The following is a 71,419-nucleotide window of genomic DNA, read 5'->3' on the forward strand; positions in this document are numbered from 1 at the left end:
TCGAAGCCGGGAGACGGAAAGAGGCCCTGACCTTCAAGCGTTTGGAGAGCCTCGTCCTGGACGCCTCAAGATCCTTGACGATCTCCGAGTGGCTGAGGTCAACGAGCCTCTGAACCGCATCGATTTTGGAAGAGAAGAGATCTCTGAGTTCCTTGACGGATCCGACGGTCCTCTGAGGCGAAGGAGTCGCAGTCGCAGGGGCGCGGAGCAGCGATGGCGACGCCAAGGAGGCAGCGATCTTCTTCCTCGCAGGAGAAGCCGCAGAGGCGAAGCGACGGTCTCTGCCATTGGCAGAGATCTCGCCTGTGGAAGGGGGAGTCGCCGGAAGAGGAGATCTGAAGGCCGCCGCTCCCCTTGCTCGGGATTTTCCCGACGCGCCGCCCCTCTTCCTCATCTCTGAAACTGGTTCTGTTCCTGCGCAGGATTCCCGCCAGAATTAGACTTTAAGTAACAACTTTTTGGCGCGGGAAGACATTTTTTGAATTCAAATGACAATCAATTATTATCTGACACGTGGTTCCATCGATATTGACTCATACATAGAGGGATTAAAGAAAGAGAGGGATGACTCGTACATTTTCATGACCGCTCTTAAACTCTTTCCGAAAGAAATAAAGATAAGTTCTTTCGTAAATGTTCTGAAAGTTCGACTCTAGGCATGAGTTTAGGATAAAGTGAACAAAATTGGGACACTTTCAATCATTCCAATTAATATATTTTTATTGAGCCAACATAGGAAACAAATTTGGCCACACGCTGATATGTTCCTTGAACATGTTCCCAATTACCAAATGAAACCGCGATACTTGGCTATTTACTGCATGAATGGAAAGATGTATTCCCAAAAAAGACATGTAAAGAATATAAGTGCCAATAATCTCCCCATTAATCTGACTTGGTACTCTGTTTGTCATGGCAAGTCTTGCAGCTCCTCCACAATGGCCTATAAAAGTTGACTTGTGTTTCTCCTCGGCATAGGACAGGTTGAGTTTTGTCTCCTCAACATCCCTGCGGTGGTGATCTAGATAATGCCTATTTCGCGATGCTGAGTTATGGTTTGATGCATGAAATAAATTTCAATGTCAATTTACAATTGATCTCTAAAATACATTACATATGAAGTTCCTTGTCCGGAAATTTTCCACCCTTTAATTTCTACCCGGGGTAGCTTCTCCAAGCCATGCAATTGCATGGCCTCTAGAAGTATCCACGTGACTAGAAGGTTTCTGGATCTCCTCTCCTTACTCACCACTTCTTCTTGAAGATGTTGTGGATCTCCACACCATCAAACAGTGCTCGGGGAGTGAGTGGAGAAGTAGAGAAAGAGGGTTGGCTCGGGATAACATGAAAATGTGCTTTTATAAAAATATATTTATTTCAATAAAAATATGCTTTATAATTTATTTTTACCAAGTATTATAGATATTTGAACTTGGACTATTCGCCATTCAAGGATAAATGATACATTTATGATTTATTTTCCTACTTTTTAATATATTTTATTAATTTTTTAAATTAATCCCACTAGACTCTTGAGAATCGATTAGATTTCTCACATCTTTCAGTAAATTTATTTGAGATGGAGGAGTAAGGTAAATAAAATAATGAATTTAGAATAAAAATGGGAAGAAAGAAGAACCCAATCCATCTCCTAGAAAATAAGATGCCTATACACAAGAAGCCCACTCTTGAAGCCCATTCAAACATCTTTTGGAACAATGCCAACTAAAGGAAAGAATTGTTGAACTAACCCACAACTTGAATTTGCCCAAAAAATCCCAAAATTTCTGAAAAATCATAATAAATTATTATAACATGCAAAAAAAAATATTTATTTGAAATATTTTTTACTAGCTATATTTGATGCAATTGGACACGTGCAAAAAGACTAGAGGAAGTAATGTAGATTGCAACGAGTGAAGACTGTATCATTGGTGCTAGCATCTTGTAGTGGGCTGGTGTGGAGAATTGTGGCGGGCTTCAACAAAGGGCCGGTTAATGTGTTCTTTGATGCTTCAGATGCACATCCAATTTTGCTCCGTTAGGGGGGGAGGGATGGGTATGAAGAGGAAAGCCCAAAACTTAGATTGCAAGCGAAATCTATGCAGCAGTTAAACATATGCAAATACATGGGGTCGACAAGCCAGTCATATATTACATGCCGTGTTCAACATTCATTGATACAATCTTTTTATTATAATGCATGTGTTCTAAATATTCATATTCAATGATAATGAAAAAGGACATCAAACTATCCTGATAAAATAGATTATATTGTCCAACTCATATGATGAGTATGGCCGATCACATAGCTATTAGCACGGACACAATAAGGATAGATAGTGGGTGCTCTCTAGGGGGGAAAATCATTGAATTGATCATTACGAAACATTGGATGATGGGAGTGACTTACATCACATTTGTGTGAGTGGTGCTAAGACCTACATCACATTTGAATTGATACCAAACTATCGATCTGAGTGACTTACATCATGTGAGTGGTGCTTGGACCTAGGAGACCAATGATGTATTTTGGATAGACATTTGTACTTGGACTGTGATCTACGAGTTCCTAAGCATGGAATTTAGGTATATCAATAAATTCATGAAGACAATTGAATGGTCAAGATGTGATCATTTGCCTCAGTATAAAAGGAGACTATTTGGTAATGTGATGTTGACACCCATTTTCATCATTATTAAATTATTTAATGTATATTTCTTGATAATATGATGCACTTTATGATATTTTTATGAAAATTTTGTATTCATCATATCATTTCACTCAAATGCTTATTTTGTTTTTATTTATGTCACTTTTGTACATAAGTTACACCACCTTTTACAAGTTCAAGACAGTGCAAAGTAACCATATTTCTTAAGTTGTCATGTTTGCAGGCTTTGAGTGAAGAATAAATGAAGAAACGATGATAACGGAATGGAGAACTTGGCTTGACCTTCTAATTCAAACAAAGTGTGTAATATAATGTTTGTTATTATTATTTATTATTTATTTTATGAATTTCAGGTGACAAAAGGAGGTAGAAGGCTTGATTGGAAATCAATGGAAAAAATTTCAGACCAAAATGATTTACAAAATTAGGAGATATGAATGCTTAAAATTTAGGACTTTTGTAGAATTTTCCTTTACTTTTTAATTTAAAATTTTATTTTATGAGGGTTAAAAGAAAAAAATTAGGTAACCTTGAGACATGGCCACTGTGCTATGTGTAATCATGTCTGAGTGGCAAGCCAATAAAGTATGCCAGCAGAATGTGCATGCGAACGCCTACGTGGCATGCCCTCATAGCAGGCCTGCATGGCGCCACATTGGCGCAATCCGGTCATATACTGGGCAGTGATGTGTCTGTGAAGACCAATCATTAACTGACATATTGGCAAAGCTTTTTATAGTCAAAAGTTTTTTTGAATAATATACATGTGGGAATTAAGTCTATGAATATCAATCGCTAACCGACATATTGGCTAAGCTTTTAGAATCAATTTTTTTTTAGCATGGATTGTCCATTGCCACACGCTTTGGTGCCACGGATTAAGGTGTGACATGTGTCACAATCTGGTTGTGTTCCCCCAGATCAGATGTCACCTGTATTTCACAATCATTTCTCTCTCTCTTTTTCATTTCTTTTTGGTGCCATATGACACAGTTTGGATAACTCCCACAAGACAAGATCAGATAAGTCATGTGAGCTCCAATCTCCTCTCTCTTTTTATCTATCCTCTCTCCTCTCTTTTTAATGCAGGTGATGTGGCCACATCCTGGTCATGGCGCCTACTTGACAGGATGCTTAGACCACCAGACAAGTACACTTTTATTATCATTTTTACATGTAACTTACATACCAAATAATTTTCACATTCAAAGTATGTTTTAATAGTGTGAATCTTAATGGGTGGAACATGGTAGAATACTACTTAGGGACCCCAGTATCAATCGGGTGAGACCTGGGTACGACGCCTATGTAGCAAAGCCACATAAGCCGGTCATGTTGTCAGGCATGCCACATAGGCACCATGTAGTCATTTGCACCACATGGAAGCCAGTGTGGCCTAATATTTGTACAAGTACATAAGCATATGATATCTTTATCTCAAAGCATATTATTTATATGACTTAAATAATTTTGGGATGCAAAATTTTTGGAATAATTCTAGAAATTTCAGGAAAATTATATCATTGATTTTTATACTAACAATTTAAATCTAACTTACATGTTGTCAAATTAAATGTTAAATTAAATGTTAAATTATATATTTTCAATTTAATCATACATATAATTGAGCAATATAAAATTCCCATTATTCTACTTGAGTGTTTTAAAAGTTAAATTATTAAATTTCAAATTAATTCCAGAAGAAAAATAAAATATATATTTGATTTTTTTGATCTATGTAAATTAAGATTTAATTTTATCTCAATAATTTTTTAAAATTTGTGAAAGCATTGACTGTGAATAATTGAATGAAATAATTTAATTATTAAATTATTAAATTCAATAAAATTTAACATTTGAGATACACTCTCATTGGGCTTAGAACTTCTACAGTGAATGGTAGTCAAGGTACACTCTCATCATCTCAAACCACATGAGACATGAAATGTTTAACTGCACCAAATGAAGACAAATGTAATATGAGATGTTACATAGTGCTCCTCATGACAGTAGAGACAAAAAATTAAAACCCTCAAATCGAAATCTGAGCTGTAACAAGAGAGTCATGAATTCAAGCATGTGCCTCTTTTTGTTACAATCTTGTGTTGGTGGAGCGTACTCCAGGCTCCCTTATTTAGAGGAGGGACTAAGTACTATTGTATGAGACAAGGCCGGAGTAGAATGACCATGTAGTTTGGTGGAGCAACCTCCAGGGCTGCATGCAAATATACTCCCGTCAAGTAATTAAGGTTCTTCTCAGACCATACTCATTGGTTGGTGAGGCATACTCTAGGATGCATGAGCGTCGAGATTGAAGTATGATCAGATATTTCCATAAGTTCCAAGTACCATGCAATGGGGGATCAACATATTATGATTGATGTAGCATACTCCATGTGATATTATAATCGTTGAACTCTGACCCCTTAATGAGACTGTCAGTTTATCATCTTTTGTAAACAGGATGGCTTATGAAATGATAAATTATAGTGGGAGCCTTATTAATGAAGAAAGCATCTGCTAAAAATTCATAATTCTTAATTTCCCTAGTCTTGTATAAACAATTGTCGTCACGTAATCCACTAAATGGCATATTTTATGCAACTCCTTTGAAAAAAGTAGTCTTTATGACGTGCTAATGAGCTTGAAGATATTCATCAAGTATACACAGTTTGGTTAGGTACTTATAAATGATACTCATGTTCAGAAGAATTTATATGTTACTGATGGGATGTGAGCGAAGAGTTATCTATGACATGCTTCAAATTGAAACATCATGAATGAGCTATTAGATATAGAGCTAACATGAAAACATATAACCTATACCCATGAAATGTTATATGATAGTTGTTTGATGACTAGAATATGTCTCATGGGTGTAGAATTTCAAAAGTCTATTCAAGGCTCACATGATGGAGGGATCTGAATATGGTAATGTGCTGAAGATGATTGAATTGGCTACAAGGTAATATCTTCTTAGAGAATCTTTCTCCCTTCAATTTATGATTCACCTCATCATTTAATTTCTTCATGAAACATGCATAACTTGCTCACAAACGTTAATGGTAGACACTTAGAAATATGGAGACGTTTTAATAGCCAAGAGGTGGGAAAAAGTTAAGAAAATTACAACATGAATTTGAGGCTAATGAATACTGTAAAGGTTACTATGGTCACTTTATGGATAGTAAACCTCAAGCTTTGCTTGTGAGATATGGTATCCTTACAAGATTATTATGTTTGTAGCATAACAAAGAGCATCACATCTGTGATGAGTTTTTTTTCATATCCCCTGACTATTGTGAACAGTAATTGTTTCATTTATTTGAGAAATACATTTATCTATTTAGAATCAATAGTAAGGGAATAATTATATTGGATGTTTATTACTATTTTATCAATTTGATATTGCTCCTAAAAAGAGCACACACTATGTGAACAAGGCTTATCGTTATGAGTTTATGGAATATTGGTAAAAGGCAGAGGACTTAAGATGTATTGGGTGTATACTTAGAGAATTTGATTTCAAATCATATGAAACTCAATCATTATGCCTTATGGGAAAAATACCCACGTCTCCAATCTCCCTATTTGGAAACATGGAAACAATAGATGCCAATGTATGTGTCTTCCTACCTGCAAGAGTATTAAAACTTTTTGACGAGACTGAGAACATGGATACTTATTGAATTCACATTTTTCTTGAAAGATAGTAATATCCTAAATCAACTAGCCCAACAACACACATCTCAGATAAATGTAGAGATGCTCTATCTCAGAGATGGTGATCTCTAACTTATGAAGAGGAGATTCTAACTCAGGGAAGGAGTGAGAACATGTGGATTCTGAAATTTAGTCCACACACCTAAACCAGGTTTGGAACATGGTCAACACTTCAAAGGGTATGGTACCATCGTAAGTGGATCTTTAAATAAATATTGGTGCTGTTGGTAGACTTAAATTTTTTTTAAAGGAAAGTTCTTGGAGCAGGGGTTCTCACTAGCAGCCATGATAAAGCACATCATGATTATGGAATCTGGGAAATGGATAAATCCTAAATTATAAATCATCAAATAATCTGAAATCAGATAAACCTAAATTATTCACCAAGTCCTGATTTAAATTATTTTATGCACTTATTAATGAACATGAGACTAATCCCCCTTTCATTTAAGGATAAAATCCCACATTTTGTTGGAGTTTTATTAAAATAACCCTCGCTAAAGGCCATGTCAAAAACATGTATGATTTATTTAACTAGCTCCACAATTCAGATTTAGAAGTTTCGTTCCTATTAGGGGTGGATGAAAATGTTGATTAAGGCTGGATTTCATGAAATATTAGCCCTCATTAGCCGTGGATTTAAATCTAAGGGCAGCGAATATTAGGTCTTTTCTATTTAAGCTTGAGTTGTTCCCAGACATTTTGATGAGTGAAAAATTAGTATTTTCAAGATCCCTTCTATTTCCTAAAGAGTATGGAGTAGATATTTCAGAATATATGATCATGGAATTGAAGAAGCACCAAGTCATCCTTTACTGGGAATGACAACAAGGCTGATATGATTTTCCCTCAATGCTTACATGTTTTTGCCTCTTATTTTCCACATTTCAGTCTTATTTTATAACCAAGCTTTGGATCCTTCCAATTCTTCAAATCATGCTGAAAATTCCTCATGTAGCAAAAGTTAGAAGTAATTTTGTACATGACATGATGCCGTCGAGTCTAATGTTCGACTGCTGCAGCCTGCAGATTATGTGCCTCTGTAGGTTGCTGAAGCAGATAGTGCAACTGCTCAATTTGCAAGCTTGAGTTCGATTGCAACATGAGCAAAATTCATGTTCAATTGATTCTTCTTCATTTTCTTCCTCTTGTTCTTCAAAATCATCTGTCAATAGGTCTGGCCATTTAGTTTGATTTTCTCCCTCTTTCCTCAGGAAGTTTACTTTGATTCTTCTACTTTGGCTTCTACACTGACGAATCAACCTGAGCCAACAGGGACTAGAGACAATGAACACCCAAGACACGACATTCTAAGGGAAGGGGGACAAGTATTCAAGTTTCATAAATTTTATTCAGTTCTAGATACTGCTGTATTGCACTCGTTGAATACAACACATTTATTTTGCAGATAACACACCCGTACTGTTTTTGCTTCTCGTCAAACGTGCACGCTGAAGAAACAGAAGAAACCATCCAAACAAACATCTCGTCAGCCTGCAACTTTGCGAGGCGCGCTCTGGGTGGCGGCGGTGGCGGCAGGACAACCAATAAGATCTGCCTGCCTGTGCCATCCCCCGGCCTTCATCAGTGGTGGCGGTGGCTGTCGCCAAGTTGTCGGCGCAGGACGAGCGACTGGGCCCAGTGTCATTTGCCCCAACTTAGCAGCCACATCCGACGCTCTCCAGGATGCTCTCCTTCCCCCCTGTTGCTGGTGCATACCTGCCACTGCAAATCACCAAGACGGCGTCAGATAACCACGCAATAATCCAGATATTATATATGCACGAGCAAACTAACCTTGCTGATAATTTCTCTGAGGAGGGAGATAGCGTGGCTGCAGCACCTGGGGGTTTATTTCCGGCTTCCTCTGGCCACCTGCCATAGCAAGAAGAAAAAAATCCCATTACTCTGTCATGCATAGGGTTTGAATTTGTCCACAATTTTGAGTGCCTGATTGATCATGGTCATTCATAATTGTTTCATCATTGCCTCTCCAACCCTTGCACTCAGGTTTTGCTCACCTGCATGTGCAGAAGCATTGAGCATTGAAGGGTTCATCCTTGGCGGCGGGTTTAGAGCCCCAAAGGAGTAGTTCCGTCCACTGTTCCTCCTCTGTCCAGCATCTTCCTCTTTCATAACTAGGGGAAAAAATAAAGAAAAGTAAAGGGAAGAGCAGTGTTGATCAATGTTTTGAGGACTCAGAAGATCAGCAACTGACCTCGCTGGGGAGAGTAGGGAGGACTAGATCCGGCCGCCCGCCAGCGAAGAGAAGGCGGTATGTAACAGAGACAAGGCTGCACCGGCGAAATAAAGAGCTCTTAGTATTTTTAGTGTTTGGGGGAGAAACATCATCAGAGACGATAGCGAAGGCATTGTTGGTTACCTGGAAGAAAGGATGCTGAAGTGCTTCTACCGCGCTTGGTCGCTTACGGGGGTCCCACGAGCAAAGCCTCTGTATCAGGCTTAAGATTAATATTGTCCACAGAAAATGACGTTCTTGTACATACAGAAGAGCAAATTAGCCCATGAATCGCACCGTGATAAGGCTTATGGCGTCGTCACTAGCTGACGGGATTATCTCAGAGAGAGCAACTCCGGAGAACTGCGAAGTGGCAAATGTTCAAGACAAATTAATTACAAATATTACACAAAATAATGAAATCTTGAAGACTATCTGCTGTTTGACTAAAAAAAAAAGCCAGCTAGGAGAAATCAAAATGACTAGCTCTGTAACCAATGCCTATATATGTATGGCTTTATCAATTTATTAACCAACTAATCTGCTTAACAAACACTGACCTGTGGAAACTGGTACTTCATTTCACCTGCCAGACGTAGCCCCTCGGCCCAAGAATTATGATTTGGAGAGCCAATAACGGTGCAAATTTTGTAGATTTCATCAGCTTCACTGCAGCGTAGACAAGAAAGCACAGAAATAAGAGAAAGAGATGGGAAACAAAGACGACTAAGACTAGTTAATGGCATTAGAGGGCGCGCAAAATCAGAGTTTATTTTACCGCTCGGCTGGTAATAAATTAGCCACTGGCCTTCACCTTATTTTGTCAAACGAAAAATAGCAAAAAATAAAAATAAAAGCCAAAACCTCGAATGATATCAGCTTAAAAGGATGGAAATTACAAACCTTGAACCTGGAAAAAGAGGTCGGAGTGTAAATAATTCAGCCATGATTGCCCCCATTGCCCACATGTCTACAATGAACGGTTGATAAGAATAGAAAATTTTCATCAAACGATCTAGCAAAAAGTAAAGATATTTACCAACTTCGGGGCCATATACAGGTGACTGGAGCAAGACTTCTGGTGCCCGGTACCTGAACAATTTCAGTAACCGTTAGAACAATATGAGAATTTGAAATGTCCCAAGTTTAAGCACAGTTCATGGTATGAACAGACTCCGATGAACACCGACCAGCGTGTGGAGACATATTCTGTATAGGGGGGCTTGGAGCAAACTTCCCGAGCGAGCCCAAAATCTGCTACTTTGATTGTGTCTTTTGTAATGAGCAAGTTTTCTGTCATTGATACAGAAAAGAGTAAAAAATTAGGAACTATTAAAACGATTCATAGTGGCACTATCCCAATGAAAAGCTGAAATAATCAGAGGGAAAAGTTAAGCGAGAGGAACAGGCCAAAACTAAGAAAAATGAGAAGAATGTGAAATGACGAGTACCAGGTTTCAAATCACGGTGAAAACATCCACGCTGATGCATGTATGCAAGAGCGTGAAATACTTGGAAGCACCAACTTCGAATCTTAGACTCGGAAAAGAGTTGCGTTTGGTCCTTCATCACTTGGTACAGATCAAATTCCTGAAAGAAAATAAGACTTCGTAATGATTACTGAAATGGGGCCAAAGTAAATAACAATAATAACATCAAAACCCACCATGAACTCAAACACGAGGTATAATATATCATGTTCTCTGATAACTTCCTTCAGTTTCACAATATTTGGATGCTCCATCATCCTAAGAGACTGTTCAAAAAGAACCGGAGCACAAATGAGAACCAAAGGTCCCTAAAGTACCAAAAATCTTACGGGGGAGATGGATCACCAACCTTAACTTCTCTCAGATTCATACACTCCTCCCAGGAATAATACTTTTTCTTCATCTTTTTTATTGCAACCTAATACAAAGCGAAGTGAAAGTAAGCAAAGCATAAAATTGCATATCCCAATCTAAGCATCAATCTGAATATACAAATTGCATACCACTTCTCCCGTGAACTTATTCACTGCTCTCCATACGCAGCCAAATGTTCCGTCGCCAACCTCTTTTACAACTCTGTAGCTGTAGAGGAAACAGATATCTTAAGGAGATGTAACAATAACTTAGAGAGAAGACCCGCTCAGGAAAGACATACCTATCCATTGCCTGCAGAACCTTGTGGGCAAAGGATTCCAGAATTGCCCTTGCTGTTCTGCTATACAGAGTAGTAACTTAAGCTGGTCCGATATAAAAGCTTCAAAGTCTTACTTCGTAACTGCCATGAGACACTGTAGCCTGTTCTATGGGAATTTGACTGCCCAGAACAAGCGGTTTTACAGGGCCGAGAAAAGGGAATCTTCCGGGGAGCTTTGATCTAGGAGCATTAAGAACACCTAGACAACTCCTCATCGATATAAGATCAAGGTCTCAGATGATTGAGCGACACCAGACACAATAGCCATAAGAACAGTAAGGTTCGATCAAACAGGAATGGTTGAACAGGACCAAAGCACAAACCCTGAATCAAGTGAGGAAAATAAAGTTAGAGAACTTGGTCCACCAGTGGAGACAAAAAACTGTATAAAAGAACCTCATTTAACTTACCACGCATTAAAAGATTGTCATTTAAAGATTAACGGCCAGGGCATTGCACTCTTTTGAGAATCTATGGGAAAGTTAACCATCTCACGTACGTCTTGATGGCCCAGGGGTAAGTGGAGGCTAAGTGTGGTTTCCAAAGGAAATGACCAGAAAATCTCCAACAGTAAGAAACCTCCAATCAAGAATCTCCCGGAAAGCCAAAACACTGTGCTGAGAGAAACGTGGCTGCAACTGCACTTGCTCCATGTCTCGAAAATGGAAATTAAATCCACAACTAATCGCAGGATATCTGCCTGCAAGGTCGACAATATAAAGATTGAAAATGCTAAAACGAATTCAAGTGAAAAAAAAGAGAAGATATTGTACGGTTCGCACGAAACCATGAACATAGTATTTCCCAGCCAAAGAAGCGTAGAAGAGATCTGATATCATTAAACCTGATTGACAGATTTCCATTCGCTGACTCTAAAGCAATCATAATGAAGAGTTTTAAACAGCAGAAAGCAGTACCCTTTCTGCGCGTTCGTAGAAAACATGCACCATGATGCAAACACCCAAGAATTCAAGGAGGGGTATCAATGTTCAAGGTTCAGCGAAACAACAAGCAAAAAGACCTACCCAGGAGGCTTTAGAACCTCCTTAACATTAAAACTAGGAAGGGTAGCCTGGTAACTAGTTGGAGTCGCAGCGGGAAGCTTAGACGAAATAAGTGCAGATATTGAGAATTCTAGTTATTAAAAATTTCTTAAAGGACAACAACGCCTCCCAGATGTGAAACGAGAAGAAGGGTAAAAAATGTTACGATTGAGAGGGTTTGCTACCATGCGTCGGAAGTACAATTTAAACCTCAGTTCTAGTGATCTGATTTTGTCAGGTTGAAGGGGCAAGACGTCACTCTTCACAAGGTTATGGCGTTCATGTCATAGGCAGCAACTCCTCCAAACAGAAGAGGAGAGCCAACTATCATGTCAGGTTGAATAGGACGAAGATAATCGACCAAGTTTTACATACATGACATAAGGATACACAACGAAGAGAAGAAGTGTGACCATATAATAAGAAAAAGCACAAGACGCATGAGGCAGGCATAGGACAGACTGTTCAGACCTCACAACTATGCTTCACGGGAAGAAATTAGAAGATTAAAACTAAGAAACTTCCCCCATTAGACCAAAGAGTTAAACAGGTATCTGACCAAGATAAACGTAATGAGGATACATAAACGTAATTATAGTATTAAAAAAGAATAAGTTTCTTCTTTCGAAAAAAATTCCAAGATTAAAAAATATTTCACAAACTTATCGAAGATATATGGCTTAATGACCGAAATTTTATCCGGTGAAAACACTTGAAATAAGGAAAATGGGGATGGCGACTCGGATCATCATAACCCAGCGCTGCCAAAGTCGGAACACAACAACAAATAAAACATAATTCTCGTTCTTCGTCGTCTCAACAAGAAATAGAAGAAAAGCATAAGAATTCTAGCTCCTCGGTGACAAAGGGCTAACGGGGAAAGAAGGCTTGCAAAGGCCATGATCATGGTTACTAGATAATACGCAGATATCGCGCACTTCCACAAGAAATATTCATACAAGAATTAAACCGTAAGGATCAAATATATTCCTCGAAACATCGAGGTATCAACCACGTCAACAGAATAAAAGGGACGTGGAAATATCAGCCACAGGCCCCCGCACAAAATACCTAGGTGGATCTGGAAATAGAGAAGGCAATAGACATCCGATCTCTCAAATCGGGAGTTCTTCACACCGGATAGATCCCACCAGATAATCCAATCAACCCGTCGGCACGTTCTTCCCCAAATCCCCAAAAAAAATTCCCAGAGATCTCGAAACCCTAAATCAAGGTCAAACGGAAGAGAAAACTACCGATTTTGCGAATACGGTCGGTGAGAAAGAATTAAATCAAACCACGACCATGGGCAATCGAGCACGTGTAATGATAAAAAACCCAGATGAAGCATAACCTTTGACGAATCCGGCATACCCTTCCACCCCGCAGGCCGAGAGGTCCGCCAGGCACCGCCTCTCCCTTTCGTTCTGCCGACGCGTTCAGAATCCTTTATAGTATACGTGTCAAGCGCTAAGCCAAAATCCACAAGCGTACTCTAGACCTCGGGAAGTATTTAAGCTAACGTGCACCCTTGATCCCACTAGATTATTAGTTTTTGTGGTTTCCCTCCGTTGAAACTAAGAACGGCTTCTGGCCATTTAGACCCCACCGTTTTAAAGTCTTATTATAGCCCTTCTGGATAATGTTATACGTGGACAACCAACGAGGGATGGGAATTAATAAAGTTTACAAATCTCTTTGAAGCATAATTGAAGGAAAAGAGGGAAGATTTTGCGAGACCTTGCTTGGTTAATTTTTTTATATAAAACACGAATCATTTAGGATGTCGGTTCCGACGACGGGAGTTTAGGAGCGAAGGTACACGCAAATGACAATAAATTAGGAGCATCACTTTCTACAGTTTTATTTGATAAATTGGGCCACCTAACCCCTCTTTTCCCTTGTTTTGTGCTGATTTTTCTTATTCATTAGGCTCTAATATTTCCAGTTTTTGAAAGATAAAGTTTACTACATTATACTTGGTGGGTCATGGCCTGTGAGAAGTCCAAATTGGGGGTTTAAAGTCATTGTTTTAATTAATACCCGGCCAACAATATTTATTAAAATGTCCACAACTATTATTTTTGAAATCTACGGATCTATCCACATCGAGGCAGAAATTTAGTTTTGGTTTTTTAGCTTAGGAATGATACGAAAGAGTTTATAACTGAGATATATATATTGGTTTTCTAAAATTTTATATAACTTTACAGATTTCAATATATTTTTCTAAATCTTTTTTTGGTGCATAGATGGAAGAATAAGATTAAATATACTTAAGTCTGGACGGGTTCCTCCCTATGGAATGGCAGGGATGCAGCTGGCTCCTGCATGGATCGATGATTTAATGGCTTTGCCTGTTGCTATATGTCCGCATGTGCAGCCCACACTAGCGTGGGAAATGGTGGCAGATGGTAGAAACCCAATTTGTTAGTGAAAATGAGCACTTTTGGGAAATAAACAAGAGGAAATTTGGAACTTATAGAGAGAAATATGCATATTCTCTAGGGAGAAAAATAAAGAAACGTATATAAAAAAGAAAACATACATGAACCTTTGTGGAAATTGATAAGAATAGTAAATGATCAAATGAGAAATGGTCAAATTACTTCCTCAAGGTATTAATCTTTGTGATTTGAGATTTCAATGCCTCTGGAAACTTAGATCCTTATATTTTTCAAAGATCAAGAATTTTACATCAACCTGACTAAAAACTATATCCTAGAGACTTCTCCTATGAGCATATGATAAGTCCAAAAATCGTGTTTGTTCACACCTGTTTGGACCCCCGTATGGTCCTATATTTTTGTGTGTGTGCGAGCCCATGTATGAGCATGTATGTGGAGCTCTCTCTTATTAGGGACCTCAATGACACTTTTTGGGCCTTCTTCCCTGTATTTCTAAGGAGGGAAACCCATATTTGCCCCTATAAGAGAGGGGAGGTGTCCATCGTAAGGAGGAGAAGAAAAGAATTGAGAAAATATAGCCCTTGAGGTATTCTGGATTTTATTAGTTTTTTTTTTAAGTTTTTTTTGGGGTTTGAAATAATTACAAAAATAGCCCTCGTAGGGGGGTGGGAATTAGGTCACGTTGGCCCCGCACTCACCGGAGCACCGTCGGTGTCGCCACCCATAGTTCTTCCTATCACTCGGCCACAAGCTACAGCCACAAGTCCACTTGGCTGCTAGCCATGGTCGTAGCTGCTAGCGCGGCCGCAACCGCCAACCGCAGCCACAGCTACATCCGCCCGCCGCAGTCGCAGCCACATCCGCAGCAGAAGCCGAAGCCATAGGTTCTTCGATGCCACACCCGCGCCTAGGTGCACTTACAATTTGTCGATGCTAGAGTAGCCTCGAGGAAGACACTCGCCAGACCGCCCGCCGCTGCCAGTTCACCGCGGCGAAGTACATTCCGCAGTAGGAAGTGATAGAAATATATGTGGCCGGCAAGCCAATCACACATTCCACATCTCGTTCCATATTCATTAATAGAACATATTCATTATAGTGCACGTGTGATGCTTATAATGAAGTCCATGAATATACGATCGGACTTAGTGAATTATGATGAGATCGTAATGCGGAGATCACTAGTCTTTAAGCATGTGTTCTAAACATTCCTTTTCAAAGGATACGCGAGAAGGACATCGAAGTATCCAGATAGAATAGCACTATCTAGCCTCACTCATATGATGAGTATGGCCAGTCCCGTAGCCATTAGTGTGGCGACACTAAGGATAGATAGTGGGTGCTCTTTAGTGGAAAGAGTTCACTGAATTGATCCGTACGAATCCCTAAATGGTATTATACTGAACTGTCAATCAGCTTGATTCACGTCACGGTTGTGTAAGTGGTCCTTAGAAGTGAAACACCAAAGACATCTTGTGGACGGACGGTTGTACTTTGGCGATGGCCAACGAGTCTCTAATCATGGGATTCTAAATGGTCTTAGTTCGGGTGCATCAAGAAGTACACGAAGGCGATTGTGTGGTCAAGATGGGATCGTCCACCCTCGGTGTAAGAGGTGACAACTCAAGGAAGATGATGCGATGAAGTCCTTGGCCAAGGCAGTGAAATATCAGAGAAGAGTTCTCCGATGATTTTCGAATGCATCATTACTAACTCGGATGATCGATTAGGGTTTGACAGTTGACCATACCCTAAGTCGTCCAAGGAGCGTCAAGTGGATGAGGGATTATACATACACGGTAATCGATGATGAACAGGTTCCATGAGTGAGTCGATACACACTCTTTTGTATCTTCTAGGACACGAGGTGTAGCTTTGGCACCCTACGTGTCAGAGTCTCGACCTATCGATTGGGTTAAATCGATCCGACGTTAATTAATCTATATGATGATATAGTTAATTAATTTGGAAGGCCAATAAAGGTTATTGGGTCGTTGGATTCGTTAACTAGACTGATACATGGGCCTAGAGGGTCACGCGCAAATGGTCTTTTGGACGTTGGAAGATATACTTAAGTTTTGGGGGTTTTTATAAAAAATACCCGCTTAGTATAAATAGGGGAAGGCCCTGAACGAAATTCACCCAGGCCAGAATTTTTCAGGGGCCTTTCCCCTTCTTCTCCACTCTCCCCACACCCCTCTCCATCCCTGATGTGATCGGGACGACGTAACGACGCCGACGGAGAAAGAACGGGGCTCGTCAAGGAGAAGGAGGAGATCCGACGTGCCAAGGACCGCGTGGATACGTCTAGAGGCTACACAATTGACCAGCTCGACTCGTCTCACTCCGGGATCGAAGAAATCGCGAATGAGATTCGTGCAAAGGTACGCCGTTTCAATGTTTTCGTTGATGTCGTTCAATTCGCAAAAAGGTACATCGTTTCAAAGGTACATCGTTTTGATTTGTTCATCCAAGTCAAGGCCTATAGAACCCAACAGAAGAGATATGGGTGGAGGCGCTCCAGCAAGAGTTCCAAAAGCCCTACACCCAAAATTTTCCCCTTTTCGGGTTTTCCACTAATTAGAACTGGGTTTGCAGGGATTTCTCCTGCTGAACACTTTTCTAACGGGTTCATAGTCTATCCGGTCCTGGTTTTTTTGTTTTGTTTTTTAGTGTTTTTGGGTTCTTGTGCTGAACACTGTTTTGTTTTGTTCTTTATTATATGTGGCTACAAATCTCTGCGTCAGTTCTTTGTTGTACTGCATGATTCTCTTATGGGTCCACATCTGATCATAGAAATCACTAAAATTGATCATTTTTTAATGAAGTTGTTGTTTAGTTGTTTATTATCATACATAAGTCCATCTTGGGTCGTTGAATAATTCTAGAAATCACATAGCTTACTATTTTTTTTAACATTTTGTTTATTGTTGTCGATGATTTCTCATGATTTCCTCCTAGGTTATTTTTTCGTCAGTTATATTACCTCTTTCAGTTTATTTTCAGCTGCACTCCCCTGCGCGTGGGCTAACTTAGGTGAGAGTTTACTATCAGAATACTATGAATTGAGTAAGTTCCTAGGTACGGATCGAGCCAGTCCATTATGTGCGAGCATCGATGAAACTGTTCTGTTCGACGCCATAATCGTCATCGTCACTCCGATGAGGATCAGAAGGTCACCATCACTATCACTGGTCCCCCAGCCCAAAGCTCGGAGTTCGGAAACTCCCCAAGAGTTGCAGCACGGTAGCAGTGTGCACACAACGGTGCGCGGGCAGGGCAGATGGTAGCGGTGTGCACGTGGAGGCGGTATGCACACGGACAGAGGCGGCGTGCAGGCAAAGGCGGGACATGGGTAGAGGCAGCACGTGAGGCAGTACACATGTGAAGGTGGTGCATGTTCAAAGGCGGCATGCGGGCGGAGGCGGCCCACGTGCGAAGGTGGCATGCGTGCCAAGGCAGGCAGCCGGGCGACACGGGCAAGCGTAAGCAAGTGAAAGCAAGCACGCCAAGTGTGGGCGAGGTGCCTAAGGGCAGAGACGGTGCAGGGAGAGGGCAATAGCGAGAGCAGAACTAAGACAACGGTGCGCTGGAGCGGCGACCCACGTGGGCCGCAGCAGCGGACAAGGAGGCAGATGTGGCGGCGGGCTCTAAGGTGGGCGTGGGCGAGCACGGATGAGCCTGACGGGCATGGCAATGTGTCGTGGGGCACAATGGCAGGCACGGTGGTGAGCGCGGAGGCAGCGCGGCGGTGGGCGTGACAACAGGTGCAGGTGCGGGGCGCAGTGGTGGGTGCGATGGCATGCGGGGTTACGGGCACAAAGGTGGGCACGAAGGGGGGTGCAGCGGCATGTGGAGCGGCGGGCATGGCGATGGGCGCGACAGCGGGCAGGATGCTTGGGGGATTGACAACACCAGCGGGTTGCGTTGGCAATGCAACGATCCACAACAGAGTGACGACATCGGACTTCTAGTGGCGCTGATGGCGGTGGAAGGCATGGCGACGGCACAAAGATTCGAGAAGTCATCCGTTAATCAATAAATCCATGACTGATTTGGTCTGGCTATCGTTCTTCTTCTGATTTGGGGGCACTACGTATAGAGGAACTGAACGAACGAGAAGAAAGGAACTTTGCGATGGAAAAAGGGGCCCCTCTGCCGATGGAATTTTGCCACTGCCAATGCTCAATCCTCAGCGATGAAGAGAGAACACTAAAGAGGGGAATTCGAATAGAGGAACACGATCACTGTCAGCTTATCCCACACAAAAAATCACTTGTAAGCCTCCATCTCTTCTCAGCAATAAAAAAAACAATTTTGTTCACTTTCTGTTTCTTCCGCAATTCACTCTTCTTCAACGACGGAAGAAGATCATCCAGAATGACAAGAGGACGCACTTCAAGACCTTCTCAATACTTCTTCTCTCTCTTTTACTCTTCTTCTTACCTCTTACTAAACCAAATACTTCTATCAGATAACTACTTGCATGCTATTACCATAACACCTTATTCACTATCTAACTAAAATCTTAATATCAATTATCAGTATCCCTATCTCCTATTAAGAGTATTTCATTATTCTATCTGCCTCACTAATTTCAATACTTCTTCCAATACCTACATTAACATCACCTATAACTATAATACAACTAATCCATTTCAAATATCTTACTTCTTTATTATCTGTAGTATCTATTAAAAAGATATAAATAAAATCTTATATTCTCTCTTATATCAATTACTATTCATTACTATATTCCCTATATTTATTGCTATATTAATTATCCATAACTATAACTCAATTGTTAAATTCACATCTAAAGGCCAGTCCCTATGGAGACGACCTTGCTCCTACTATACATTTGAGTGAGTATTCTATTTTAACAAATTTATTTGATTTAAGAAAATTTAAATTTCAATGACACTAGAATTAGATAAATAATTTGCATCCATCATCAAGCTGCACCACGTGCACTAGAGGATACAAATCAATGAATGAACTCTCACATAATACCTTAAATGCCATCAGTTACCATATTTGTATAATACTTCATCAACATGAGACTTTCACATGACGAAGGGCATCATTAACTGAAAAATATTAAACCATCAGTTCAGTTCAGACTGATGTGTAACAGAAATATTTAGAAACACTTCTCTAATATCCTCACTACCATTGATAGGGATCGAATGCATCTTCTTACTCGAGTAAGAGTCTTATACCTAGGGTGGGTGATTCCATCTTGACCACTCAATCGTCTTTATAAACTTCTTCCTAGATTCAAGATACAGCTAATTTGAATCATGTGATTAAGGAGATTAAGTTATAATCAAAACATAGTCATTCATGCCCAAGATGTTTACAGTGTCTCGGGTCTTAGGACCCCTTACATGATTATGACATGAATCAAATTGATTAAAATCAATGTATAATGTTATTCAGGGATTCATGTAAGATCAATTCACTGAACTATTTTCATAAAGGGCACCCACTGTCTGTCCTTAGTCTCTCTACACTAATAGACACAAAATAATAAATATTTATTGTCTAAGTAGGATTATATAGTGCTATTATTTCCATATTTTTCACTGTCCTTTGAATAATATTACTTATGATACATGTTCACAGACTAACAGTCATTATATTATGATCTCATCAAAATTCACCAAGCCATTGAATATATATAAATACTTCATTATAAATATCACAAAAGAATAATAATGATGAATATATCCACAAAACTGCGTAATCAACATTTTCTGCTTTAATCTACTTTGCCTTTATTATTGAGTATGTAGTATTGCTTTTAGTGGAACTCTTCCAAAACACCACCCCTCCATTTAATGTGAATATGAATCCAGATATATATATTTATTCTCATCTAGGTTTGATGGAAATTAATCTGAATTTTTTGGTATTCACCTTTGGGTTGTTATGTTAGGAATATATCTGAGACTCAAATAACCATTAAGAAAATTTAAATTTAAATAATAAACCTGAGATTTGGCCTACTTGGCATATACAATAACCCTTTAGAGTTTTATCTTACCACTGGGATGGAGTACAGCGAAATAATCTCTCTTTCGCAATCCAACCTGATTGCAGGTTGATGACCCCAAGCCAAAAATGCAAGAACAGACCGGAAATTTCTTTCGGGGTAATTTCTAATTTTGCATTTTTTCCAAAAAACTTGTGTATAATTACATATCATCCACATATTTTCCTTTTAGTTTATTTAATTTTTTATTAAATTATTCTCAAAACGTTCATCCAAAATTTGATTCAGTATATTCTTTCGCTCATATTAGGCTGGATTTTTGGTGTCAAAGTTTCCAGGACTGGGAAGTGTGAAGCTTTGGGAATTTGGTGAGCCAAAGTTTAAGATGTATTTATTTATCCCCTTGAGAAGAACTTTTTTCTTTCTTCTGAAGTCCCGAACGCTTATTATTCTTATGAGATAAAGGCATGATTACAGCAACATTAAACAGTGTATAAAATATTGTATAACTTCTCCCTGCCTTAGAACCTCATCCTCTGTTTGGTTTTCCAATCTCTAGAACAGGTTTGTCTTCTTAAATCTCATGAAATAAAAGTATACCCCTTAATATATATTTCCACCATGTCTTTCAAGCAAAAGTTAATGCAGACAATCTCCTGTAGCGATTCACTCTTTTAAGACAAACATCTAGTAACAACTAACTTAAATGATGTTGGAGTTCAAAAGGGTGAATTAGGTTACAAGAGATCAGAATGTGTCTTTAATTAAAGATGATGCTTTGAGGATTTGTAGCACGTAGAATACTGAAACAGATTTCTAAATGAATTTGAGGTTAACTTCAAAGTCACATTGACTGAGGGGAGTAGGACCGATAAAATTTTAGCTATAACCAGTCCGGAAAGAGAAAAATACACCTCCAACACAAGCCCTGCTGCATCAGATAGGAATCAAGCTGCCCATCTATCCCATCTTCAGACTTCCAATACCACCTTCCCCATCAGCAAAAAGATGGGACACTTAGGATCATTCAAAGCACCTTAAGCCAGAAGCAGACACAAGCAGTTGGGTGAACAGCAGAGAGACAGGAAAAGGGGACAAGAGAGGTAGAAGACACAGAAATAGAGAGGACATAAGAGAGAGGGAGAGAGAAAGAGAGGCTTCATCTAAATTAAGTTGAGACACTGGTTTAATTTTTTTATGAAGTATTTAGAGGGACTCAACCCTGAATAAAGCCTTTCAACCCAAAAGAGACTAGGATTAGGCGAAGAATAAAGAGAAATTGAGGGAGAGAGAACAGCGAAAGAAAGAGTGAAGAGGGAGAGAGATAGAAAGAGGTGAGCAAGGATGAGAGAGAGGAAAGAGCGTGTGGGAAGCAGAAGAAAAATGAGAATGGAGAGAGGAGGAAGAGAAAGAGGAGAGAGGGCGTGTGAAAGAAAAGAGAGAGCAAAAGAAAGGAAGAGAGAATAAACAAAGAGGAGGAAAACAGAGAGAAGAAGAAAGCACAAGAAAGAGAAGAAAGAGAGAGAGAGAGAGAAGAGGAGAAGGAGGATAGATAAAAGAAAGATAACAAGGGGGCAAAGGGAGGGAGAAAGAGAGAACAAAGAAGAGAGAGAGCAGAAGACATAGACAGAGAGGAAGAGATAAAATAGAGAGAATGAGACAGGGGAAGAGAGAAAATAGAGAGAGTGAGACCAAATGAAGGAGAGAGAAGAGGCGAGAAGACAGAAACAGAGAGGAAGAGAGAAAATACAGAGGGTGATAGAAAACAAAGATGAGAGAGGAAGAGAGAGACAAGAGAAAGCAGAAAGCATAAAAGAACATAGAAAAATAGAGGAAGTGAGGAAGAGAAACGAGAGAGAAACAGAGAGAGAGAGAAGACTGGAAAAAGAAAGAGGAAGAGAGTAAATAGATAGAGAAGGAGAAAACAGAGAGGAAAAGAGAATAGAGAGAGAAGAGAGGGTAAGAAAGAATAGAGAGAGATAAGATAGAAGAAGAGAGAATAGACAGAAAAAATAGAGGATAGAAAATATAGAGGAGAGAGAATCGAGAAAGAGAAGGAAAAGAGAGAGGGAGAGAAAAGAGATAGGATGAGAGGGAATATAGAGATAGAGAGAAAGAGAGAAGAAAACATAGAAAAGAGAGAAGAAGCGAAAAAATAGAGAGGGAGAGAGAGAAGAGAAGAGAAAGTAAAGAGAGGAAGAGAAAGAGATGATGGAGAGATGAGGGAGGAACGGAGAAAATAAAGAGAGGCAGAGAAAAGAGAGGAAGAAAGAGAAGCGAAGAACATAGAAAAAAGATAGGAAGAGAACAGATGGAGAGAGAGAGAGAGAACAAAGAGAGAGGACGGGAAAAAGAAATAAGTAGAAGAGAGAAAATTGTGCGGGGGAGAAAGAGGGTGACAAAAGAGGAGAGAGAGAAAAGAGAGAAAAGAGAAGAAAGAAAGAAGAGAGACGGGAGAGGAAAAAAAGAAAAAAAGAGAAGATAGGAAAAAGGGAGAAGAAGAGAGAAGGGAGAGAAGAAAGAGAAAACAGAAGATAAGGGAGAGAGAAAACGAAGAAGAGAAAAAAGAAGAGAGAAAAGATATGAGGAACAGGAAAGTGAGAATGGAGTGAAATAAGAGGTGAGAGAGGAGGAAGGGAAGAGAGAACAGAGAGAGGATGAGAGAGAGGGAAAATAGAAACGAGAGGAGAGGGAAGACAGAACAGAGAGAGGAGAGACAAACTGAGGATGAGACAGACAGAAAAGCGAGAGAGGAGAGAGGAGAGAAGAGAGGGGATGAGAGCGGGAGAGAAGGAAGCCAGAGATAAGAGAGAAAAGAGAGGTATATAGCACGAGGAGAGAAGGGAGGGGGAGAAAAGAAGAGAAAATAGAGATGAAAATGGACAGCAAGGAAGAGAGAGACACAGATATAGTGCATTTTATTGGTTGGTTAGTTGGTCTTATTTTTTTATCAAGTATTATTCTGGATTAGTATTATTCTGGATATGGCAAAATAATTCCATTCAATCTAATAAGTACCTTCTTTCAGAATTGAGAAATTCTGTGGCCCGTATCTTGAGTATTCACTTTTTTATTACTTGTGTATACTATAAAGACGATCGTCCAGAACCGGGTCACTGGATGGTTTGTGACAGTTTGTCTCATCCCACGTCCCGACCGAAACCATCCTGTCTGGGAACCGTCCCGTCCAGAACTGTCCTGTCCGAAAATCTGTATCCAGAACCATTCCATTGGGAGATGATAAATATTCCCTACAATTGGGAAATGGGTGCAACCCTGGCATCCAAGTCATAGAAATTTTAAATTTTGATTAAAAAATCATAAAATAAAATTTAAGTACATGCATCCCACATCCTGTGCAACGTGCAAGTACAGTATGATTTTTTGTGCCAAAACAAAAAAAATCATCCGGTTCTTCATCCAGTGGACAAATTTACATCTTGTCAAACACCCAAGGCTCTGGATGGAACACATTTTCATCCCCAAGACAAAAAAAACCATCCCCTCCTGGTGAAGGGAGGTGTGTGTGTGTGTGTGAGAGAGAGAGAGAGAGATGGTGATCAAAGAGAGAAAGAGGCAGCCTCTTCGGGCCGAGGAAGATTCTACCGCAGCCAAAATAGACAGTGAGACCCCATTCTGGAGATACCAAAAATTTACAGCCCCAAAAATACGACCGCACAGGCCAGGACAATAGAAGGGCCTCACCTTTCCCCCTCACCTGGCTGGGAAGAGTCCTGGACCAACTGCTGCAGCAAATCCCTCAGCCTCTGCCTCATCCCCGAAGCCTCTTCCGGATCGAACCACTTCTTTCCAAACTGCGAAACATGCTCACGCTCCTCCCGTGAGAAGACGAGTGCAAAATCATAAATATTCTTTTAGAAAATAAAAAAGAATACCACCCACCATGGCGAGATCTTCGCGGCTGAGCCTGGCAGGCGCCGCTTCGATGAACCTCTCCATGAAATACAACACGAAGAGTCCGCAGTCGTAGTCGTTCTTCTGCTGAGGAACCTGCGACAACCAAGCGCGGATCAGGAAGAATGAATGTCTGGGATGAGATGAGATGGTTGTATTTTTAATTACTGCGATTCTTGTCTTCTCAATCATTTTAGGCAGGTTCAGCCAAGGTCTCTTGGAGATTGGGAGATCCTGGGGCGTGGTTTCTTCCAAATAAGCCCATTCTTCCTTAAGATATCTGCAGGTTGAAAGTAATTAAAATTAAAATGAAAATGAAAATATTTTTAATTAAATTAAATTAAAACTTATGTTTAAAAAATGAATACAACAACTTGATGGGGGAGTTGATATGATTTGTCACCTTTCTACATTGTCCAAGATCTGGGCACTGGAATGGAACCGCAAAGAATCTAAATGTAAGACTATAGGGCCAAACTGGTCTTGCTTGGCTGGAATACAAATTATTACTAAGCTCCAATGCAAACTGACACCACCAAAAAGGAGAAAAAGAGAAGAAGATTATTGTTAGCAAATAAAACGCTGGAAAACAGTATCCCACCAAAAATCAATAAAATCAGCACTTTTAAAATAAAAACAGGTTCTTTAAGACCTACAGCAACTTGGATCTCAAAAAATGTGTAAAAGCCTCTCCAATAGGTGAAACTAAGTTTCTTTATCTGATCTGATGACTTGCAGCAGTATCCGATTCCTTGAATATTTATAAAAGCATGCATTAGAACAAAAGAACTCTGCTTCCACATTCAACCCAGAATCTTGGGGATAGAATTGGAACTTGGGTTCGGCATCCAGGACAACAATGAAGAGAGGACGAAGACAAGATGATCACAAGGCGATGATGAGACCGTGACAAATCGCCATTGTCATCTTCATCATGATATGAACGAATCATCCTAGCATTACCAAAGGAAACTGGGATCGTTTACAAACCCTAGTAAGAAAAATGAATGAGAGCACTCATCAGTTCATATGTACATACAATTTCAGCCTAAATACAATGAACAGAAGTCTGATACAAAACGTTTCTTCTTCTCCAAGCATTACCAAAGGAAGAAGAGCAGATACGTGTAAGAAGAGCAGGAATGATTATAAATAAAGGGAAGCGGGAAAGAGCTGGGTATGACTCAATTTTTTCAAGAATTCAGTTGCTAAGAGCAAACTGAAGGCGGGGGAGCAGGATCAGGCCTGCAAACTGGAAGGGGAGAGCTTGCAGGAGATCTCCATCGCCTCTATCTACGTTCATCTCCATTTGATCTTTCTTTTTACACAACATTCTCCTTCTGATTTGTGGAAGTGCCTATTATCAACATTGATCAACTGCTACTGCAAGATTTTGAATTCCATTTGATTAGATATTCGATCTGGTTTCATATAAGTTTCCTCAGATCGATATCAAAGTCCCATGCTTAAGATGTCAGGTACATAAGCCAAGAGGGTTTCATCAATATCCCTCACTCTTCTTCCTAACAGCAAAGTTGAGTAAACATCGAAAGCAATCAATTTCTCAAAGGCAGTCGTCATGCTTGTTGAAAGAGTGAGTTATAATCAATTTAAGACCGGACAACTCATTTTCTCCTATTTGTCATGGATAAATTTTTATTGTCTTGGGAAATCTAGGAATAACGATTTGAAGATTATCAATCTGATATTTCCAGCAAATAGATGACAGATTACTTGTCACAGAGAGTTTTTAATGTAACAAGGCTTACTCTCCATGAATTGGCAAGAAAATATACGACTTCTCGAATATGTTGACGCCTTTCCACCATCTTCTCAATTTTGTGAGGTGTTTCCTGATTTCCCCCTGTTAGACATTTTTTGAGCAGAGATGCACGTAAGTCTCCGCAAACAACTCTTGATGAAAGTAAAAAACGAGAAACTCACAGACGAAAAAGTAATTGGAGAAGTAATTCATTCCAAAATGTATCATTGCACTTAGTTCAAAATTTTAACACAAACTGAAAATGATTTCCTCGTTGATACTCGAGGATTGTAAAAAATGTTAAAAAGTTTAGAACTGTTAACGCAAAACTGGATTTGTGCTCTTTTGTCTGGACAGAGCTGAAACGTAAATAATGTCACTTAAAAATTATAAAGCTGTAGTCCTAAAAAGTAAGCTTCAGAGATTTTTCAAGTCACCAAAGTATATGAGATTAGGCCCATACATCATTCATTCTATCCCTCCTCTTTAATCTCCTCTTTACTCTTGATACGTCACTCTTGATGAGAAGTATTTCATTTTCTACACAGTATCATAGCCAGAAGCTCTTTGATCTTAAATAAAATATGAGGGCCACAGTTCACAAAGTGCCATGGCCGCCAGCGACCTTTTGCGCCCCTTCGTCAAACGCCAATTCGTTACTACGATTGCCAGCACTAACCTCTTGCAATGGCGCCCATGCGGAAGATGAGGTTGGCAACTTCCTATGCATAGGGAAGGTCGTAGCAACTTCCTAAACATCGCACAAATGATTGAGAGAGAGGGAGAGAAGAATGAGAGAGAGAGAGAGAGAGAGATGAGCGAGTGAGAGATAGAGAAATGCAATAAAGAAAGAGAGAAAGGGAGAGAGGAGAGAGTGACATAGAGAGAAAGAGAAGAGTGAGTGAGAGACAGAGAGAAGAGAGAAAGAGAGAGGGGGAGAGGAGCAAGCGAGCGAGAGAAGAGCAATAGAGAGAGATGATTAGACTGCAAAAGATGGGATGAAAGCTATTGGGATAAGAGAGAAGAGCAAGAGAGAGGAAGAAAGCTATAGGGAGAAGAGAGAAAGAGAGAGGGAGAAAGCTATAGGGAGAAGAGAGAGGATAGAGAGAGACGGAGAAAGCTATACGGAAAAGAGAGGAGAGAGAGAGAGACGGAGAAAGCTATAGGGAGAAGAGAGAGAGGAGAGCAAGCGATGTAAAACTATGGGTAGAGAAGAGAGAGAGAGAGAGAGAGGGAGAGGGAGAGAGAGGGAGTGAGGGAGCGAGAGAAAGATAGAGGGAGAGGAGCGAGTGAGATAGAGAGTGAAGCAGGGAAGAGCTAGGGATAGAGATAAAAATGATCAACCTAGAGCGAGGAAGAGAAAAGCAAGTGAGCAGAGAATGACTGAGAGAGGGAGAGAAGAGAGAGCGAGTTAAAGAGGGAAGAATGAGACATCATGCAAGTGAGAGAGCGGGAGAGAAGAGCTAGGCAGTGAGTGAGAGAGAGAAGAATGATCGAGAGAGAGAGGGAGAGAAGAGATAGGCAGCAAGTGAGAGAGAGAATAATGATCTGAGAGAGAGAGGGAGAGCAGAGAGAACGCGAAAGAGAGAGATACACTTGAAAGGAAGAGAGGGAATAATTCTTTTTAAAAACAATTGGGACAGAATCCCACATCCGCACCGCACAGGCCTATGTGGGGTGTACGGTGCAATTTTTCAGCCAAGTGTCCAATGTGCAGTTAGAAATTTGATGCGGACTGCACATCGCACTGGAGGCATGAAAGGACCTTCTCTACCTATACAACATCTGGAGATACTTTTGGGGCGTTCAAACCCTGGAACAAGAGAAGGTGGAAGTGGCCGGCTACTACCACTCCGGCGATCTTTGTGGTGCCAGCGTTCGGAGGATGTGGGGCACCTGCATCCGGAGTCTTGAGGCTCGTCTGTACATGAGCTGAAGGAGGATTTCATGCCGTGCAATAGTTCTAGGTTGGGCAGGAAGGAGCTGGACCAACTCCAACAGATTCAAACGCCCAGGAGTACATGAAGAAATTTATCTCTTCTTGAAGATCCCGGAAATGTTGAAGGCGGACAAGCTCCACCACTTAACATAGGGTCTCCTGTCTTGGGCTCGGACAGAGCTGGAAAAGTGCCACTGGGAGAATCTACCAGCTACTAATGTTGTTATATAGAACATTAGCAGTTGCTGTGATGAAATCAGAGGAAAGAACCAATAATTGCAGTGATGCTCGCTCATACCCAATTAAAGGGGAATACATATATAGTGGAAAATTACCCATCAAGAAGTTCTAAGGCACATTTCATCATGTGAAACCGACAAGCAATATTTTACCCAGGTTGTTTGGTTGGATTGCCTATGTGCATGAGCAGTTGCTGTTAGTGGGAAAGCTTGATGGTAGGTCTGTTCAGTGCATATGTGTGAGCAACACACCCACCAAGTAGTCATGTCAATATTATCTTTCAGAAACAAAACATTTCTTCATATCAGCTAGTGTGACCCTTTGATGAATCAGTCCCTTCAATGGTTATGATAGTTGACAAAGGCCAGTCAATTCTCCTGTTACCCTACCTAGTCTCTAGATAACATCTGTAGTCTGACGGATCAACCCAGTCAAACCATGTGCTTGCAAGAATTACGAATTCTCACCCGTTCTGCACCACCTGAGTTTGCTTTAGTCTTGCTGCCTGGGCAATATGAACCATCAAATGCAGATCTTAAGCCAGTGCCGACTGAAGCGGCTGAACCTATATCCACCTGTAGATCCCCTGATGCAGGTACCCAACGAGCCGACGAGCAGTTGTAATGGCCCATTGCTCTTTGCAGGGCCAACAGGAACTGCACCAAGAAGCAGTTCTACCCCATATCTAATGATGTGTCTAATGATCATTTAGCAAACCATACCAGCCCTTTCCTTTTAGAATTGAGTCTGACAATTATCAGAACGGTTAAAGAAGCACTTACATCAACTGAGTGGCATTGTGCCATGGACAAGGTGATAAGTTCTATTCAAGAAAATACCAAAGAAGGCGCAAGTACAAGCAAGGTCGGAGCACTGCCTACTCCGGACATTGACCAAGTCGAGATCCAGACTTGGTTGGACACTATAAATAAAGTGGTCGAGAACCACCTTAACACTTTTGGCAATTCTTACTTTTGGAGGGAAGAAGCGACGGTTCACCCCGTCAGGGTCGACAGCGGGAGAGCATCGCTGACTGCAAATCACTGCAACCATTCAAGAAGAGAAAGAAGGAACCAGATCGTGGAAGGAGCTGCATCTCTGGAGAAGCCGTCTCGATCTGAGTCGCGGACGGAGCTCGTCTTTGAGGGGGAGGGCCGTCTGTTCCTGTCTATCTTCTTGATCTCATTCTCCTTAACGTACATTTGGGAATTGAGGTTTATATTGGAATTCTTACCAATTCTACTATCGATACCTAGAGTGTATCACAAGGAGATATCTGCGCTTTCAAAAAAAAAATCATACATGGCACTTGGTTCCTTTGCCCTCAAGGAAAAAGGCAGTTGGCTGCAAGTGGGAGTACACACTAAAGTACAAACCAGATGGCACTCTGTAACGGTGTAAAACCCATCTGTTGGCCAAAGAGCTAATAACGTTATGGTGCAAACTGCTAAAGAAACTTTTCCTTCCTTGGCCAAGATTGGGAATATTAAAGTCCTAGAAGCCCTCAACAAATTTGGGGAGGGAGATCCAGCAGTACGATGTGAAGAATACAATTCTTCACGGCAACCTGGAGGAAGAGGTCTACATGACTGTAATTCTAAGGTATAAAGCCAGAAGCTCGAGAGTTGAATGCAAGTTAAAAAAAATTCTATGAAGACTTAAATAGCCCGCTCAGATGAGGTTTGGGTGATGCACTACAGCTAGAAAGAAAGAAAACTCTAAGCAAAACAACAGCAAGCACGCCCTTATAATTAAACATGGCACATCTGGGTAACAGATTTGATCATCTATGTTGATGATATTATTATCACTGGCAATGACCTGGAGACGAGCAAACGTCTTAGCATGTCCCTTGCTGTCTAGTTTGATATCAAATCCCTGAGCAGACTCAAATATTTTCTTGGTATGGAGGTGGCATACTCAAGCAAAGGTATCTTTGTCTCCCAACATAATATATGTCAGAGTTATCATAGTTGGACTTTTGTCATGCACACCTGTCAGCAGTCCTAGGGACCCAAATATAAAGCTGCTCACAAGAGGTGATAGTCTACCAATGCAATGTGATTTCCTACCAACAACTGATCAGGAACTTTATTTATTAAACTCACACCTGATCAGATACTACCTTTGATGTTAGCCTGTAGAGCCAATTCATCCATGCCCTAAGAAATTTATCTTCTAGCAGAACACTGTGTCATTGCCAATCTTTTATGGGAACCCCAGTCAGGGTATTAATTTCCAGAAGACAGCAGACAAGACCATAGAGATCTACACCAATGCAGTCTACAATGGTTCAGTTGCGGATTGGACATCCATGTTTGGGTGTTGCACCTTTGTATTTGGGAGCTCAGTCCATAAGAAAAGTAAGAACAAAACGTGGTGATTGACAGTCATTTTATCAAGGAAAACTGGACAGCATAGTAATTGACATCTGCTTTGTCAGCTAGTCTAATTGGACTGTTGATCTCTTCACCAAGAGTCTCCCAGCCTCAACTTTCTCGACATTGATCTCCAAGTTTCGTATGAACAGCGTCCGCACCTCGCTAGTGGGGGATGTTAGAAAAGGGTTTATGGTGCCTCTTATGTACCTGATATTGGGCCATCCTCTATGCACCCGTTATCTTCTTCCATTGTACCTGGCATTGAAAACCAGCCCTTTGCTGTGAATAGAAACATATTACTTTTTACAAACTCTAGCAGGTAGACATGGTGGCTGTGGCAGATGGAGTGGCGGCCTATGTGGTAGTGGCAAGGTGCTTCCCGTTCCATGCTCTGGAGATGTGCACCCATATCCAGGACATTTGAGTGAAATTCTTCAAATATGCCAACCATAGGACAAGCAGTAGAGTCACAGTGGAGTTTCAGGAAGTTTCAAAAAAAATAGTTGGAGTTTTGGGGCCATCTATCATTGATGGCCCTCTCAGGCCTCATAAGGTCCTATTCAATAAATAGGCAGGAAAGTTCGTTATCGCTGGGCACCACCAGACAGTTAAAAATTCTCAAATGACATAAGTTGAACGATTAGTTGAGTTTCTTCTAACACGAGTTAACTGTATTTGGCTATCATAAAGGTGCTGTTCCCGATATCAAACATGCACTGAGGAAGGCTAGAATGGTTATGGACAGCGGGACCAACGGATGTAAAGATGAAGAGAGATATGAACACGAAAACAACCTCATAGATGGCAAACATGAACACAGATAAGGTGATGATTTGAGAGGATGCTCCCTCTCCCCAGACTATCTGCTGAGCTTCCAAAGCTCATTCTTCTTATTTCCCTCATACTTTCCTCCACCACACTGTACAAAGGGATTTATATAAATTCGCCAATGCTACCTCCTGGCCATGATCAGATAAATGACAAGGCGTCTAACAGAAATGTCAGGATTCGTGGTAGTAAATAAAGACATGAAGAAGCACAAGAAGAAGACATAAATAAGGAGCAAGGGGAGACTCCAGGCAGGACCATCAGCCTCGGTCACATTTAAAGCCAGAAAACATTTTCATAATATTTCTGATCATCTGGCTTAATAAGGCAAATAGGCCATGCTCCCGTACTTCTCTCCCATGCCATGTTCAGTTTGCACTCTCTCCTCCCTCTGCCAATGATCTTACCGCATTATTCCCCTCCATCCGAGTTCCGAGCGACAATCTTACTGCAGGCTCTCCCTCCTCTGTCCCTATCTTCTCCTATACGAATTCTCAGGTTATTATCAATATCCAGGAATGAACTGTATCTTTTGAAAACTTATTATTACTCACATGGCATCCATTGAATCTTTCAAACCGCAATATCGTCCACAAGAACAATAGTCACTGGACACAATGAAAACTATACATATTTTGAAAGATACTTCTCAGTAGTATGAGTTCCATCACTGATGAACACCATAAAAATGAGCTCAATCTAATACCGTCAATGCTGACAACTCAAGATAATACTTTGAAACTTGAAAGTAAACTTTCGTATGGAAAAAATTAAATATTGAAGACTACCGAGAAAGAAATGCGCGTCCAAATATTGTTACCTTCTTAGAGGTTGCCTCTTCAAGTTTGCGGTAGAAATATGTGTTGCAAAAATGGTACTCTTCATTAGGCTTACCCGAAGAAGACATTTCCCTCTGAATATAGCTACATAGAAGATTAATGAGAACATAAAAATGATACCAGTTAAAAATTTTAACCGAGTTTTAAATAAAGGAAACTTCTCAGAGCCCATGTAATAAGGACTCAGACCAAGAGAAAGAGAGTCAAATGACTTACAGGATATAGAAATTCATGATGTTTGACGACAAGTAGGACTCAGGTTCCAGACATTTCAAATCTGAATGGCAAAGTTCAACGCATTCTGGGTGATCCCTGATCCAGTGCACAACAGATAAAAAATAAAATTACTACATTCTTTGATGCAAATCGGATAGAACCTACTTTCTGTAAATTGTTGGGTGTATGAAGAGGGCAAACCTTGAAGGGAAGTAAACTTTTTTCTCCTTGATTGATAATAACCTTTACTAAAAAAAACATATCAACCAAATTAGCCTCCAAGAAAATTTGTGGGGAAACCAAAATAAATGGATCCACCAATAAGGTAGAGACAAAGAATGTTTTTCCTCCCACCCGTCATCAGTCTCCTCTCCTTTTCTCGGCTGATCAACCTGTTGTGCCTCCTCATCTAGAAGAACCACATCCTGAACCTGAAAATACAAATAGAGATCCCTATTTTTGTTAAGGTGGCTACAAACAGCTTCATTGCTTACAAAAAAATCGTCGTATTTCCTACACATAAAAGATAGAGATAAAATGTGAAGGTTGAACCTATCCGATAGCTAGGTTATTCATTGATCTTCTAAGTTTATTTTTAGAATTCAACCATTAATGAATTTTTTTTTTGAAGAAAACCATTAATGAATATTTCTTCAACAAAATGGGTTTTCGGATCATATTTATACTCAGAACAGCTGAGCACAAATTCCAGAGCCTGCTTTACAAAACATTGGAGATCTGGTAAAGTAGATAATGTGACTATTGCCTTTTAATGATGAGAGGAAGATCACCCGAGAATGATGATCATCCCGAAATGATTATTAAATAAGATGGATAGATACACGTGTGACCCAGAAGGTCCCCACACCCTCTGTTTATGTCCCTCTAAACCAAAATGAAATAAGGCTTGCCACGTCTTGAACAATGCCATACAGCGCTGCCTCCCTTCCCTTGAAAATAACCTCATTATGATGCAGTCACATTACCAGAGCACCACAAAAAGCCGTCCCAACTCCTGCCCTTTGGATACACCACCCTGTTTAGAGTTCTAGAAGGCTCTCCACTGAGGAGACATTCACCCCTGTGAATGCCAGGCTGGCCTACACTGCTCAGACAAACAGACATTCCATGAAAAGATAGGAGCAGTATTCTTCAACCCCGGTGCACATAACAAACTCTGGTGAGGCTTCCAGGATCCTTCTCTTCCTGAAGATACATGTCACTAGCCTTCAACTGAGCAGCAGCCAACCAAACAACTGCACTTTTAGGGGGATCTTATCTTTCCATATGACTCTGGATGCATGGATGGTCATCAGTTCCTCCTCAATTCGTATGTGTCTGATACGGTCATATACACCCCAGACAGAGAAGGGTATGTTTGTCCACATCCCATCATCTTGAGAACCCCACGATGGTCTCGGATGTAGAAGGGCCCACTGCATCCTCTTAAGGTCCTCCACCCGGTAGTTTTACAAGTTGTTGATGAAAAGGGGATTCCAGGGGCCATCCAACAGTCCCAAACTGAGGCCAGAGGAATCTGCTCAACGGCAAATAGACATGATAATTATTCACCTAGAGGTCCCCAAGCCGACCAGATGTTCAGCCAATAGTGGAATGTGGAGCCGTCCCCTAGCTTGGGGCCAAAGAAGTCTCAGATTTGAGGGAACACCTGCCTCAGTCCCTGCCAAAATGCAGATGACCTGTTGACCAGAGCCGCATGTTCTCTCAGGCCACACATACTCTGCAGTAGTCCTTCAGGACCTTTATTACCACATCTACCTCCAGTCCCATAAATCTTCCCACCACTTGGCCAATAGGTCAAGATTCATGGCCTGTAGCTTCAACTACCCCCAGCCCCACCAGGTTGGACAGTCTGGAGGCCATGTCCTAACATCCAGGGGCCATTCCCCTCCCTTCTCCCATCTTGAGCTTTTCTTTAGAGATCTCTTCACTAAGCCTTCTAGGCACTTGCTGACACCTATACGGAGCTTCAAGAACAAGAGGTAAACGATGCGAGCACTAAAAGCACCTGATGCAACGACACAAGGCAGTCCCCCCTCAATAGCACTTTGACCTGCAACCCTGTCAAGGGAGAAGAAGAAGAATACTCATTGATAATGAGCAAGTTACAAGAAGAGGGTATATATACCCTAGAATAGTTAAGGGATAAGTGGGGTTAGTGGGCCTTATAGAACAGGGACCCACTAACCCTATGACGTCACACTAACAGCCCCCCGCAAGTGAGGTGTGGATATCATCCATGCCGAGCTTGGAGACTGCACGGACAAGTAGGGGGTTGGACAGTCCCTTGGTGAGTACGTCGGCGGCCTGGTCGGATGAAGCAACAAAATCGAGGTCGAAGATCCCCTCGTCCATCCGCTCCTTGAAGAAGTAGCGGTCGCGTTCCATGTGCTTGATTCGACCCTGTTGACCGGGATTCTTCGCCAGGGCAATGGTAGACTTGTTGTCACAGAAGAAGTGGATTGGGGCGGCATACTCAACGCGTAACTCGCGGAGTATCCCATATATCCACTGGCCTTCCGAGGCCCCATCGGCAAGAGCGCGGTACTCGGCTTCCGCACTGGAGCGGGATACTTTGTCTTGTTTGCGGCTCTTCCAAGTGACAAGACTGCCGAAGATAAAAGTGCAGTACCCTGTCGTGGATCGGTAGTCGGTCACCGACCCAGCGAAATCAGCATCGGTGTAGACTTTGACGGTCTTGTCGGAGCTGCAAGGAAACAACAAGCCTTTTCCGGGACAGCCCTTCAGGTACGCAAGGACCCGATGGGCTGCCTGTCGATGGATCTCATGTGGCTCATGCATAAACTGGCTGAGAAGATTCACGACGAAACTGATGTCTGGCCTCGTATGAGTGAGGTACAAGAGCTTCCCCACCAACTGCTGATACTGGCGATGATTCACCGGGGGTGAGTCCTCCCCTTTGCCCAATTTGACGTTTGGGTCAATAGGAGTACTCACCGGTGCACAGTCAACCATGCCTGTGAGCTTCAGCAAATCAACGGCATACTTCTGCTGGGATACAAAGATACCTCGAGACGAGTACGCCACCTCCAGTCCAAGAAAGTACCTCAAGGGTCCAAGGGCCTTGATCTCGAACTCGGCAGCAAGAGCAGCAGAAAGGCGGGATGCCTCCTGAACATCTGACCCGGTGATCAACATATCATCGACGTATACCGAGAGAATCGCAATCCTCCAGGTCCATGGTGGAAGAAGAGAGTCGCATCACCATTACTTTGAATATACCCTTGAGCACGCATGACGGAGGAGAATCGTCCGAACCACATCCGGGGAGACTGCTTCAGTCCGTAGAGAGACTTGCGCAGGAGACAAGCTGTCCCCGGTGGGCCCGGATACCCAGGAGGGTGTCGCATATAGACTTCCTCAGTCAAATCCCCATGCAGAAAGGCATTCTTGACATCGAATTGCCGAATAACCCACTGGAAGTGGGCCGCCAGTGCAAGCAACAGTCGAACGGTGTCCATCTTGGCCACCGGAGAGAATGTCTCGAAATAATCAACACCGTAGGACTGCGTGAATCCCCGCGCTACAAGCCGAGACTTGAGACGCTCAAGAGTGCCATCCGCATGATGCTTCTTGGCGTGGATCCACTTGCAGCTCACGGTTTGCTTGCCTGGTGGTAGTGGCACGACATCCCAAGTACGATTTTTGAGCAAGGCATGCATCTCTTCGTCCATCGCCGCCTTCCAACGAGGAGAAGCGATAGCGTCAGCAAGGCAGCGTGGTACGGGATCCGAATCGATGCGGGAGAGAAACAGCTGGTAGGGAGTACTCAGCCGTTCGAAAGACAGATAGTGCGCAAGAGGATAGAGGGGAGTGCTGGTGCACTTGCGAACCCCTTTTCGGATAGCAATGGGCAGATCAGCATCGTCGTCGTCGTCAGATAAGGACGAAGGAGATGGATCACCCGACAGAGGAGCGGAAGCAGGAGAGGGTGATCCATCAAGCAGGATAGACTCATCAGGGGGATGAGAAGAAGTGGACTGCGAAGTCGATGAGGATGGCAAGGAGAAGTCCGTAGAAGGGTCCACGGTAGGCGCCACCGAAGGACTCTCCGACGGAGGAGCAGGAAGTTCAAGTGAAGGTGGAACAGGAGGAGGAGATAAGTTAGGAACTGTGGGTTCCTCAGACGTAAAAGGAATTATCTCCAAGTGGGGAGACAAAGGATCCTCACCAAGCGTAGGGCCAGGTGAAGAGGAGGTGGCTCCAAAAAAGGGTCGGAACTCCGCGAACGTAACATTCGCAGAAACAAAGAATCGTCGAGAGGACGGGTGGTAGCAACGATACCCTTTTTGGAGCGAAGAATAGCCCACGAAGACACATTTTAGTGCCTTGGCGTCGAGCTTCGTCAAGCCCGGTGTGGTGTCGTGGACGTATGCGTGCATCCAAAGACTCGTGGAAGAAGGTCCGTGCGGTTTCACGTCCGGGAAGGCCGCTTCCATCCGATCAATAGGAATGCCGAACTCGATGCTCGATGATGGAAGGCGATTGACGAGGTGAGATGCCGTAAGTGTCGCCTCACTCCAATAGCTCCATGGTACATTATAATTCAGCAACAAGGTGCGAGCCGTCGATGTCACATAGCCAATCCGACGTTCAGCAATCCCGTTCTGCTCGGAGTAGCAACACAGGGACGACTCGTGAAGAATGCCCTGAGAGGCAAAGAACGAATCCAGTTCGATGTTAAAGAAATCTCGGCGTTGTCGGAGCGGAACCGCTGAATTTGACGCGACCAAACTGCGTCTTAATCATCGCAACAAACTGCTGAACAGTCGCCGCAACAGCCGACACGCCACAAGAAGGTAAGTCCAGGTATACCGAGTGGCCTCATCCACGAAAATCAGAAACCACCGGTGTCCCTTGAGGCCGGCTTGTGGAGCAGTTCCCCACATCACTATGAATCCGATATAGTGGGACTGTCGTGTGAGAGGTGGATGGAGAGAAAGAAGCACGGCGATGCTTCGCCAACTGACAACTGTCACAAACAAACGTCTTCAGGTCCAACCCCTTACACAAATCCGGAAACAAACGCTGTAGAATAAGTAAGGGCGGGTGTCCCAGCCGCTGATGGGCAAGTTGGAGGTGACCACGCCTCTGCGCGCGCAGCATCACTGGCTCCGCTGTATCATCAGACACGAACTGCCCCACCGTCCAGCAGCAGCAAGTCTCGGTCCCGTCTAATCGTAATAGTCCTCCCCACCTTGTCAGACAAGAACATCCCATCAGGCTGAAGGTGAAAGGAGCAATAAAGTGAATCAACAAGACGCTGAGGAGACATAAGCACAGCACGAAGGGATGGCACATGCAGAACATTCGTGACGACACCGAGGCCGTCCACATGGATTGCCCCAATACCGGCGACCAAGTCTGCCTCCACCGCTGTAAGGACTGACCGACCCAACATGCTTTGTGTAGGACACGAATCTGTGATTGAACGGAGTCATATGCTCGGTAGCTCCCGAGTCAATCACCCAGGTGGTATCCGACAGAAGTGGCGCGGTGAGAGCGGACGTTCCACAATACCAATCACCAGATGAAGGAGACGATGACCCACCGAAATTGCCGAAGGAAGCCGTGGACTGGGACTGCATGGCTGACACCATGGTGGTGAGACGGGCTACCTCTGCCATCAGCTGGTCGACGGAAGTAGACCCAGAAGTAGACCCAGAAGTAGAGGTCTCGGCAATGAGAGCCTTGTCCTTTGCTTCCTTAGGTTCTCTTTTCTTTGGCGGGCCCCGGGACTCGCGATTGAGGCGCTTGAAACAGTTGGGCTTGATATGCCCAAACTTCCCACAGTAATCACACTTTGGAAGTACCTTCTCCGGTCCCGGTCCAGTGGGAGTCGAAGATGGGCGGGTGAGAAGGGCAGAGGAGTCCGATATGGGATCCACGGGAGTGGACTGCCGAAACTGAGAATGGCTTTCCGCTTCAGTGAGTTCCTGGACAAGTGAGTCGAAGTCTGGAAGGCCTTCGGCGCGCTTCAGGGCCTGACTACTGATGGCATCATACACAGGATTCAGGCCAGCCAAGAATCCCATGAGACGGAGCCGTACGGTAACACGTCGATCTGCATTGTCCGTCCCTTCACCCGGGGCATAATAGTCAATATCATCCCATTTCTCCCGGTGAGCCATAGCATAGTCGGCGATAGACATAGTTCCCTGAACAATCTTGCTCAAGGAAGTCGAGATCCGGAAGAGACGCCAATTGTTCTGGTCGGAACCCCCAAATGAACGTGCTTGGTCCCAAAAAGCTTTGACGGTTAGGCGGTTCCGGAATTTGGAGTAAATCTCCGGATGCAGGGTTTGATTGAGAAGCCAACCGCGGATGAAATGCTCCTCGGCCTGCCATGCGGAGAAGTACGGGCTCGTCTTCGGTACAGGTGGATGCGTGCAATGCTTGAAGAGGAGACGAGCCTGCAGAGTGGTCTCGACAAATGTCATCCAGTGTAGGATGTTCGGGCCACGAAGGCGCTGACTGTCCACCGGGACGGGAAGTGGCGTGCCGATTTTGCTTGAGGGAAGCTTGTCCGCAAAGTCCGCCTCTGTGTAGGTAAGGTCAGCGGGCAAATTCTCGACGTTCGAGGCAGTCGGTTTGAGTTCTGCCATCACTGGTTACACGGACGGTGCACAGGCAGCAGAAACGGCGTCGGAGGACAGAAGAAACGGCGTCGGATGACGGATGACGAGTCTGGTCCGTCCGCGACGGTTTCTCCCGTCCGCGACCCCTCCGGCGGCCTGTTAGGGTTGATTTCCAGCGGTTTTCCGGCGGATTTCCGGCCGGAAAGAACAGATCGAAGATGAATATGGCAGATCGAAGATGAAAGAAACCGCAAATCAACCGCTGGAAAACCGACGAAGAGTGTCCGAAGACAATCCGACGAATGTCCGATGAATGTCCGACGAATGTCCGACGGCAGCGGACGGCAGCGGACGGCGGCACTTGGAAACAACGTGGAAGAAGAAACACTGTGGAAAAAACGTGTTCCACAGGGACCAAATCGAGTAAGAGCCTAGGGCTCTGATACCATGTCAAGGGAGAAGAAGAAGAATACTCGTTGATAATGAGCAAGTTACAAGAAGAGGGTATATATACCCTAGAATAGTTAAGGGATAAGTGGGGTTAGTGGGCCTTATAGAACAGGGACCCACTAACCCTATGACGTCACACTAACAAACCCCTCTAACCTCAGCTCCACCTTCTCAATTTAGGGAAGCCACTCTGTAGTCTTAAGACAACCTCCCGTCATGGATAATATCCTGATCAGCGTCCCCAAGGCGCTAGAGCATACAGCGTCCTCTCTGATAACCCAAGACCAACAAAAGTTAATTTCCCATGGCTGACATGACGCCAGGAACGGTTTGCAAAGAGGTCCAGTAGTGTGGAGAGCCCTGACTATGGAGACCAACGCCAAATGTGGCAGTATCATCATCACTCTTCAGGCTTCCAAAATACAACAGGTTCACCACCGGGAGCCCTGTCCGTCGGCCGAACCTGACACCATCTATTCGTCCCATTTCGTCCAATCAACTGTGTCCATCCTCACATCACTACGTACATCGCCACAGGAAACCCCCAAATGGAAAAAGCACTGGTGTCTAATCTCCAGATTCCACACTTCCCAATGTCTTAACCTCCTCTAGAGCCGTGAAGCCACCCCCAACTTCCCCAACTAGCCACTCATGGCGTATTCGGCCAATTGTATCCATCCTCCCCCCTTCATACCCGGTTCCTCCAGTCCCCGCCCCTCTCCACCTTTGACTGTTCTCCCTTTTGTTTATATCTTAATAATCTGATAAGTTATTGTGGAGGACCTGTCAGCAATGAGCCAAAGGGACACGTCCAGGCCAACCTAAGGACCTGTTTCACCAAGCCAGGGCTAGAAGCCAGTGTGGAGTTATTATTTTTTTTTGAAGAAAGTATGGAGTTGTTATTTCCATCAGGTTCTGCTACGGACTAACAGATCACATAAAAACTAGAGGTTGTTAGTGTCAGATCATAGCAAAATACTGGGTTCTGTGTTTTCTATATTTTCGCCCTCACACCCCTTTACGGTTTTCATTTAATAACCATACAAGGGGATAGGTGTAAAACTCCATAGTATGGGTCATTCGACCTAAAATTGATTCAGACTTCAATCAAAACTTGCTGCTGCTGCCATCAACAGGAGTCTCCACGGAGCTGCACTGAAGACAACTCATCCACCACAGAGAAGGTGATATGATCGGTTGCATCAAGACCAAGGAATGTATGAGAATCCTGCAATATGGATCTAGTGATCCAAGGATGAGGAAGTCTTCATAGTATGAAATGAATAGAACCGAAGGAGAGATAAAAAGTAGAGAATCCAGAAGGATTCTTCCCTTCTCTGGTTCAGCAGGCTTCACCCTGCTGCTCCAGCCCCCAGCTGCCATCAACGGCCAAATCACGGGAGTCTTGAAGAATATATCGTTCCCTTTTCCCGCTCCATCTTTTTATAGGTTGTCCACATGTAATTCTTTGTGCACACGTGGCTGTTTTTGTAGAAAGAACTGTGCATACGTGTCTGTAGTTAACTCATCTTCCGTTCATGCCTTCTTTGGTAATGTCGTGTCAAATGTGTCAGAACCACATTGGAAACTGCTGTTAGTTAGCATTTTTTAATCAACAAAAAGTCGTCATTATTTATTTCCTTCACGTTGAAGCCTCTTTGGATCCATAAAAACCAAAAAATCAGGAATTCCGAAACCTTGTCTGAAAGGCACACATTATTAGTTAACTGAACGACCATTTTTGAAGCAAATATGGAAGATCACCCAAGTAAGGCGATCAACCTGATGGTATTGAAATTATGGATGTTAGGTGCACTGGGAGACCAGAATGCCCCCTCTTAATTCACTTATAAACCCATAAGAAACAGGAATTTCCACATTGTCTGTAGTGGCCATCCTTCCTTTCAAAACTACCTCTTTGCAACCATAACGCCCACAACACCTCAAGAGGTCTTCCCCATCACATCCTCCTGGACCTGCATCCCTTGGGAGAGGCCCAGAAGGCCTCCTCTTAGGAGACATCCACATCTGGGATCTGCTGCAAGGCCCATATCACCTTGGCAAACTGGCACGCAAAGAAAAGGTGACAATAGTCTTCCTCACCATGTGTCTGGAGGACATAGAGCATTCTGCCAAAAAAGAATGCACCATGTGTCTGTGAGGCTTGTATCTCAAGTCGTCCCCTAGGAAACTTTACAGGAACTTTCTATAATCATAGAATGCTACAAGTAGCGATGGTTGTCTGACCCTCAGACAATCACCCTCAGATCTTCATGCAGGCATCTCGGACTATAAAGGAGATGCCTCTCCACTCCAAGCTATCTTGTGCCCCATCCAAAGGTCTGAGATGTAATAGTGACTGTTGCATCCCCACCAACCGTTCCGCACTCTGATCTGACAGAACAACCTCTAAGATCGCATGCCCTATTGTGCAGATTCCATGCAAGGCCAAACAGGCTCGGAAACTCCTCTCATAGGATGCCTTGAGCCGACCAGTAGTCAAACCAATATCAAAGGATCCATCCCCAAGTTTGGTGCCAACAAATTCCCATGCTTAAGGAAAGGTCTGCCAAATGCCATGCCAGAAAGTAGATTCCCCTCAGACTAGAAGCACATGACTGTCCCGATTCAGCCCCTAGCTATATGTTGAGGAATGTACATTGTCCAGATTTATTTCTAAGATGACCTTAAATAAGGTGAGAACATCTATAATTGAAGGCATACTGACCCCTGAAAACTATGTGGATCTATCATTATCAAGCCTCTTGAAAAACTTAAGTGAAGAAGATTTCATCAACTTATCTACGATAATTAGAATGAGCTGTAGACTTCGGATAACACTGGAGAGCTAGTAACCTACATCACATCCACTATTAACAAAAATAATGATTTGATGGCAAGAACGTTTACCGATTTAAAAAAATCAAGAAAAGCCAATGGCAAAAAATTAAGAAAATATTTCAAAACTAAGAAAAAGAACAAATAACCTACTGATAAATATTTTTTTAACATCTACAAAAAAGTAAAATTGATCGAGAGAACATTTACCTTCATTGGATTGCAATTTAAAGATTTTTCCGGAGATTTTCTTCTGCAAAAAATAAAATCTTCTTAGAATTGGATGAACGAAACCAGATTACCAGAGGCAATCTCGATACATAAAAAATTAACAACAAGTTAATCCTCTTCTTCTTTTACATTCCCAAACTGTCTCTCAGTCAGTTGCTGACCCCTATTAAAACCGAAGTTGACCATGTTGATTTAGAAAAAATCCGTAAATTTAAGTACTTTCTAACAGCTCTAGTCTTTCCGACAAAAGGTATACGTACATATAAGTTTTCAAAGAAATACACAAAAAGGTTTTATTGAGGGCAGTAACAATCCAAAAAAAAGTTTGCGCAAGGGGATTTTAGGTTTTGCTTGGCAAGATGAGGGGAGGCAGTGAGGGAAATATCTAATAAGAACCTTGAAGTAGGTTCAGAACAAGGGAAGGAATAGAGGAGAAGAGTAGATGTTCCTGGGGTCGGAGAGTATAATAGGAATGATCGGAGGGGTCAAAAAGAGGTGGTAGCGATCGACCGAGCACAAGCCGCTTGAAGATGCAGTGAAGTAGTGACAATCACAACAGACAAGGATTGCAGAGGGAGAACGGACTTAGACATCAAAAGGAAAGACAAGTGACTCCACCTTTATTCTACTTGACCAAAATGCTCCTAGTGGGCTAACCGTATAAATATCTTCTTTCTTAGTTCCTCTGAAGATCAGTATGAACAACTCAAATTCTTTCATCCCCTTGTAATGGTAACGGTTCTGACCAAGGAAACAATTATACTTCGTTTTCTTGATTAAAGTTATGGTTCATCCCTTGTTTGATAATGGAGGCAAACTGATATGATCCCTGCCCGGGGATCGTAACATAACCGGAGAAGGAGGGAGCTGGCCCTGGCGGAATGGGCGACCCCAAGAGATGAGGCCAGTGGTGGTGCGGCGGAGTGGGCGTCGCCGGATGGAATGAGACCCGACGGGGTGGACATCGTCGAGGGAGATGAATGCTACCAAAGAGGTAACACTACTTGGAATTTGATCCCTGCCCTTGGACAAGGAGGGCTACATACTTAAAGGGAAATGCAGATGGAAGGGAAAGACTATAATGCCCCTGGTGCGCTTACTAGAGGGAGTAGATCATAACACAAATCAGGGAAGTCATGCCCTCAAAGGTTAAAGGATCATTAGGATTTTTGATAAACCAATAAAGAGAGATGAGGGCCAGAGACACATGCAGCACAATAGTTACCATAGTTTAATGTATATTCCACAATTATGGAGTCAAGAATGTCACACTGATATCAAAGCTAAGACCAATGGGACGTTTGGGTAGCATCAGAAAAAAGGGACTTTAGAGCTCCTTGGAGATGGAGGTCTGTGTTGAACTAGTTGAAGCATATTTTACCCATTTCAGCGCAAAGAAAGTTGGTTATGTTTCTTCTTATCAAAAAGCTTCCGTCTTAGTATGTTACGGAAGGGCATTATGAAGCATTCCCCATGACGGTTCTCTTTTTGGAACGAAGATACAAAATAAATGGGCGCCTGAACGTCCCACATGGCCCGGCTCCCCTAAGCTAGGCCTAAGTAGCATTCTTGAATAGTACAATCACAAATTGATGGAGTTGAAGAACTTCAACTCCATCAATTTGTGGAGTTGAAGTTGGGTATGGAGGGGCACTTGGGTATGGAGGGGCACTTGGGTATGGAGGGGCGTACTGCTTTCAGTTCGCGAGGTTTACAGGAAGATCAGGGAGAGTACGACAGAAGATGCAGACATTGTTTGTACATGCAGACGCCTATGGAAGCAGAAAGTCCCGTTAAAAGTGCAGATTTTTGGATGGTTGCTTATTGGAAGGCAAATTATGGCATGTGTTCTCCTAAGGTGAATGATCCCGGACACGTCGACAGCCTGTCCCATGTGTGGCCTAGGAGAGGAAGACTGTTCTCACTTGTTTCTTGAGTGTCTTTTTATGCAAGCCATTTGGAGATCACAGAAGCTAAGCAGGTGGACGTGACATCAGATATGACATGTTGAGAATCACTCAGGGGGAGTGTAGGCAGAGGACATTTGAGATGGGGAAGGTTCCTTGTGGTGCTCTGGACGTTATGGTTGCACCATAATGAGGTGGTATTTAAGGGAAAGACTGTGTCCCTGGACTCAGTGCTACATGATGGAGTGAATTGTATATCCAAGTAGTTCAGTACGAAGAACAGGAGGGAAAGGGGGTCAGGCTGACCGGGCATGTAATTTTCACCGACATATATTTTATTATTAATTTTGGGTTGATAAGTGATTTCAGGTGATCTTCTCTCTCTTCTATCAAAAAAAGGCTTGGTTTATCAAGGCATAAAAGTTTACAGGCAAGATGTTCTCAAAATAAGTCAGGCAATGCGATTAGAAGCCTGTGTATCATGGGAACAAAATACGGGGTTAGAAACCTTGTGTGTCAGCATGGGCAATAACACAGTTTTACATCATTTCCACTTGTGTGCCAAGTGGATCTACAAGGAATTAATAATAGTATACCCCTAACGAGGGTAAAGTAAATGAATGAGTAAGGTGCCCAGTCCGCCATAATACCAAAAGAAAGCCAAGGCCATGATCGGGAGGGGGAGAGAGGCAGAGGGAAAGTTGAACCGTCAAATGATCCTCAAGTGGCAACAGAAGATGCAACGGGAAGAACAGAGAATAGTTGGAGGGGAAGGAAGGGGACATCGGTTATCATCTTGTACAAATTCTCTTGGAAAATGGAAAGCAAGCCGGGAGCTCATGCAGGAGCAGAAGATACCAGAAGTTGGCGAATGGACTTGTCATGTTTTTTATATTCTCTTTCACTAAAAATCACCAGACTCTTACAAACCTACTCTAGAAATGAACTGAATAGTTGAGTGTTCCGCCAAAACTCTATCACGCACTATAAAAAAACATTTCAAAGTTCTACTCTGGGTTCCTCTAACAACAACGAAGAAATTAAGTTCAGAGGAACGAAAAAATAATATCACGAATGTACACCTTTCAGAGAAATAGCTCGTGCATCCTTTCTCTTGCTGAAGAAAAGAACCTCCAAATACGCCAATCCCCTGGGGTTTAATGCCACCAGATTTACGTCTGTCTCTGCTAGTAACACCTCTTGGGCTTCGAAAAGGTGATGATCTTGAGGATCCCTTACTTTTATGTTTTTTCCAACCCAATCTGCCAACATCACTACTGCCATCTTTGCACATGACACTTAATTCCTTTCTATGAGCTTCATGATTTCTAGACGTTACCTATTGATAGAGGTAACTTCCAATCAATGAACACCTCACAGAGACAAACACAGTTATTATTAATGTACCTTTTTTTCAAGCAGTTCAGAGAATCGAGAACCAAAAGAACCTGCAAGCCAAAAAAGGAATGTAGCATACAAGCTGAAGTTTTTTGATATGCAGCAGAAGTGTACAAGACTAAATATTGATGACGTAAATAAGAAACGATAAGAATTTCTATGAACTAACCGTCATTCCAAGTGAGTTGAAGAGTGACATTTAGGATAAGTGACTCGAAAGAGTATCTAATGTAATGCCAAACGAAAAAGAAGTTTGGTGTTGTGTAATATTTCCTCATTGGGCAAGTTTGAAGACAAAGATTTTATACATAATAAAGAAGACATGGAGAAATATAGTTGGAACGGATCAACGTCTTATCAATCCAGCATTTGTCCACATAACGGGGAGATTTCTTCAAGATCATCAATATTTTATTTTTTACCTTCTCTCTACCTTTCAATTACTCTGAATTCGTAAAAAGGAATTCCATCCCCCTCGTACTGACTAAAAACCAAAAAAATGATGGCAACCGTACCAGGTGATTTTCTTCTTTTCGGGCGTCCTCCGTCCTTGCATTTTTCACCATCCTGCAAACAAATGAGGCCAAAAAGTAATGTATGAAAATAAATCCAGGATGATAACATCGAAAGCTACCATTTGCCTTTAAAATCAACTAGAATCGTCGTTCAAATTCAAGATCAGGTAGCGTTCATTCAACAATTTACGCCGCGTGCAGCTGTCCCCGATGTCAGTTAAATAAAATTAGTGTGTCACTGCAGTTTTAAGCCACCAAGGAAAAAATTTGCCCCAACCCAAAACCAAAAAACCTATCAAACCGAAGATACGAGCGCGTACCTTCTCGCTGACGGAGCAGACTAAGTTCTGGCGCCGATCCCGTTCTTCCTCCATCATTTTAAGCCTCATTTTGAGCTTACTTCCCCCGTCCGGCAGTTTCAAAGCAACATCCGACGACAGATGCTTATGATGGCGTTCGATTCCATCCGCCAACTCCTGATCAGTCATACAAGAGGAAAAGTTGGGCTCCTCCGACGGAATCTCCGCTTCTCTACCTTCCTGCCGTTCTCTATCTGATAGGAGGTTCCTCCAAGGGATCTGGAGGGGCTTCTTCCCCATCGCCAGCAAGAACAGCGCCCAACCCGCGGCGTAGAAGAGCCTCGTTGCAGAAACTCTCAGCCCTCACAAACCCAAGCAAACTTATATGGGATGTAACGATTAAACAGCTACTTATATAAATGTAGTAGGTAATTTTCATACTAAAACTCCTATTTACTTCCTAAGCACTGTTCCCATCATCTCTCATACTTATATAAATGTAGTAGCTAATTTTCGTACTTTAACTCCTATTTACTTCCTAAGCACTCTTCCCATCGTCTCTCGTACTTATATAAATGTCCTATAGGTAATTTTCATACTTCAACTCCTATTTACTTCCCAAGCACTCTTCCCATCATCTCTCATACTTATATAAATGTCGTAGGTAATTTTCATACTTCCTACTTACTTCCTAAGCACTCTTCCCCTCATTTCTCATACTTATATAAAAGTAGTAGGTAATTTTCATACTTAAATTCATATTTACTTCCCGAGCACTCTTCCCATCACCTGAAATACCAATATAAATGTTGTGGATAATTTTCATACTTAAACTCCTTTAAATTATCATTCTAGTGTGATTTTAACTTGACAGTGATGTGAAATCTGGATGAAGTTTAATCTCAGCCCTAACAAACCTGAGGTAACTCATATAGGATTTAATTAAAATCTTAATACAACTTTTTATAATTATATAGTAGGTAATTTTCATTGCTAACTCCTCTTTAATTCCCACGTGTGACTTAAAATTAATAGTTGGTAGTTATATATATACTACTTATGCAAATCCTTTTTATCAGATTTATGACTTTCCTGAAATTGGATAAGATTTGCATCAACTACCTTTTTTTCAGGTAGTTTAATAGATGCGGATGAAGTGTAATATTAATTCATCATCTCTCAAATAAGAGGCCGATCTGCCTCGAGTTTTGGATCTCTTAATCTTAGACTCGTATCTACGTTCACTGAAAGGGAATTTATGATAGAAATAAGAAGTAAATGACAGTTTTATAAAATATTTTTCTTTTTAATTGGCACGTATTACTGCTCAAGGGTTTTTCTGAAAGAGTGGAACGCCAGCAGTGACTGTCTGCGTATTCCAATCTTATGTGAACAAAATAATTGTGTTGTTCAGATTTTAAAGAAATGGAGAGATATTGGATCTTCACATTACATCTGAGCATCGTCAGCATACAGTACCAGGAAGTAGCAAGCTGAAAAGATAGCATCCTTTTATTGGCACTTCTCCACAGAACAACTTTTATGTTTTGGCATGGAAGTTAGATAATTTCCTATATTTTAAGGTTGTGCAACGTTCATTTAATGTAATTAATTTAGTATTTTTAAAGTAGCTTAGGTATTCACTTGATTATTCCTATTGTGAGAACCTAAATCTCTACCCCCATCAATTAATCATCATCTAGATGACCTTGAAACTAAGTGGTCCTAGTTATGAATAGCTAATGATTGACCCAAGCCATATTGTATAGTTAACTTATGTGATTATAAATTTATCAAATTATTATTTGGAACAAAAAACACTCTAATTTAATTATTCATCACTATCTCAACTCCCGCGACAGATCCTAAAAAATAATCCGCTTTCATTTTATATGATGCTTGGGGTAAGCCATCACTTGAAAATTGAAGTTAGACACCATTGTATCAACATCCACAAATTTTGACTTCCTTTTTGATATTAAATAATGATATTAAAAAAATTATTCAACATACTAACAACTCTCAACTATGTGTCCTAAAACAAAACTGCAAAATCATAATAAATTATTAGAGCTTATAATTTAAAACATAAATGCTTAATTAATTTATTCAAAATATTCTTGACTGGTTTTCTTTCATTCAGTTGTGATGGCGAGGACGCCAACACTTCAGCATCGAACGCGTCACCACGGTCAACCGGAGTCAACCGAAGTCAACACGCCGCAACCGTCGACAAGCACGTCTCCACCCACGCACGTCCGTACACGCGTCATGACACGACGCCAGAGGCAGATCCACAACTGCCCTTTGGCGTGACACGGCGCACATCTTTATTTTCTCGTCATTTTCTCTTTCCTCCAAGGCCTATATATAGGCCATTGTTTTCAAGAAACATTAGGCAGTCATTAATTAAAGAATTGAGTTTTGTTAACTCTTCTTGGAGGACTGCCCAGCCTCCCCTATCCTTCTTAACCCTAGCCGTCGTCGCCGCCGCCGCCGCTGCTACTGCCGCCACCGCCAGAGCCGCCTCACGACGTCGGCCTCCCACCTCCCCTCCATTCTCTCTCTCTCTCTCTCTCTCTCTCTCTCTCTCTCTCTCTCTCTCTCTCTCTCTCTCTCTCTCTCTCTCTCTCTCTCTCTCTCTCTCTCTCTCTCTCTCTCTCTCTCTCTCTCTCTCTCTCTCTCTCTCTCTCTCCAGCAGCCCCAACCAGGCCGCCCTAGGCAGCCCCGCCAAGGCCACCCAGACAACCCCGCTGAGGCCGCCCAGGCAGCCCCGCCAAGGCCACCAAGGTAGCCCCGACCAGGCCGCCCAGGCAGCCCCGACCAAGCCGCCCAGGCCGCCCCGCCAAAGCCGCCTAAGGCAATCCCGCCAAGGCCGCCCAAGGCAGCCCCGCCAAGGCACCAGGCAGCCCCGCCAGAGCCGCCCTAGACAGCCCCGCCAAGGCTGCCCAAGGCAGCCCCGCCAAGGCCACCAGGCAGCCCCACCAAGGCCACCCATGCAGCCCTCGCCAGAGCCACCCAAGAGCGCCTAAGCCGCCCAAACCGGGCCGCCCGAGACCGCGTTCAGGCTGCCCCTGTCCGAACGCCGTCGGCGCTTCAAGCCACGCACGCTGCGCGCGCTCGGGTGCGCTCGGGTGCTCTCCGCCGCACTCCGCGCACTTTGCGCGCGCGCCGGTGCTCCGCGCGCTTCGCGCGTTCAGTGCCCGCGCGCGTTGCTCCGCGCGCTTTGTGCGCGGGTGTTCGCCCCCGCTTGACTCTGCGCCCAATGCACTCAACCAGGGCCGTTTAACGCCCGGAACGTCCAGCCTCGTCCTCATCCACTAGGCCGCTCAACGCCCGGATTTGTCCAGTCACATCACGATCAGAATTTCCCACTCCCTCTTCACGCATTACGGTGCAGAGGTACGCCTGAACCCTCTGGTGTCGAAGTGTTCTCCGTCCAGTGTTTTCTCAGGAAGTTTCCACCGCCGTCAGAATCTTAATTGGTTTTGAGTTTCTGCTTCTTCTACCTCCCTCTCGAGTGTTTCCTCGCTACGCGAATCCGACGTATTGATTTCGGTGCTTAGGCATCGTCGCGGTGGGGGAAGACAATACTCCGGCCCTCGATAAGGGTCGGAGCTGCACCACCAGATTTTTCATCAGTTTTAAAGTCCGGATCCGACCGTGTGGATTTCTGTGGATTGTTTTATCCCTCCTTATAAACCCAATTCCCTTCGTCAACCTGTCCGTCGTCCTTTCCCCTTTGTTATCCCTCACACATCCATCCTACCCTTACCCATTTACCCAGTCGTTCCGCCGTTCCTCGTCTACCCCGTAGTCGTCCTACGTCAAGTTGATTTTCTCTTTAGTAAACAGTTAAAATCCAAAAATATATAAAATCACCAAAGAAATTATTTCAAAATATATTTGAATTACAATTTACTCTCTCATTGACTTCTCCTCGAGGATTCGACTCTTACTTACATTATTCTAGTAAGGAAAATTTTATAACATCGTTGCATAAATCAGAGCCTTAAACGACTTAATTGACCTAAATTCTGGTGTATCACCTTGCATTGCGATCATCTTGGTGCCGACAACGTCAATGCATCGACATCGGAAGCGCCACCACCGTCATCTGAAGTCAACGCCACTGCTAAGGACATGCTGCCATCGTCACCGGACCAAGTCAACACGCCAACATCAGGCACGCCTCCACCCACACACGCCCCTTTACGCGTCCTGACTCGTCACCAAAGACAGATCAAGAACTTCCCCCTGATGTGACACGAAACCACGTCGCTTGTCTTTATTTTTATTTTATTAACTGTATTTACTCTTTCCTCCAATGCCTATATGTATGGGCCAATGTTATAAGAAACAGTTAGGCAAGTCATTATTCAGGAATTGAGTTTTGTTAACTCTTCTTGGAGGACTTGCCCTAGCCTCCATCTTCCTTCAGGTCGCCGCTGCCGCCGCCCGCCGCCATCGTCTCCACACGCTGGCCACCATCATCCTCCCTCCCTCTATCGCTCTCTCCCTCTCTCTCTTTCCTTTCTCTCTTTCTTCCCCTCTCTCTCGTCCGCCTGCACCAATTCCCCCAACGCCGGCCATCCCAATCAGGACCACGAGCGCCATGACAGCCAGCGCCGGCTGCCCCATCCAAGGCCGCCCGCACCAAGCGTCCAGCGCCGGCTGCCCCCATTCTAGGCCTCCCGCACCATGCACCCGGCGCCGGCCGCCCCAACCAGGGTCGCCAGCGCCCGAACAGCCAGTGGCGGCTGCCCCATTCAGGGGCGCCCGCGCCAAGCGCCTAGCACCGACTGCCCCATTCTGGGCCACCCGCACCCAGCACCTAGCACCAGCCACCCCAACCAGCGCCGCCACCGCCAAGACAGCCAGCGGTGGCCGCCCCATTCAAGGCCGCCAGCGCCAAGTGCCTAGCGCCGGCCGCCCCAACCAGGGCCGCCAGCGCTAGGACAGTCTGCGCGGGCTGCCTCATTCAGGGCCGCACACACCAAGCGCCCATCCCCGGTCGCCCCGCTCAAGGTCGCCCGCACCAACCGCCCAGCGCCGGCTGCCCCACTCAGGGTCGCCCACGCCAGAATTCCCGACACCAGCTGCCCTGTTTAGGACTGCCCGCTACGCACACTTGCGCTCGCCTGTTTGACTTCTCGCCCAAGAGTCCTTGCACGTTGAGTCACCCATCCTAGCTCGATCATGACACTATCAGGGCCGCTCAATGCCCAGAATGCCCAGATATCTTGTCTAGTGGGCCTAGCAACGCTCAGATTGCCTAGTCACGACCTGAATTTCCCATAGCCTCATCATGCACTCCGGTGCTGAGGTACGCCTAAACCCTAGGTGTCGTGTATTCTTCGTCCAGTGTTCCGCGAGGATTCCACCACCACCATCATATTTGATTTGAATTTCTTGGAGTTACCACAAATTCTTTCTTGCGTGAGATTTTCCGCAGACGTGAATTCGTAGTATTGGATTTGGTGCTTCAGCATCGTCGCGGTGGTTGAAGACAGTACTCCCGCCCTCGATGAGGAACGGGGCTGCACCACCAGTATTTCATCGGTTTTTAAGTTTTCAAGTTCGATCGTGTGGATTTTTGTAGTCTATTTTATTCCTCCATCCAAACCCGTCCCTCTGTCCAAACCCGTCCTGCATCCTCCTCCCATCCTTGTCATTCCCATCTCCCTAGTCGTCAGTTTCGCTAGTTGTCCTGCATCACATCTGGTCCCCGACCAGAAGGTCAAATCCCTTTACCCCCTTAATGTATTTATTTCATTCAATGCATTCGCCACTTGCTCCACTCCTGGGGGAATTGATGGCGAGGACGCCAACACATCACCGTCTAATGCGTCGCCACGGTCAATTGGAGTCAACACGCCTGCTATGGACCCAACGACACGGTCAACCGGAGTCAACACGCCTGCGATGGACCCAACGGCGAAGTCAACCAAAGTCAACACCAAAGTCAACACGCCTCAACCGTCGACAAGCACGTCTCCACTCGTGCACGTCCCTACGCGCGTCATGACACGACGCCAGAGTCAGATCCACAACTGCCCTTTGGCGTGACACGGCGCACGTCTTTAATTTTTCGTCTCTAATTTCTCGTCATTTTCTCTTTCCTCCAAGGCCTATATATAGGCCATTGTTTTCAAGAAACATTAGGCAATCATTATTCAAGAATTGAGTTTTTGTTTAACTCTTCTTGGAGGACCGCCCAGCCTCTCCTCCCTCAACCCTAGCACCGCCGTCGTCGTCGCCGCCGCCGCCACATTGCGTCGCCGGCCTTCCACCTCTTCCCCTCTCACTCTCTCTCTCTCTCTCTTCCCCCAGCCTCGCTGCCGCCCACACACGCGGTGCGCCGACCGCCTAACTGCGCCGTGCACGCGACCACTCGCACGCGCTGTGCGCCGACCCCCTGCCCGCGGCGCGCACGTGGCCGCCCGCGCACGCCGCGCGCCGACCACCTGCCCGCGGCCGCCTGCACACGCCGCACGCCAGCCACCAAGGTCGTTGAGGGCATCCAACAGTTTGTCGTCGACGCCGTCTAACGCTTCGAGCCGCGCGCTCAGCGCCTGAGCGCGCTGCTCCGCGCGCTTCGCGCGAGCGGGTACTCGCCTACGCCTGACTCTGCGACAACAACATCTACTCTCAACCAGGGCCGTTCAGCGCCCGGGATGCCCAGAATCTTCCTCGTCCAGTGGGGCGCTCAACGCCCGGATTCGCCCAGCCTTGTCACGATCGGAATTACCCGCATCCTCTTCACACACTACGGTGCCGAGGTACGCCTGAACTCTTTGGTGTTGAAAGTGTTCTCCGTCCAGTGTTTTCTCGAGAAGTTTCCACCGCCGTCAGAATTAGATTTGGTTTGGATTTCCACTTCTTCTCTCTCTTTCTCGAGTGTTTCTTCGCGACGCGAATTTGGGTATTGATTTCGGTGCTTAGGCATCGTCGCGGTGGGGGAAGACAGTACTCCCGCCCTCGATAAGGGTCGGAGCTGCACCACCAGATTTTCATTGGTTTTAAAGTCCGAATCCGACCGTGTGATTTCTGTGGCTGTTTTATCCCTCGTCGTCCCTCTACCTGTAGTTTGGCCCGTCAACCCAATCGTCCATTCCTTCGTCGTCCACTCCCTAGCCAATCACTAAGTAGTCGTCCTACGTCACAGGAGTTGAATATGAAAATTACATATTATTGTTATACAAGGAGTTGAATAAAGTCTAACGTCATATATATATATGTTTGCTTAGGTTTTTGAGGGCCGGCCAGTGTTTGAAACGTAGCTGTTCTTGCTGTTCTTGCTATCGCTGCGGAGGTTTCGACGGGGGAGCCCAACTTTCGTCTTGTATGGCTGATCAGGCGTTGGAGGATGGAATCAAACGCCATCAGAAACATCTCTCGTCGGATGTTGCTTTGAAACTGCCACACGGGGGAAATAGGATCAAAAAGAGGCTTAAATGGATAGAGGAAGGGCGGGATCGGCGCCGGAGAATAGTCTGTTCCATCGTCGACAAGGTACGCGCGCGTATCTTCAGTTCGATAGTTTTATTTCTTGCGCGGTGGGGGAAATTTTTGAATTTTTTTTCCCTCTGTGGCTTAAAATTTTGCAGCGACGCACTGATTTTGTTTTAATGACATCGGGACCGCTGCACGCAGCCTAAATTATGATCTTGAATTTAGCCGAAAGTTTTTTGTTGAAGTTAAAGGAAAATGATAGCTTTCCATGTTATCGTCCTGGATTTATTCATCTCCATACGTTACTTTTTGGTCCCCAATGGTGAAAAATGCAAGGAATTAGGACGCTCAAGGAAGAAGCGCCTGAAGGGAGCAGCGCCTGAAGCAAGGAAGTAGGACGCTTGAGGAAATTCTCTTGGGTTTGAAAGCCCAAGCGGATGAACTAGAAGAAGAGATGACTTTGCGGAGGTCTCAATTGGAGGCTGAAATCAAAAGCTTAAAGCAAGAAGCTTGCCGTTGGCGTGAGGCCATCAATAAGCTCAGTAAGATGGTGATGTCTTTGAAGACGAAGTTTAAACTTTGAAGATGTCGATATACCGCGGTTGGGGAGGATGTTTTGAAGTGCCGCTCCCAACACCATTCACTGGCGCCTGTAGGAAGGAGGATGTTTTGGGCTTCATCTAAGATACGCGAACTTAGTTTGAACTGAAATTGTATTTCCTCCCTCACTACTACAATACTTTATATCCTTGAAAACCATTGTCTTTCAGTTTTCGTATTATATACCCTCATAATTAAGCTAATAACCAGGCTGAGATTACTATAGTTCTGGATCGTCCCGGACGTGGACGAATTTTGTCGCATCCTACGTCCGATGTTAGCTCAGGGACGAAGGACGGGACGATTTTTCGTCCACCAACAAAAAAACCGTCCCGCCCAATAATCTCGGGACGGTTTTTCATCCTGTCCAGTCCTCCCGGGTCGAATTTTCGTCCCGAAATTCGTCCCGGACGAAAATTACCCATGTTATATTTTTAATATTAATATGGATTTTTTCAAGTTTTTTAGGGAATTACTGAGGAGATAAAATGCAAATGGACATATCTACAATTATTTCTGAGTGGCGTCCGTTTGCACGCATGTAAGAATATATGGACTTTGATGCAAATTGTCATTGCGAGGCCACGTGGCAACATCTCAATCATCGGATGTGAATCTGGTGGTTTTTCATCCAGTTTCGTCCGTCCATCGTTTGAGACATCCGGACAGGGTTTTTTTGTCCCACAGGACGAAAACTGTTCCGTCTGGTGGTCCCCGGGACAATTTTTCGTCCCAAAATTCAACCGTATCTTCAGACGGGATGATTTTTTCGTCCCGGGACAAAAAAATCGTCCCGTCTGTGTCCCTGCACTATAGAGATTACCGCACAGCTTATTGGGTCATATTTTCTCATGTTCTACTTATAAATATTTGGGATGAGGCATCGACATGCACAAGGCCAAAAATACCCATTAGTACAATTATTTCTTTTAAAAAACCCATATGGTTCCCCTTTTTATTAGGCCGATTGTGAACTTTGTCTAGATGAAGATGTTTGTTTCAAGTTGTCAATTGTAACTTTTGATAAAACTTTTTATTATTTTCTGATGACTCATCCAATAATCTTCGATATATTACATAAATGATTCGATCTATACTTTCCTTTGGCTGCTTCATACCACTTTTGTCCTAATATAAAATTCATTGTACTTATAATTGATACTTTTAATAAATTATTATTGTTCTCTGTAAATTGCACTGGTGTGAATCTAGAATAGCAAAGTAGAACGACTCATCAATAACAGCTTCCTTCTAGGAATATATTCCAATTTAGTCAAGTAAAGTTGGTTGATTGATATCATAATGGAAACATGGAGTACAGAGCCATAGCATTCCTGCTTTTGGCCTTCTACTTATCTTCAAATTCACAAACCAATCATCTCAATAAAACTTTCCAAATTAAGTTTATATGATTATTGAACTAAGAAAAGTTCAGGTTGATCTAAATTCCATCAATCTAATCTCATTCTGTCAATATTATTAAAAATGTAATCTCTATAAAAGTAAACCACAACAATATCACGTAACATGCATCCATAAAGAATTATTCTCATATTTTTTTAGTACAACTCAAAAATACTCCAATCCAATTTTCCGACCAAAAAAAAGTTATCAGATCAAAGCTTAAAGACCTCACTTTAATTCAGTATTGTAAAACTATTCAAAATATACCATTATTGATGGGGGACCATCTCGACATCAAGACGGAATGTCGCCAACAACCGCATTGAGCTGCACGAGCTGACGCCCGCGACGCCTCGTTCAGATACTCCAAGTGAAGACGAAGCCGCACGTTTTTTCATTTATTTTCTTTATCTCTATTGTTGTAATTTCCTCGCCGAGTTATGGACCAGGCTGTTTGTGTTTTGGCCTCGTCCACTTCGAACGATTTAATTCTCTCTCTCGTCATTTTGAGAGAACCGCTCGTCTCGAGACGGTTCCCTCAAGTTATGCCCAATTGGGCATGCCCACGGCCCTATAAAAGGACGGCATGCCCAAGAGGACAGATAGACTTGAAGTTGGAAATCAAAGATTTGTTTTTTCTTAGTTCTTTCTTAGTTTCTATTCTTAGAGAGAGTTTGGATACCCTTGGAGAAGTGGGAAAATTGGGAAGTGGAGCGTGGAAGACGTGGATCACAATCTCGTCAAAATTCGTGATCGACCTCCTCACCCTTTTCCCCTCTATTGTTGATTGTTGTGTGGATTAATTAGAAAGGAGCATTGTCCAAGACGAAGGTCGTTTGGGTTCAAGATCGACTCTTGTTCTTCAGCAACCCAAGGGTAACCGTTCAATCTGATCATTCGCTGTGCATTTCATCATTGCAGCTGTCGCTGGAAGAATCCAGGTCTTCTCTTCTTGGAAGGCATCTATCCGCTCAAGAAACTGATTCTTGAACCCTGTTCAAGAAAACCAGAGGGCCTTCCTCTATCTTCGGAAGATCCGTCAGACGAACCAACCAGGCAGGAACCCGTCCGGCGCCCGCGCGCCCGTGGACACACGCCGTCGCCCTCGCGTGTTCTTCCACCCTCGCTCCGATCATCTCTGCGCGTGCGTCCCGTGCTCACCAGCGCGTGCATCGCGAACTCGCTCTGCCGCCCCGTGCTCACCAGCGGACGCTCGTACTATGCCCGACGAGCCCGCGCCGGCTCGATCCGCCTTCTTGCTCTCGGCTGCAGCGCACGCACCTGTGATCGCTCGTACATCGCCGCGTGCTCCCGCGTTTGCGCGATCGTCCCTTGATCACTTTCGGTCGCTACAGCGCGCGCCCGCGCCCGCCCGCGCCCGCCCGCGCCCGCCCGCGCCCGCCCGCGCCTCGCGTGTATTGCACTGTGCTCGTGGATTATTCCTTCAGTGGATCTTGCTGCACGGATCGCCGGACTGGACGACAGTCAGTCAAGCTAATACGAGACGAATTTCCTCGGGTGCTACCGCTCTTGCCCTCCCTTTCAACGCAGTTGCCTTACTTTCCTGTTAGTACTTGTCGAATTAGTTTCCGTGCCTCGAGACTTGGGGCCCTGCTATTCAACCCCGTTAATTCGACTTAGTGAGAGTTAGAAATTTCTCTTTGGGGTAAAACATTAATCGCTTACTTGGGAATTTGGACCCCGACGTGTAGTACAGTGGACAAAGAATACCTGGGGTCAGATCCAATCTACGATCCTGACGTTGTGGACCTTCCACCTGAAGGTCCACATTCTGAACCTTATCAGGACATAAGTCCTGCAGACGTGGAAGGTGAATTACCTCCACACTTAGATAGGGATACCGTAGCTCGGATCCCTACTCCTCTTAGTGGGGTCGCCTTGACCCGTATTATCTACATGGTCTGAAGACCGTCTCTCATCTGCTACGGCGCCTATGACTAGGCCGCCAAATAGTGATAACGCAACAATCTCATCGGCAGAAGAATCTCACCGCCGACCAGGGAGTTGCGCTGCCTCCAGCTGTACGACCGAACGGACTACCGGCACACCACTATCGTCCACAACGCCATCAGCATTGGGAGAATCACCATCGATGATCGCCACAAGCAGAGCGGTATCGACCTCCTCGATACCACGATGACTGGAGTTACCCCATAGATGGAAATTACCAACTATTCCCTCGATACCCCACCCACACGACTATTCCCTCGATACTTGGTTCGCTTGTCTTGCCCACCCACACGGCTGCGCCGTGCGCCAGCCAAGCGCGCGCCTTGTGCGCCCTCTGCTCCAACTCTTGCTACACGCCACCCGTGGACTCAGCTCTCTGCTGGTAGTTACGACCGCACCATCCACACCCGGTTTCGTCCTCGTCAACGACACTTGCCCGCACGATCCGACACTAAGCATCCGCTCGACGACTTGGACGCCTTGGACTAAGCGATATAAAGGTCAGTCTCGTCTCCCCTCCATAAACTCCAGTATTATTATCTTCGACAGTCTCACCTTCCCCTATCGCGTCCGCTACCGCGATATTCTCAAACATCATTGGATAGGACTAGCCACCCTGTCGAGCATAGGGATTCTTGTGGTAGACGGACTGTCATCCGACTTGGACGCCGAATGCTCCAGGGCTGTTAGACGCCCTCACTTAGTAGACGTCTCGTAGGTCCAACGGGTCATTGGGAGTTTGATCTTAGGATCACTCCTCTCTCGTTGATCGGTACGGCCGACGTCGCTATCCGTCAAGTTCTTATTTGCTCATTCGTATTTTCTCATCATTCGGCTTACATCCCATACATTTGCATCATGATCCTGTGACGTGAAACGCGCCGATCGATCCCGGCCGTCGTCGTTTCACATCATGGAAATTACCGCCCTGCGGAAATCTACCATCCACCACCGACAAACGGTCACGTGTGTCCTGAAAATCCTAGAAACGACGTTCCTTCGTACCCCTATGGTGTCATCCCACCATCGATTGTCAGAGGCAATCCATATGCCGTGCCCACAGCGCAAGGCTACCCAACAGGTCCAAATGGACCCATGTACCAGAATGGGACGTCAGCCATGCACGGACCCTATGGCCCGATGCCGAGTTTAGCCCTGACTCAAGGGCCTTACGTTACCCCGGTGCCACAACCATACGGTGCGCCGCTGGTAAACACATCACATGTATCACTCCATGTACCCGTGCCTACTTATGCACCACATGATGTGTATCACGCATCGGGACCACATCTAGTGCCACATACGGCATATCCCGGGGAGTCTACAATGAGACCTCCATCGCCACCTACCTACATGCCACCACCTACTTATGGGCCGACTGCCCCGGTGGCCAACCAAGCGGTTCCACCAATTATGTGCAAACGACACAACATGGATATGGTGATTACGCCTCACCGACAACTCCTTATGTGGCCCCTACACATGACCATACCGACTACCAAGGGCCACAAGATGTGCGACGTCCGCCCCCGCACCGACGTCAACCCGAGGACGATGAAAGAGACCATCGTCGGGAAGCCCATAGAGCAATGATAAAGAAGAGTGTTAGAATGGAGGTTCCACTTTATGAGGGTTCAAGGAACCCTAAAGATTACATGGACTGGGAGTCCAATTTTAATAGCTATTTTCAGTGGTATGATATGGAGGACGATCTATGCGTGTCATACGTGGAAGGAAGACTTGGTGGTCAACCCAAGATCTTTTGGAAAAACGAGAAGGAAGCGGCACAACACTGAGGAGAACCTTCTCCAACTTGGGAATAGATATCTAGGAAGTTGAAAGATAAATACATTCCCAAGCTCTACATGACCCGCTTGCTCCTTAAATGGATATTCCTTAAACAAGGCAAGCAAAAGGTTAGTGAGTATATAGAGGAATTTGGGGAATTCCGGATGCGATGTAAATTTGTGGGCAGCCCACAAGTTCAGATCTCATTTTTCATTCATGATTTGCGCAATGACCTAGGAGTTAGGGTGCTGGAGCAGAATCCAGCTACGGTCAACCAAGCCTATAGCTTGGTTGAAGTAATGAGTACACGATAGATGACGTTACTCCTTCAGCCGCGGTTGCCACACGAGCAACCAATGTTAGCAACACTAGCGCAGCTACGATTACTAGGATGACGAGTAACTCAGAGTGGACTAGAAGAACCAAACCACCCCTCGAGTTACTTCTCCACCAGCCACAATGGTGACGGCAGCCCAAACCGCATCATTCGTTGTATCTACAGCCGGAGCACCGGCCACCGCCCGAGAACCTGTGCAATGCTTCAAATGCAAAGGTTTCAGACACCGTAGGTCCGAATGTCCATCCTTACTACATATGGACATTCATGGAAACCCCGTAGAAACTATACTAGAGGATGACTTAGAGATAGATGAGTTCCCAGGAGAACTTCCCGAGGAGGAGACGAAGAACCCTAAGCGTATATTTAGATTACCCCGATCACATCCGCACCAAAAACCCTAGTAGTGAATTTGCGGATTCAGCGTAGCAGCACGGACGCCGGCAGCTCGAGCTCTACCTGGCCCGTCCATAGATTAGTCCCAGCACATAGCCTACCGTGGCATTGACGACCCCTTGGACCGGGTCTAGTCAGACGAGACCACTAACCCACCCTCCTAGGACAACTCAAGGTCAATCTACTCCTACTCCCGTGGTCATCTTGCCGCCATCGGCGAATCCGATAGGATTGTCACCCATTGACTCAGCTCAACATACGTCTATCTTTTACTTGTACGTCAAGATCGGAGGACGTACACTTAAATTGATAGTTGATAGTGGCAGCTGCATCAATGCAGTTTCGGAGGAAACCGCCACCAAAATGGGATTAACTCTCATACCACATCCCAGACCTTACGACGTCTTGTGGATAGACGCATCTACTCTACCTATCAGAAATCAGTGTTACGTCTGACTGAAGATGAGCACTTGCGACGAGAAAGTGCTATGCGGCGTACTACCGATGAAAATCGGGGCATTTGTGTTATGTAGTGGAGACAAATAATAATGATGTAATGCTAGTGATGGTGGGACACTAAAACCGATGAGACATTGACAAACACCAACGAAATAAGTCACTGTAAATAAGATCTAGGAATGCCACTAGGCTCCCTATGATCCGGGCGTTGAGTCGAAGACTGACGGTGCGAGCTCTTCTACTGTCGCTAATGCGCACGCCCTCGACGATCCCAACCAAGGACATACCAATTGAAATCCTAATCCTCGGCATGAGAATCCTATCTATAACTAATCTAACCTCGACGATGGAGAAAACATTTGGGGGCACTGAAAGCAGTAATATGACGCCAAGAGGGAGTTATGAGTATACCACTAGCAAGCGGCCGATGTCTGATTCGACAACTGTTGAAGGCAAGTGATAATCCCAAATTTTGATGTTTAAAGAATGATTTTAAGACTTAACTAGTTCATCAATGTGTGAGGATTTGAGATTATTCAACAATTAAATTTCCTCACTAACCTAGGGTAAGTAAGGGTCTCACCACAAGGAGCAGGTCAGTCTATTTATTTCAATTCAATACTTTCTGTTTTGTTTTCTTGATTCAATATTTGTTTTAAAGTTAAACAGATTTAAGATTCAAATATCGGATTAATAACTAAGATTTTAATTATTTAATTTTTAGTTTTAATTATTAAATTTTAATTTGAGATTTATTAATCTCAAATTGAAATTTAAATATTAAAAGATAGACAGATCTTGACTAAGTCTCATATCTGTCCACGTTTTGTGGTAGTTGTGTGCTACCGTGCGCGGCGTTGTGCGGTGGCTGATCGCGGTTGCGCGCAGCTTGTGTGGCGGCAATCAGCAGCTGTGTGCTGCGCGTGCAGCATCGATCAGCCGCTGCACGCTGTGGTGCGACAACACACGGATGCAAAGTTGTGTGCGACAGCGGTCCGTGGCTGCACACAGCTTGTGCAGCGGCTGTGCGCTGTGCGTGCGATGGAACACGGCTGCGCAGCTATGCGTGGCTGCAGTCCGCAACTGCACACAGTGCGTGCAGCAACGAACAGCCGCTGTGCGCTGCGTGTGCGGCGGCGATCAGCTGCTGCGCGTGCGGTTGCAGCTAGCTGTTGTGCACAATCTGTGCACAACAATGCTCTCAATACACGCTAATGTAAATTTCTCAACTACAACTTAGATTTGAGAATAATATTAAACAGGATTTGATAGAAATGTTAGAAAGTAACAATTGTTTACTTTCTAACCTAACTTAACCTGTCTTAAAAGTGATTCAACAACTACTGTATTCTAAGAATTCACACATACCTTGTGTCACGCCCCCTCACGGCTAGGAAGTGATCCTTCTTCTTAGAATTTTCTTAGCTTTGTTTCTTCACTTGACTCAATTGCTCATCAACAATAGAGGGTCTACAGAATTTCGAATTCAAACAACTCTTCCTCTCTCAAAACAAAAATTCTAGACAACTTTATCATTGTTCTTGAGATATTATTTATAGAAATTCATCTCTCTAAACTGCCTGGAGCTTTTGAATGGTCCATATTGATCCATAACCGCCATTTGACTTGGTCCATATTGATCCATAACTGCCATTTGACTTGGTCCAGGCGCCCTCCTTGATTCATTTTCGCCCATATGCATTATCTCCAAATCAATATCTGTGCTCATTTAAAGCAAGATGAGATCTAATCCACTTGATTCATAGAATCAAGTGGGGTTAGTTAAAGGAAACATATATTGAGCAGTAAAATGTAAAAAATCATCATTTCATGATATTATATATGCATAAATAATGGTAAAAGTTGTGTTTATCAGCAAGCCACACGTAGGAGCGATGATGGCCCATGTAGACGTAGTGGTGTGAGTAGGCGTGTCGGCACGAGTAGATGTGATGGCGGGCGTAGCAACGTACGCATCAACAGGCGCAACGGTAGCAGGTTGTGGCGGTGCGGCATTGACATGGCGTGGTGGTGAGGCACGGCGGCAGCAAATGTGGCGGCTGAGGGGAATTAGGCGCAACGACATCAAGCATGATGACGGCGGGCACGGAGGCGAGGGGCGCGGCGGAGACGAGTTCGGCAGCAGTGGATGCGGCTAACGAGGGCCAAATGGTTGAGCAAGCTGCAGGCCAGCTAGCAGCGAGGGGATGCTGCCACGGCTAGCGCCTGTGGTGTCCACATCCGCGGTTGGCGGCTATGGCAGTTGCTAGGGTTCATGCGGCCACGGCGAGCTGCGGTGGCCGTAGGCAATTCAGTCGGCCACATGCGTTATTCAGGCGGTACGACCGTCGTGGAGGCAGTTTAGGTGACGTGGACCTGTGTCTGTGGCCTGGGTGCTTGCGGTATGTCGCAAGGTGGCCGCGGGCAGCCGCGGGAGGCTGAGTGGCAACTATAGTGAGAGGCCAAGTGGCGGCTGTCGCGAGAGGCCGCGGGAGGCCACAAAGTGATTGCAGGCTCGTGTGGGGGGCTGCAAGAGAAGCAACATCCGATGGGGCGGCGCCGGCATCGTGGGGCTGTTGGGGGGGGGGTTGAACTCAGGCGGCCACGGGCATGCGCGGTTGATGGCAGGACACTAGCAGGAGATGGCGACCGAGCAGCGGCGAAGATGGCAGCGGCGTTGATTTCCAGCAATCAAGATTAGAGTTTTATCAATCTCAACTTTGCAGTGGCATTTTCACAAATACTGAAAAAGCCTAAAAATAACTTAAAACACCTAAATTAAGGGGGAAAACCCACAAAATCACATTTTTTTCAACAATTCTTCTCTCCTTCTTCCTATGGGCACTCTCACATCTTATAGGGGTAAATATGGACCTTCCCCTTAGAAATAAAGGGGAGAAGGCCCAATTAAAAGTAATTAGGCCCCCATAATAGGAGGTATACCAACTAACATGTCCACACTTAGGCTCACACATGCTTAAACGTGTAGGTTTGTACAACAGCTCAAACACGTGCAAAAAAAAAAAAAAACACATACACAACTGACATACAAGGTCTACTAAACAATGAAAATATAAGGAAAGATAACGTCAACCGCTGTGGGCCGTTCACTAGGCCAGATACTCTGAAGGTTGGGTTTTGCATGTGAGCCCTCACATGATGAGTTGATGCGAGCGGGTCTTCGAAGCTGGATGGTCCCCCATCAAAAAGGCTCTAAAATTGCTCCCGGATGTTATTGCAAGTGCGAATCTCCTATTTTATTATATTTTGGTATTTTAACTTGTTTTGGAAGAACAGAGGGGTTTTTACAATTTTCAAGGTGAAATAGGAGCTTAGGGGCACATATTCAAATATTTATCGAGCAGTGTCCAAATAAAATTTTGCAAAAGTGGCGGGTTTTTCTGCAAATTTTGTGGAGAGCGAGAAGGTTAAACAGATCGAACGTCGTAGATTGATCCAGATTCAAACATTAATATCTGAAGATCCAACCATTAAATTGAGAATCAACAGATTGAGTTATTCATTGTATCCACTTTACATCTATGCAGATGGGTTGATGAGAATAGCCCCAAAGAAAATTGAAGGAATACTTATGGGCAAAAGTGGAACTGTGTGACCCCGCAACCCTTGGTATAAGTCCCTTATTCTCTTTCTCTTTTTTCATTTCTTGAATGCTTGACCACAGTTTGTAGTCAGAGGGAAGGTCTTCTTGGATCAACTCTTATCCTGGTATGTGATTTGATTTTTTTGTTTCTTTGTTCATTGATCTTGATTTGTGTTCTTTGAAATTGCCTTGGCTAGGGCGAAATGTACTAGCCCTTGTCTTGATTGAAGAACGAGTTTATTAAATGATCAGATTATATTATCAGACATTAAAATACCATAAAATTGATAATATATTTCCTTTAACTCCCTCTAAATCGCTACATTCTTCGTCAACCATCATTGAAAAAACCATATATAAAATACTCTCCTTATGTCATTACGCTTTCGATTTGGGATCTTTTTAGGACATGTAGAATGAAGTGAGGACCTATATTCTCTTCATATTCTCTCATCTTTCATACCTCCCTCTTCTCAATTATGTCCCTTATGATTTCTAAATATCTATACTTTTATTTAGAAAGTAAACCAACAGAGAACATTCCTTTTTAATCTTGGAGACCTGATATTCCCGCAATATCATATCAAATCCTGTTTAAATGTTTCAAAAATACATTCTAATTACCTTGAATTAAATCATTGAAATTTGTCTACTTATCATTTAGATTTTAATATCAAAGTTTTATTATAAATATTATTGTATAAGTGATGCAGGACAACTAGTGCAGGGCGGCTATGGTGACGGTAAAGGGGACGACGGGTGATGAGGAGTGTAGACGATTGATGAGATTGGGGAAAAGGATGATGTGATGCTATACGTGGGGATTGATTTTGGGAGGAGGTGGATAAAATAGACCACAAATTCACATGGTCGATCTCGAGAGATTTAAATCTGATGAAATAATGGTGGTGTAGCCCCTTTCCTCGTCGAGGGGGGGAGTAATGCCTTCAACCACCGTGATGATGAAAAGCACCAAAATAAATACCTCGAATTCACGTTCACGGGAAAACAGAAGAAAAGACCTAATCCACTAGTTGTTGAAAATTCCAGAAAATTCAAACAAATCCGATGGTGGTGGAAGACTTCTCGAGGAACACTGGACGAAGAACACAGGGCACCAAAGAGTGTAAGGGATACCTCGGCACCCGGGGTGCGTGACGAGGAGGCAGGGAATTCTGGTCGTATCGCTGGTCAACGCGGGGCTTGGTCGAGACGTGGATGGCTTCAAGGAATGAGGATGGTCGACGGGCAATCAGGTGGCGCTCGGCGATTTGGGCGTTGGGTGGCCATGGCTTGGGCAATCGAGCGCTTGGTCTGCCAAGCGTTGGACGGCCTAGTCGCTCGGCGGCCTGGGTGTTGGGCAGCCCTAGCGTGGGCAGCCTGTCGCCTGGGTGGCCGGGTGCGGGGCGGCCCCGATGTGGGCGGCCTGGTGCCTGGGCGGCCGGGCGCTGGGTGACCTGGTCGTCCTGTGGCTTGAGCACTAGGCGGCCATGTCATGGGAGGCCTAGCGCCTGGGTGGACGGGCGCGGGGCCGCCTGGTTGAGCGGCGACCCTAGGCGCTGGGCGGCCCTGGGCATGGGCGGTCTGGCTGATTGGGTGCTGGGCGGCCTAACGCTTGGTTGTTGGGCGGCTTGGCTCTCGGGCGCTGGGCGGCCTGGCGCGTGGGCGCTGGGCGGCCTTACGCTTGGGCGTAGGGTGACCTGGTGCTTGGGCGCTGGGCAGCCTGGTGCGTGGGCGCTGGGCGGCCTGGCACTGGGGCGCTGGGCGAACAGGTAGAGAGAGAGAAGAGGGAGAGGGATAAGGAGAGGACTGCGGTCGACAACGCGTGGCGGTGACGACGACGGCGGCGGTGGCGATCTGGAGAAGAGGGGAGGATTAGGGCAAGTCCTCCAAGAAGAGAAAACTCAATTCTTGAATATAACTTTGCCAAATGTTTCTTGCAACATTGACCTATACATATAGGCCTTGGAGGAAAGAGAAAATGCGAGAAATAAAAATAAAATTAACGATGGGCGACGTGGTATCGTGTCACGTCAAAGGGCAGTTCTTGATCTGATGTTGATAACGTGTCATGACGCGTGACGGGGCGTGCGTAGGGGGAGACGTGATTGATGTCGGTGCGTCGACTTGGTCGTTGTCCAGCCGGTCGTGTAGTTGTCGACGACGTGTCATGACGCATGTCGGGGTGTGCGCAGGTGGAGTTGTGACTAAAGCCGGTGCGTTGACTTGGTCGGGCAACGGCGGCCGCGTGTCTGCAGAAGTTGTGTTGATGTCCTCGCCTCCAATAAGTTGATTACAAACAGTGATGGTATTTAACCTAGTTAATTTAATTAATATTAGCTTTCAATGATGATATTTTATTAATGAATTATCTAAGTAAAGAAAGGAATTAGACTATGAGTTTTCATATTAGAAGAGGTTGTGAATGAGGAAAAGGTTGCTTTAAAAGACAACATAATAGACCCAATAATAAAATCCCAACCTCATGAGGCTTTAACCGTAGTTGACATTATTTAATGATGGTGATTGTCTTTACTCCAAATAGGAGATTGATAGATATTATGGGGTTGTCTTTAATCCAAATAGGAGATTGACAGATATTATGGGATTGTCATGCCAAGCACTCTTCTGTTATTTATTTCATTCCATTAATATAAATATTTATTCATTATTATTATTATCATGCCATCTTTATAATAAATCACATGAATGTGAGTGAGGACTTGGTGAATTATCATGAGATCATATTTTGGTTCTTGATAGTCTTAATTGTTGGATACTTTAAAAGGATATCTTAGTCCTCTGATAAGCCGAAAATAGGGTTAAAAATTATGAATTTTTAGCCCTTGTCGTTGTGAATTCTAGCTTATGCAATAAATTTTATAAAACTCTACTTAACATGTATAGTGATAAGTGTGAGTGTCGTCCAAGGGAAGCAAGTAGGAAGTTCAATGTGATTATCTTTTTGGTGTTTTAATCCTAATTAGAGTGAATTTGATCTTCAACGAGGATCAAGTCACCCTAATTATATGAGAATTGAGAAAGGGGGTAGAAGAGGTGAGAAGAATGGAAGAAATGTGGGCTCTAGATTGAATTAATTGATTCAATTGGATGGATCAAAGAATTCAATTAGAGAGGTTGGTAGGAATTTTTAATTTGGGTTTGGTTGATTTTTGCAAGTTGATAATTCAGAACTAAAATGGGGTAATTGAGTATCCTAAGAATTAAAACTAAATTTTTTAGAGTTTTCTTTTGGAATGGAATTGAATGCCCAGGTGAATCCCTCAATTTCTCCTCTCAATCCTAATCAGGACTTGTACATGCCGCTCAAGCCAAGCGATTTAGAAGTTCAGATCAGAATAGAGATGAAGAAACAAACAACTCAACCTATTTCATTCAAAATGCATAAAAGTTTAAATACAATGAAAGGAAAAAGTACTAAAACTGTTGATCCAGGCTGGGGCTCCTCTCTGTCTTGCAGCTGTGATAGAGAACCATCCAGAATGAGCTCCCCCTCTCGAAATTTAGCTTTTATATTTAGGTTATATGGTAAAAATCATGATTTTACCCCCGTTTAGTACTTAATATTTATTTATCAATGTAGGCTGGATCTGAATGATCCAACCATACAGATAGAAAGAGGGGATCAAGACGAACAAATCCATAAAAAAATCATCTCAATCGGACTTCAGGATCAATCAATTTTAATAAATCAATTTTAAACCAATTTAGTCCGTTGGATTTAGAATTGATTTATTTATTAATTTCGTTTTTAAACACGCAATGACGTGTCACTCTCTCATTGGCTGGCACATTTTGAAGCCTCCTTTTTGCAGAAAAGTCCTTAAAAAGCCTGGAATTGCTTTTGGACGCCGCCCAAAAGTAATTGCGTATATGCGCCTGGCGCACTCTCTCTCCTCCGATTTCTCCTAAAAACATTAAAAATATATATTAAAAATTGCAATAAAACCCTGTAAAATTTTAAATTGGATCTTTACACCTGCAGTGGCGACCGAGAGCTGTTTTCAGGGTCGTTTTGCAACGAAAGTTTGCAAAAAGGCCCTTGAAAGTTCAAAAATAATAAAAAATACTTTTTTTCTATTATAAATATACTTTTTTCCTTGAAATAAATACATTTCCTCTTCAAATAAATCTCAGAAAAATCCTAAAAATTCGTAAAAAATTCTAGAAAATTCACTGATTCATTCCCATGCTGTTAAATGTCAAAATAAAATATTAAATATGCCATTTTCATTCAAAAATAATTATTTCGAGCTTCAATAAATCCTTTAAAATTCATAGAATTAACAGAAAATTAGGGAAAAATCAGAAATTACTTGCAAACATTAGTTTCATGCAAATATATGATAACAGCCCAATTTTAAGCTCTTTAAATGCATGAAATCATGCTAATAACATGAAATAAAGACCGAAATTAGGGTGTTATCATCCTCCATAAAATAACACCAAATGATCCTTCTCATATGATAACTTGATCCTACGACCATTAGTGTAGATACACGAGCACGGATGATTTCTTCCTCTTTAGATAAAGAAATCATTGAACTAATACATGAAAATCCCTAAACATCAACAAGGTTGACTCATATCACAATTTCATAAATGGTATGTCGACTTAGTAACTGAGGACATAGTTCGTATGGATGGCAGTATTTTGTCTCTAACAATGGAGTCAAACATGTGTCAGCTCAAATATAACAAGAATTATAGACCGGTGATTGAGTGGTCAGGATGGGAATGTCTACCCTCAGTATTAGGGGATATTGACTTGAGGAGGAAGACGAATCAAATCCCTGGCTGGGATATTATAGGTGCTCGAAGGTGTTATTCAACGATCCTCATTTCACGTCAGTCCTAAATGAATGAAAATTAGGATTTGATGACTAACACCATATATCTTTCATGAATCTTGTGCAAATTAACGATTATAGATACATGGTGATCGATGATGGTCAAGGTTCGATGAGCGAATTAAAAAACTATTGTGTATCTTCAAGAGCATCAGGTGTAGACTGGCACCACATGGGCTAGAAACTTATATGTCTACATAGTTCATTTGTAAGGCTTGATAATAAACATTATTCGACCATTAAAATTATTAACTAGAACGATAGGTAGTTGTAGAGGGTTGTACACATTAGATTAAAAGGACATTTGTGGGTATACTTTAATCTTAAGGACTTCTGTGAAAAGTCCTTCAATAAGTGGGGGTACTTGATATAGGTGACCATGCCATCTAGACTTGGCGCCAACCCCTTTCATATTTCTTCTACTGTCTATGCATCCCACTAGGAGGTTTTGATGTTGAGAAAATCAACCAGACCTTGAAGACTGATTTGAGAGGAAGTAAATTGATGGAGGACCATCCCAAGGACGACGCCACGAAGACGAAGACCCATCTCGAGGATGACGCGACGAGACGACAACAGCCACGATGAGCAGCTTGCGCCGACGCTCGCCATCCGGGGTTTAAGTACTCTGGGTAAGTATGCATTTTCATTTATGTTTGTTTTTTTTCTTATATTTCTGGATTTAGGGATTGGGCCAGTGTTGGGCCCCGTCCTTCATTTTTCATTTCCTTTTTTCATTTGTATTTTGAATTTGTAAGGAGAGGCCGAACCACGTCTTGCGACGGTTCGTCCTCTCCCACGTTCTCTTGGCACCCATCCTCCCTATATAAGGGGATGGCATGCCCAAGGAACATTTGGAAGTCATTGTTGAAAATTGAGTTGCAATTGATCTTCCCCCTATCGTAGTTCTAGTGTAGGGGGTTTGGCTAGCCCCACCCCACGTCGAGATCACTCCGTGGGTAGAGCCCACGTTTCTTCCGTCGAGATCACTCTGGGAGGATCGTGCTGAAGCGTGCCGTCGAGATCACTCCGGCACGGGTTAAAGATTTTCAAGAAGTTGCTGTCCTTCAGGGCTGAGAAGAGTCTCCGTCGAGATCACTCTGGGAATTCTTGGAGGTTCCTGAACGTCATCGACGCCGCGACCAAGCTGGGAATCCGCTGCGTCGAGGGAGCATTGCCCCGACCATCAAGAACCCGACGCCAGCCAGGTACTTGATCCCCCCCCCTTCTCCTTCATCCAGCCCATCTCGCCCATATTTCCTTGGACGCCATCCCTTCACACTCGCTTCTTGATCATCTAACCCCATTTCTTGATCTTTCCCGCCGATTCTTGAACGCCACCCATTCTCATCCTCCATTTTCTTGAAATTTTTGATCGCCCAACCGCTTCCCCTACCCTTTTCTTGATCGCCCTCTCCCCTTCCCCTGCCCTTCTTGATCACCCAACCACCTCTTCTTGCCTTCTTGATCGCCCTTCCCCTACCCCTGCCTTTCTTGATCGCCCACTCTCCTTTCCCCTTCGTTTCTTGATTCCCAACCGCCTCCTCTTGCCTTTCTTGATCGCCCACCCTCCTTTCCCCATCGTTTCTTGATTCCCCAACCGCCTCCTCTCGCCTTTCTTGATCGCCCACCCTCCTTTTCCCCATCGTTTCTTGATTCCCAACCGCCTCCTCTTGCCTTTCTTGATCGTCCACCTTTCTTTCCTCTTGAATTCTTGAATTCTTGATTTCTTGATTTCATGATTTCTTGAATTTCTTGATTTCTTGATCTCACCATATCTCCTTGATTCCCCTTCGTCCTCCCCTTCGCCCTCCCATCGCCCTCACCTTTCTTGATTTCTTGACTCCCACCCTCTATGCCATAACCGATTTCTTGGTTTTCTGCCC

At 43.9% G+C, this 71,419-nt stretch overlaps 4 protein-coding genes and 2 long non-coding RNA genes across 8 annotated transcripts in view; 2 read left to right on the top strand and 4 right to left on the bottom strand.

The window, feature by feature from the left end:
• The window catches only part of LOC144711992 (uncharacterized), a 2,341-nt gene extending 1,917 nt beyond the window's left edge, over window positions 1-424 (bottom strand). Inside the window, exon 1 of the mRNA XM_078586164.1 lies at window positions 32-424. Coding sequence (XP_078442290.1) covers window positions 32-394 — 363 coding nt within the window. The 5' untranslated portion in view covers window positions 395-424. The remainder of the gene's footprint in view (window positions 1-31) is intronic.
• A 7,282-nt stretch (window positions 425-7,706) lies between these two features.
• Window positions 7,707-13,357, bottom strand: LOC144711652 (cyclin-dependent kinase F-4-like). Of its 2 annotated transcripts, none has more exons than XM_078585650.1 (17): window positions 13,219-13,357; window positions 11,232-11,521; window positions 10,783-11,145; window positions 10,631-10,709; window positions 10,477-10,545; window positions 10,304-10,393; window positions 10,089-10,227; window positions 9,828-9,930; window positions 9,677-9,729; window positions 9,541-9,607; window positions 9,198-9,306; window positions 8,935-9,000; window positions 8,782-8,850; window positions 8,617-8,692; window positions 8,420-8,536; window positions 8,196-8,273; window positions 7,707-8,123 (listed from the first exon to the last, which is right to left on the bottom strand). In XM_078585650.1, exons 3-17 carry the CDS (start codon window positions 10,788-10,790, stop codon window positions 7,888-7,890), a joined length of 1,359 nt encoding a protein of 452 aa, XP_078441776.1. In that variant the 5' UTR covers window positions 10,791-11,145; window positions 11,232-11,521; window positions 13,219-13,357; the 3' UTR covers window positions 7,707-7,887. The 2 variants fall into 2 exon arrangements, with proteins under 2 accessions (XP_078441776.1, XP_078441777.1); XM_078585651.1 differs by lacking the exon at window positions 13,219-13,357 and adding an exon at window positions 12,936-13,146.
• A 10,290-nt stretch (window positions 13,358-23,647) lies between these two features.
• Window positions 23,648-47,010, bottom strand: LOC144712143 (ubiquitin-like-specific protease 1D). The gene is made up of 14 exons (XM_078586331.1): window positions 46,670-47,010; window positions 46,350-46,401; window positions 45,844-45,884; window positions 45,519-45,775; window positions 42,509-42,551; window positions 32,745-32,821; window positions 32,592-32,633; window positions 32,391-32,486; window positions 32,156-32,258; window positions 25,955-26,049; window positions 24,589-24,711; window positions 24,354-24,465; window positions 24,174-24,281; window positions 23,648-24,085 (listed from the first exon to the last, which is right to left on the bottom strand). The coding sequence occupies exons 1-14, from the start codon at window positions 46,946-46,948 to the stop codon at window positions 23,972-23,974; spliced, it is 1,542 nt and encodes a 513-aa protein (XP_078442457.1). The 5' UTR covers window positions 46,949-47,010; the 3' UTR covers window positions 23,648-23,971.
• LOC144711997 (uncharacterized) lies at window positions 37,572-39,037 on the bottom strand. Its single transcript, XM_078586173.1, has 2 exons — window positions 37,984-39,037; window positions 37,572-37,629 (listed from the first exon to the last, which is right to left on the bottom strand). Exons 1-2 carry the CDS (start codon window positions 39,035-39,037, stop codon window positions 37,607-37,609), a joined length of 1,077 nt encoding a protein of 358 aa, XP_078442299.1. The 3' UTR covers window positions 37,572-37,606.
• Window positions 47,011-53,613: 6,603 nt separating the features above from the next.
• LOC144712418 (uncharacterized) lies at window positions 53,614-54,884 on the top strand. 2 transcript variants are annotated; one of them, XR_013583793.1, is made up of 2 exons: window positions 53,614-54,163; window positions 54,259-54,884. It is a non-coding gene; the product is annotated as an uncharacterized LOC144712418 (long non-coding RNA). The 2 variants fall into 2 exon arrangements; XR_013583794.1 differs by having other exon boundaries at window positions 54,440-54,884.
• Window positions 54,885-56,567: 1,683 nt separating this feature from the next.
• On the top strand, window positions 56,568-64,818 carry LOC144712413 (uncharacterized). Its single transcript, XR_013583790.1, has 2 exons — window positions 56,568-58,578; window positions 64,607-64,818. It is a non-coding gene; the product is annotated as an uncharacterized LOC144712413 (long non-coding RNA).
• The last annotated feature ends 6,601 nt before the right edge of the window (window positions 64,819-71,419 follow it).

The sequence above is a fragment of the Wolffia australiana genome, chromosome 14, assembly GCF_029677425.1.
Source record: "Wolffia australiana isolate 7733 chromosome 14, ASM2967742v1".
Classification (NCBI taxonomy): Eukaryota; Viridiplantae; Streptophyta; class Magnoliopsida; order Alismatales; family Araceae; genus Wolffia; species Wolffia australiana.

Coding starts and splice junctions, on each gene's coding strand:
- LOC144711652 (XM_078585650.1), bottom strand. Junction 10,394..10,476: donor TGAATCTGAGAGAAGTTAAG/GTTGGTGATCCA, acceptor CTTTTTGAACAG/TCTCTTAGGATGATGGAGCA. Junction 8,537..8,616: donor TCCCTACTCTCCCCAGCGAG/GTCAGTTGCTGA, acceptor TTTTTCCCCTAG/TTATGAAAGAGGAAGATGCT.
- LOC144712143 (XM_078586331.1), bottom strand. CDS start 46,948: ATGGGGAAGAAGCCCCTCCAGATCCCTTGGAGGAACCTCCTATCAGAT. Junction 32,822..42,508: donor TAAATTGCAATCCAATGAAG/GTAAATGTTCTC, acceptor TTGTATTTTCAG/GTTCAGGATGTGGTTCTTCT. Junction 24,466..24,588: donor ATCTTGGACAATGTAGAAAG/GTGACAAATCAT, acceptor TTCAACCTGCAG/ATATCTTAAGGAAGAATGGG.
- LOC144711997 (XM_078586173.1), bottom strand. CDS start 39,037: ATGGCAGAACTCAAACCGACTGCCTCGAACGTCGAGAATTTGCCCGCT. Junction 37,630..37,983: donor GGCTTCCTTCGGCAATTTCG/GTGGGTCATCGT, acceptor TTGTCTGACAAG/GTGGGGAGGACTATTACGAT.